Raw genomic sequence first — 72,089 nt, 5'->3', positions numbered from 1 at the left:
TTGTCCGGTGTGCAATGCTTCTCGATACAAGAAGGCCGGAAAGAAATGTCCCCAGAAAGTGGTATGGTACTTACCGATCACTCCCCGTCTCCAGAGGTATTTTGTAGATCCCAAGGAAGCAAAGCTAATGCGCTGGCACGCGGAGAGGAAGAAGCCCGACGATGGAGATGATCCGAAGCTGAGACACGTCAAGGATGGAAGCCAGTGGAGAGCGTTGAATAGCTTCTATCGGTATTTTGAATGTGATGCAAGGAACATCGTGCTCGGCGCGTGTACCGATGGCATGAATCCTTTTGGCAACCAGAACACCAACCATAGCACATGGCCCGTGTTTGTACGGATGTACAACCTCCCCCCTGGTTGTGCATGAAATCGAAGTACATTCACATGAGCATGCTTATTCAAGGGCCGAAACAACCAGGAAATAATATTAATTTGTATCTGGGGCTTCAGGAGGAGTTAGACACGTTATGGAAAACACCGGCCAAGATATGGGACGCCAGCAAAGGCGAGTATTTCAACATGAGAGCCGCGCTGATCACGACAGTTCACGACTATCTCGGTTACGGATATGTGGCAGGCCAGGTGTGCCATGGATATTGCGGATGCACGCGGTGCATGGATGATACGACGTCTCAGCAGCTAACGTCAAGGAAAGATGGCGGGTCTGGGAAAATCGTGTACATGGGGCATCGAAGATGGCTCGAACAGGACGACCCGTGGAGAAACCATGGAGATCTATTCAATGGTCACGCTGAGCATTGAGGACCTCCACATAAGCGGAGCGGTGCCGAAATCGATGAGCTATTGAAAAACTGGAAGGAGTGCCCCGCGCCGGGAAAGACGATGAGAAAGGCGTCGGAGCCGCTGCTGAAGGTATGGAAGATGAGTTCTGTGTTCTGGGACTTGGAGTACTAGCACAAACTCGATACACCTCATTGCCTTGATCAAATGCATATCTGTAAGAATGTCCTTGAGAGCTTGCTCGCAACACTGATGAACATGCCGGATAAGACCAAGGATGGGCCAAAGGCAGGAAAAGACTTGCAAGATTTGAAAATCAGGGAAGATCTGCACATGCCGCCCCGTAAAATGTCAGACGAGACAGAGACGGAGACAGAGGCACGGGAGAAGAACGGCAAGAAAATAAAGAATGAGGATTATTGCCCCCCTTCTTGCTTCACCTTAAGTCAGGCCGAGATCGATCAATTCTTTAAGTGCCTTACCGGAGTCAAAGTTAGTTCCGGTTACTGTGGCAAGATAAGTAGATATCTAGACACGGATAAGAAAAGGTTCAGCGGGATGAAGTCTCATGGCTGTCATGTGATGATGACGCAGATACTACCTGTTGCCCTTAGAGGGATAATGGACAAGCACGTCCGTGACATGCTTATTGGTCTCTGCAACTTTTTCGACGTCATCTCTCGAAAGTCGATCAGTGTGAAGCAGCTCCGAAGGCTACAGGAAGAGATTGTTGTGATACTGAATGAGCTTGAGATGTACTTCCCTCCCGCATTCTTTGACGTGATGGTGCATCCGCGTGTCCATATTGTGGATGACATAATAGACCTGGGGCCGTCATTCCTGCACAACATGATGCCGTTTGAGAGGATGAATGGGATCATCAAAGGATTCGTTCGTAACATGTCCCGTCCGGATGGAAGCATCGTCCAGGGCTATTTGACACAAGAGTGCATCTTTTCTGTGAGAATTTTCTATATGGCGCAGGCCAGCCGCCTGGTGTTAGTGTTGGTTTGCCCGTTAACAAGCACGATGGGAGGCTCGAAGGAGAAGGTCACTGCAACGGTCGTAGGGAACTGCACGTGGCATACTCAGATCAACGCAGCGACTTTGACAGAGCAAACTTGGTAGTGCTACAACACCTAGACGAGGTAGATCCTTTCGTGGCACCGCACAAAGAAATTATCGCAAATAAGTATCGTGACCGGGGGGTATGCAGGACGGACGCCGAAGTTACTAGAGAGCACAACTCCACTTTGCTGCATTGATTCAAAGAGCATGTTCGACGTGATTTTGTATCAAAGAAGAGAGGTTATTTAGTTTTGGTAGTATTAAAAAATCATGGATGGCGTGGTTAACTTTTTTTTATTGTAGAAGATTTTTCTTAAGTGCAGGATACAAAGAAGAATATATGTGCATACAAGGGACTGGAGCATGCATGCATGCATGCCTATCTTTATACGTGGTGCATGGCAAAAGCAAAAGGAGTGCCTACGTACGACAAGCATGCATTGAAGACCAGGTATAGCAGCAACGTGCACCTCTTTGCCTGTACGCGGCGGTCGCCACGACCGGCACATACAGCTACGTACAAATGCCCGTATGCTGGCCGGCAAGCGCGCGTACATACTTGAATAGTCGTATAATCAACAAAAAGAATGAAATGGGGAGCCTTCTAGACGGTCAGTGAGTCACACGCTTGGCAATCGAATCGGTCCACCTGCCGGCCACTTGGGTAGGAAATTTTGTACCTTGTTTTGCAGGAGTGGGCGTCAAGAAGATCAGCCGATGGATAAACATACGAAGCAAGATCAACACGTTGCCGTCTATATCCCTTCCAAGGAAATCGGCAACGGCCGAACGGCTGCTGCGCGTCACGCAGCGCCTACCCCCTCCTGCCTATAAACACACTCACGCTGGGCCAGAGATGAGGAGGCACACATCCATCCACCACGCAGCACTTCCTTCATCCATCACGCTGAAACGCAGAAGCACCCGGAGGCTAGCAAGAGAGACGATCTGAAGCCCGGCGAGACGCAAGAAGCTCCCTCACGCGGCGCCGGATTGCCGGCCGGACAAAGGACGCAGGCATCGACGCCGGCGTACACGGAGAGGAGGAAGCCGGCGTACGCCCATCTGCGAGCAAGGAACCTTGGCGGCAACAACATGAACGCTCGACTCACGTTCTGGGAAGGTAGTACTTTGATCTAACTTACCACTTCTTTTCTTGCTCTCCATATATAGAATGCATATACGGGGGAACTACACAAACGATGCTGAACTGCCGAAGAGGAGGTTGCCTTGATCGGATCGGGCCGCCGCCCGAGATAGAGCCACCGGCGCAGTGGAAAACGATGACATGGAGGTCGACAACACCGGGGTCTCCATCACCGCTCACTCCACTTCAACACGATGGTGCCGCGGGACACGATGACATGGAGCATGCCACGATGCCGCCCACTCTCGATGTCGTCAAGCCGGCCACATGGAGGTCGGCCGCGCGGAGATCGCCACCACCACTCGCGCCCACTTCATCACGATGGTGTCGTGAAAGATGACGACGGGGAGCACGCCACGACGTCGCCCACCAACGACGTTGTCGAGCTGGTGCCATGCACATTGATGGCATAGAGCTCGACGGAGGGATGCCTTTTGAGATGGAGATCGAGAGTTCGTCGGCACGCCCTTCGCCCACTTCATCACACACCGGTCATCAACCTTAGCATGGAGGACGACGCGTCGCCGGAGCTCATCTTCACCAAGCCCGCGTTATGGACGCTGACGCCACCAAGGTCGGTGTCACGGAGGTCGACGCCACGGTGGCCACCCCACTCATCACCGCTCGATGAGGACGACGCGTCGCCGGAGCTCATCTTCACCAAGCCCGCGCTATGGACGCTGACGCCACCGAGGTCGGTGTCACGGAGGTCGACGCCACGGTGGCCACCCCACTCATCACCGCTCGATGAGGATGACGCGTCGCCGGAGCTCATCTTCACCAAGCCCGCGCTATGGACGCTGACGCCACCGAGGTCGGTGTCACGGAGGTCGACGCCACGGTGGCCACCCCACTCATCACCGCTCGATGAGGACGACGCGTCGCCGGAGCTCATCTTCACCAAGCCCGCGCTATGGACGCTGACGCCATCGAGGTCGATGTCACGGAGGTCGACGCCACTGTGGTTGCCCCCACTCATCACCGCTCGATGAGGACGACGCGTCGCTAGAGCTCATCTTCACCAAGCCCGTGCTATGGGCGCTGACACCATCGAGGTTGGTGTCACGGAGGTCGACGCCACGGTGGTCACCCCCACTCATCACCGCTCGATGAGGACGACACGTTGCCAGAGTTCATCTTCACCATGCATGCCCGCGCCAAGGTGGCCGCCCCCACTCATCACTGCTCGACGAGGATGCCGGTTAGCCAGTCATGGTGCTCCCCACTGGATTCTTCACCAAGCCAGCTCTATGGAGGCCAACGGCACACAAGTCACCATCACCACTCACGTCCACCTTGTCTGGACGGTGTGGTCGACAGAGAGTTTGCCGAGACGCCGCCCACCGCTGACGCCGCCAAACCGGTGCCATGGAGGTGAACGCCATGGAGATCGCCATCATCACTCGCGACCGCTTCGTCGCGACGGTACCGTGGAGGACGATGACACGGAGCGTGCCGAGACGCCGCCACGTTCAATGTCGTCAAGCTTGCACTATGGAGGTCGATGGCACGGAGGTCACCATCACCGCTTGAGTCCACTTCACCGTGATGGTATCGTAGAAGACGACGGCACTATGCTCAATATTGCACGAGATGATGAATACTTCGTCGCGTCCGAGAGATGCCATTCGAGACCTCGACGCCGCGAAGATCACCGTCACACACACTTCGCCCACTTCATCGAGCCGGTGACATGGAGTACGAAGCCACAAAGCCGTCCGGGACGCCGCCTGCCAATGATTTCGTCAAGTCGGCGCCAATCACAAGGAGCTCCTTCACCACCCCGCTTCGGCACCGGCGTCGTGCCTCTCCTTCACCATGCCCGGACTCAATGGTGCCTTGGTGATGTTGTCACCAGAGCCTAACCGAACATCGCGGCGTGGTCTACACATGAAGAATAGCCTCTAGTATATACCCGTGTGCGTACAAGGCCATGTTCAAGACGGGAAGACAGGCGGCCGGATGGCTGATCACCGCGTGCAGTGACCGGCACGACATCCGAGCTATCACTACGCTAGCTCTCCTCTCTTTGTCGTTGAAGCCAATTACACGTGCTCCATAGTACAGAGTAATGAAGCAAGGAATACAGGCGCAATCAACAGACATAGCATGTGCCATGCATGAACCATGCACATATCTTCTAGCCGGCTGATGGCGAGAAGGTTGCCACCCGAAGACGACGCCGACGATGCTTGTCAGCATACCGATCTACTTCATCATGCTCGGTGTCGCCGAAGATGGAGACACGCAGCTCCCCACCTTCTGCTTGTTGTCCACTCCGCCTCACTGCACACTTTGAAGATGAAATGTAGAGCACGGCGCCCGGACGCGAAGCGAAGGCCGGGGTCCCACACCATGATGCCACGAGGAAGATGGCCTCCTACCCCCGTGTCGCTGCTACCCGCGCCACACTCATTCGGAGGTCGGAGCCGAGCAAGTTGGCGCCGCCCGAGGACAAGGCGCGGCTGCAGGGCGACGCGACTTCATCAACAATACCGCTCCTTTACGATCTCGTGAGACGATGCCTTGACTACGCCGACTGCCGTGGACTCGGCGTCTAGCCGGGACGAGGTGTCGACCACTCAGGTCATGCTGGCGCGAGCAACGCGACGGTCATACACCGACGCCGGTCTCCATCGACAATTACTCCCGCAGGGTGTAGACCCTTGTACACCCCGAGAAGCTACTGGTCATCGAGAAGTCCGAGCCGAGCGTGATCGATGCTACCCCAACAACAACTCCTCCAACACCGCCAAGACCAACGAGGCACAACGGCGAGGGCGAGCATGGCCATCGCAAAGGCTACGCTACACGCGACGCGTGTACCGACGAGGACACGGGCTCTGCCGCCGCCCACACACACACATCACCATCATCATGCATGGAGAACGCGAAGCGAAGACGACGAAGACGACCACACAACTCAATCGAAGGTATCTCACGGAGCAACCCGCGGGAGTAATTAACCGGGAGTCTTCCGAGGCCCCGGGAACCAGGAGATCACACAATCGCCACAGCCAGCTTGGCCGTGCTAGTAGGCCACGGAGCGCACCTTTTTTTATGGGATATTGTAATTTTATTTCTCCAATGAGATTAATGAAATACATGTTCCTGTATCTCTTTTTCTTTGTGTACTACGGTACACTGGCACGCCCGCATACGCAGTTTTCTTTCCCCGGCGTTTGAGAGAAACACACTCCCTTCTTCCCTTCTCCCCGGAGTTTTAGATGTTTTTCTCGTGTCAAACAGAGCATATTATTGCTAATCCCCCGGAGGAGGGCTCTAAGGACGGATTGGTCATATACGCCTTAGCACATGGCCCCTCGCCCAACCTCGTAACCTATTAGGCATATGATATCAACGGATACACGTTCTACACGGAGGCCAAAGATATGGACAGTGATGATCGGAACTCAGGGGTGACGATGGAATGCATGACCGGCAGCGACAACGACGCAATTGAACGATTTTATGGAAGGGTCGAGGAGATCTGGGAGCTTGACTACTCTGGACTGCACAATACGACGATGTTCCGTGTCAGATGGGCTTAGAATGTCGAAAGAGAAAGCCGGAGTTTCACTACCATGACTATACCCGGCGCCAAGAGCGCTACCGTGAACGCTATCGCAAAAAACGAGCCATGGGTACACGCTAAGCACGTGACACAATGCTTCTTCATAACCAACCCATGCAATCCCAGTCGTGTTGTCGTGAGGAAAGGCAAAAGAAACATCATTGGAATGGATGGAGTCGCCAACGAGGAAGACTATGATCAGTACGGCAACCCAATGAGGGAAGATGACGATGATGATGAAGTATACGTCAAAAGAAGAATCAATACTACATTACCAAAGAAAAATCGTACTCCATGGAAAAGGCAAAGTCACAATGAGGGGCTCAATTATTCTTCGACGAACAAGAAGGGAAAGAAGCTGACTCAAAAACGAAAACGTCAGCGCTGAGGAATCGGTCAAATGATGTAATATATATATGTTCCTATTTTGTATACAAACTTAGCCATTATTATGCATGGGTCCAATGATGTAATATATATATGTTCCTATTTTGTATACACACTTAGCCATTATTATGCAAGGGTCCAATGATGTAATATATATGTTCCTATTTTGCATACATATTTAATCGTCAAATGATGCAATATATATCGCCTTCCCTTCGTTCAGCGCCGAGGAAAAGAAAAAGGGAAACTGGTTATAGCAGTAGCGCTTTAGTGAAAAAGAGCTACAACTAGTCATGGTAGCAGTAGCGGTTTCTGTAGAAAACCGCTATAGCTGCCCGTAATAGTAGTAGCGCGCTTCGTGTAAACGCGCTACTGCTATGTCCACTTAACCCAAAATTCTCACTCTCCCTGCTTCATCCCGCCTCTTTTCCCCGGCCCTGTCGCATCGCCGCGCCCGACCCAGGCGCGCTCGCCCCCGACCCTGCCGCGCTCGCCCCTGACCCCGCCGCGCCCGACCCAGGCGCGCTCGCCCCCGGCGCCGGCACTCGGCCCCGACCCCGGTGCGCTCGCCCCCGACCCGCCGGCCCTTGCCTCCCTCCTCCGCTTCCTCCCCTCCCAACCTCGGCCGTCGTCGGGCCTGCCTCCTCACCCCTGCACCCTCTGTAAACCACCCCCTCCCTCTCTCTCTCTGCTAGCTACGGTTCTTCGGTTAATTTACTTAGGTTTTAGTTATGTTAATTAGGTTATCTATTTAGTTATGAATTTAGATAGGTTTCAAAATTAGCTGAATTTATATGCAAATTTGAACTGGACATGTGATATGTGGATATGTCATGTTTTGGACATGTCATGTTTTGGTAAATGATCCGAGTGGCCTATGTTACGCCGGAATGTTGATTCATTTCCGTTCCGGTGAATTTCAGGCGCTCGATATGTCCATTTTTTAGCAAAGGTCATGCCGAAATTTCCCGTGAATAAAGGCATGATTTGTGCTAAATAGTTGGCATATCGAGTGCTGGCACATAGATTTCTTTTTTATGTCATTTCTCATTTATTCATACTTTTAGAAATAAATGAGGACACTTAATCATAGGAAACATGTCGAAAAACGAAGAAACTGGGCCTTCTGACCAAGATGCATACGAGATGGATTATCAGGGTGAACAAGACTACCTCGACTTTTTGACTGCTAAGCAAGGTTTGCAGGTCCACCTCGATGATGGTACTGACGCCAACATCGACACCGATGGCGGCGCCGAGACCGGTGGGGAAGGTACCGGCGGGGAATATACCGGCGGGGAAGGTACCGGCGCCGATGCCGGTACCGAAAAGAGTAAGCATAAGAAGCAGAGGATACGAAAACCTAACAAACTAGGGATTGGACGACTTGTGATCACAAAGATGGCACCTGGCAAGTTTGAGCCGTTAGAGCCGGAAGAACCTCGCAAGTGCTATGGGAACCAAGTAGGATGCATCCTGCGGGAATGCGCGAGCATCAACGACGATGACTTAAGGAGTAAAGAACATTTGACGCAGTTGCTCCTAACGAAGTTGCACAAGAGATTCAAGTTCCCCGACCGGGATGATAACATAGAACAACCGTGGGATGATCCGAAGATGAAAAAGATTAACAATCATGCCATGGGCATGTTCAGCAATGATTTGGCCTCCTGGAAAGGGAGGGTGAAACGAGCTATTGAGGCTGAGGAACCCCTGTCCAAGATTCTGGAGGAAAATCCGACACTTACGGAAGTGGAGTTCGAAAAGTTCAAGGACACATGCGCTACCGAGGACGCCAAGGCTAAGGCTGCGAAATTCAAGAGCCTTCAGCAAAGGAACACGGGGAAGCATCGCCTCGGAAGCCGTGGCTACCTTGGTAAAAGGCCCATATGGGATAAGGAGGACGCGAAACGTGAAGCCGCGGGTCTCCCAGACCCCTTTGCGAAGTTCACCAACCCCTTGGAGCATGACTTCATCAGGGCCCGCTACAAGTGGGACAAGGAGAAAAAGGTTTTTTACACAGACCAGATCACGAGGAAATTGATTAGACTACTGGAGAAGCAACACCAGCTTGCAGCCGAAAGCCCTACTTCTCCGATGAGGCCCAAGTGGGACACCCCTCTCAACCGGGCCTTGAACGAACTTAAGGGACTCCCTTTGGGCCAGCGGCCGCAATATGGATGTGTGCACGGTGCTGGAGATGGCGCCACGTGGAAGGTGTTTTACAACGAGGGCCCGGAGGCCAAGAAGCAGAAAAAGAAGTTTAGCCAGGCGGACATCGACGCGAAGGTGAAGCTTGCGGTCGAGGAAAAAGCAGCTGAGGAAGCGAAAAAAGCAGCGGAGGACAAATATGAGTTGTTACAGCAGGCAGTCAATGCAGCTGTAACTGCCTGCAGAAATGATTTCGCTACTAACTTGGTTCGAGTTATCATCAACTGGACGAAGTAAAATCCATACAGGACGGTACATGATTTCCCGTTGCCCAGTTTCATCGGGAGCAACTCCATGAACAACAACATCATCGCACCATCACTTGCCCACGCAACCGGGCCTCCTCTCGCAGCCGCTCCCGCTCATAGCAGCCCGTCCTCAGTCTCTGGCGCGCTCGGTGGGCCTTCGTCTTTGGCTGAGCTCGACGCCATCACAGTAATTACATGTCGCACCACCATATATATATATATATAATATTCCATTTTTGTTGCCTTTCGGATGTTTTACGCCACAGACATATGTGTTTGCAGGTGAAAGAAACCCCGTGCACCATACTCTACTTGATCAAAGGCCAGAAGGTGGACGTGGGAAAGGGGATGATAATGGACCCCTTGCAACCCACGTTCCACAACCAGCCGATCCCTGTTGGGCACTTCAGGGTTAGCTTGTCCAGTGTGAAATCGGGGCACGAGGATTTGCCTCCTCCAGTACAGCATGTGGGAGCGGACAACGAGACCCCGCCGCGGATTGGAAGCTGCAAGGGTTGGGTGCTGCTATGGCCGAAGAATCTTATTCGTCTGGAGCCGGCCGAGAGCACACCAATAACCACACATCAACAAGCATGTGCGGAGACCACCACCCTGCCTACGCAATTACCACCTCATGTAGTGCCGGGTGAGAGCGGCGGACGACATGATGAAGGGGGTGCAATAGTGCCGGCTGATGTAATTTGTCCTATAGAACAGAGAATGGATGATGAGACGGAGGTCGACCCTATGGATTTCCTCAATACAGACACGTATGACTGTGACATAGAATTGATGAGTCAACCATATGACGAATCGGGCTATCAGCTTGCTAATGAGGATATGGATGATATGCCCGGGCAGGAAGGTCGTAGTAGGGATTGCAAAAAGTCTCTCTTCATGAAATCCTCACAGGACACGCCTGAAGATGCCGCCTCAACACAGGCTCAACTATCCCGGCGCGAGGGTCATACAGTACTTAGCCCGGGAAAATTGGGGCAGGGGTTAAGGAAGGGTCTAGAAGGTGTGCCCAAGAAAAAGGAGAGAAAGAGATCGGAGAAGATAGCTGCCTCCAAACAAGCCAGAGCACATAGCAGCCAGACGATGCATTCTGAAGAGCGTGTACCCGTGAAAGGTGCGGCCATGTTCCATCTCACGGGCGAGCCGATGCTACCGCCGAAACCGCTGGAGGCACTATCAAGGGATCTCAGGAGACTGCACGACCATGTGCTGTCGACTGAGAAAAGCCTACTGGCCTCAAAGGATCCAGGATATCCGACATACACGGCTCGTGTGCCTGAGGGGAAGTGTTACGTCGAGACACGGCCCGCCGAGGAGTTCTTCCTGCGGTTTGACCATATCTTTGAGATGTTTCTGACAAGGCGGCTCGATTTTACAATCGTCCGCCTTTTTGCGCTACATATGAGCTCCATCATGAACAGTGAAGAAGTCCCGCAAATCTGTGTGGCGGATCCGTACTACATACACGAGTCTTTCTTGAGTCTCGGTGACTTTAAGCGTGAAACTGCTAGGGACTACCTCCAAAACTTCATGGTACAGAATAAGGTCCGGGAAATTGTCCTCGTGTCTTATCATCCAAAGTAAGTCAGTTTCGAACAACCCTTTCATACATTTCAATCATTCCTTCTCTCTCTATGGGGAATAATTTGAGGTGTCTTTTCCCCGCAGCAATGGGCGCGTCGTCGTTATCGTTCTTTACCCGCAAGTCTCCCACGCCGTGTATTTTGACCCTTCCAGAGACTACGAGAAAAAAGACTACACCCACATAATGAATATTCTAGATGATGCTCTCCAAGGCTTCAGCTTTAGAGGTGGCCACATGCAGATCAGGAAACAAAGGAACAAGAAGATGGGTTTCGCGCATAAAACTAACTTCTCCTGCATCCATGTCCCAAAACCAAGCAAGAAGGATGGATTCTACATCCTCCATCTCATGATTCAGTTCAACACGGATCACCAAAAGCTTCACATGAGAAGCAGAAATGATGATCATATCCACAAGTGGCTAGAATCTCATGGAGAAGCGGATTATAAACTTAGAGATGACTTCTTTCGCATCCGAAGCGACATTGCGACGATCATCATGAAAGAAGTCGTCGATGAGAAGGGGATGTTCGACCACGGCCCTATATCGCGAGCTGACGTCCGAACTCGCATAGGCATGCAACGTCTAGACCTCACGCCGTTCAAGAAGCTAGGGTCCATCCTCGATGATATGGAAGGATGGAACTTCTAGTGATTTATGATGCCGATGATGATGATATGTGTCGGTTGAACTTGTATACTATTTGTAGCGATGAAACTTTGTGATGTCCATGATCCCTGCCGAACTTGCGTAACGCTACTTTGTTAGTTTGCGTACGATGACCTGCGTACCTCTAGTTAATTAATTTGCGTACTTTATGTTGCATCTAGTTGCTAACCCTTTCTTTTTCGGTGTTCTCTAGTATATTTTGTTGCATATATATGATTGTACATCCTCTTCATGAACATGCATCTCTAACAGGTACCTAGTTTCTTGATGGCGAGATGGAACTGCTATGTCGTGTACAAAGGGAAGGTTCCGGGGGTGTACAACGAGTGGCATGAGTGTCAGGCGCAAGTGAATGGGTTCTCGGACGCCAGCCATAAAGGCTTCAAAAGCAAACAAGAAGGAGAAGCTAGTTACTTGAGGTTCACGCTAGCGCGAGACTGGACTCGTAACTGCCATCTCATGTACTGCATAGTTCCGCTCTCACTCATAGTGATAGCTCTTCTCGCGTATACCTTTGTTTACATGGATGACGTTGTAGTTGCAAGTATTTGAGACTTGCATGTATCACTATTTTCGAGATGATGACAAGATACCACTTTGTGTTGGATGATGATTATGACGAGACTATTTGTATGTATATGCTATGATTACATTTGTGGTCTCGCAGGCATTTGTGTGTGTATCATGATGACATTTGTATGTGCTAAATATTCTTCTATAAAGCCTGTTCAAATACAAAACAAATATGCCGAAAAAAAACAAAAAACTACTAAAATTAGCAGTAGCGAGTGGAGAAAAGTTAGCAGCAGCGCAGTAGTAGCAGTAGTGCGCACAGGGGAAGCGCGCTATAGCTATTAGCAGTAGTGAGCTTCCTTTAAGCGCGCTGCTGCTACACTTGTGTAGCAGTAGCGCGGGTGAGCATGCGCTACTGCTACGTGTTAGCTGTAGCACCTTATTAGTGGCGCGAGTCCCCGCGCTACTGATACACCTAAAACCCGTGCTGCTGCTAGCCTTTTCCCTAGTAGTGTAAGCTAATACTTTTGGTATTTTTATGATAAAGAGAAATAAATATGCATATTAACATAAACGGAAATAGAAATAGCTAAATGTTGGAAGATTAATATGATGGAAGATAGACCCGGGGGCTACTGATGGCAAAGTCTTTGCCGTTCGCCGCAGACGGCAAAGAGAGCGCGGCAGACGGCAAAGAAGGCGGACGGCAATAATTGCGCTATTAGTCCGTTAAGTGGCTAACGGCAGGCCTTTGCCGTCTGCCGCTGACGGCAAACTTTCTAGTGTCTTTGCCATCCGCCGTATGATGTCATCTACACATCATTACATGGCAGGTTCTTTGCCGTCTGCCACTGATGGCAAAGTCTTTGTCGTCTGCCACTGTAGGCAAACTGACCAAACGGGTCAGCTCCCAGGAAGCACAGCTGGATGCCACGTGCCTTCTTTGCCGTCCGCGGCAAACGACAAAGAGCCCGTTGCCATCGGTGGCAGACGGCAAAGAGCCTGCATATTGGCTCTTTTATCTGTTTTTTATTAAATCCAACAATTTTCATCACAAATATAGATGACATATATAGATATATTTCAAAAGGCCATTACAGAGCAAACATATAAGATATCCAACACATAACTTCATCATCCAACCATATATATTACATGCATAGTTCCATCATACATAACAAGTTCAACATAGAGGCATCCAACCATATATATTACAATAGTTTCATCGAACGATACATGCATAGTTCAACGATACAAGAGAAACAGAGAAAGGGATAAGGAGCACTCCATCTATGCAAGCTTTCGTCAAGTGAATGAACTCTGCAAAATGAAAAATAAGAAAGTTGGAACAAGAAGAGTAGAACAAGAAGAAGAGTAGAACAAGAAGAAGACTAGAACAAGAAGAGTAGAACAAGAAGAAGACTAGAACAAGAAGAGTATGTCATTTATGAGCTAACTTACGTGAAATGGATCATATATGAGCTAACTAAGTTGAAATGGGTCGTTTATGAGCTAGCTAAGGTGAAATGGATCATTTATGAGGTAACTTAGTTGAAATGGGTCGTTTATGAGCTAACTAAGGTCAAATGGATCGTTTTTCAGGTAACTAAGGTGAAATGGATCTTTTTTAGCTAACTTAGATGAAATGGATCATTTATAAGCTAACTTAGTTGAAATGGATCGTTTTTTAGCTAACTTAGGTGAAATGGATCATTTATGACCTAATCTAGTTGAAATGGATCTTTTTGAGCTAACTTAGGTGAAATGGATCATTTATAAGCTAATTTAGGTGAAATGGATCGTTTTTAGGTAACCTAGGTGAAATGGATCGTTTATGAGCTAAATTAGTTGAAATGGATCGTTTATGAGATAACCTAGGTAAGATTGGTCATTTTGGAGTTAACCTAGGTGAAATGGGTCATTTTAAAGCTAACGTAGGTAAAATGGATCATTTAGGAGCTAATCTAGGTAAAATGGGTCATTTTTGAGCTAACTTGGATGAACTGGATCATTTATAAGCTAACCTAGGTAAAATGGGTCATTTTAGAGCTAACTTAAGTAAAATGGATCGTCTATAAGCTAACTAAGCTAATTATGCAATTTTCGACATAAGTAAGCTAAGTACAGATCGTTTTAGAGCTAACTTAGGTAAAATGGATGGTTTTGGAGGTCAGTAAGCTTATTAAGTCATTTTGGAGGTGAAGAAGCTAAGTCTAGGTCATTATGGTAAGCATTGGAGGAAATAAAGCTAAGTCTAGGTCTTTATGCATGTGTTAAGCAAAACACTAGATAAACTTACCAAGATGTAGGAGGTGTAGGAGCGGGGTGGCTCGTGTCGGTAGCTGGAGAAGGATCGTGCGATGCTTGTCTGGAGTTACGCTGCACCAAAGATCATTTCCAATGTCTTGTTAGCATGATGACACTCAAATGTTAAGACTAGCAAGTAATGTCCATTCAATAAAACTCACCGTGGTCCCAGGAGCAATCACTGGCATCGGCGGAGCGGTCTGACCTATCTTCTCGCACACAAACTGCACATTTGGTTTTGACGACTCAGTCATACTAGTTAGTAATGAGACAAACACTACATGAATGTTTTGGCTAATCTGCAGAAGAAACTTACCACAAGGAGCTCGTACATGGCCCTTGCCTGCATGTCATTCCGTGCCCTCTCCTCCTCCATCATCTTTGTCGTCCTCTCCTCCAACTCCCGCTGCCTCTCCGCCGCCTCCGCCAGAAGTTTCTCCGTTCTATCTCTCTCACTCTGTATAGCAGCCTGCAACACCACTCACATGACCATTTGTAATCATTGATGGAAGCACACACAATGTAATGGAGAAAGATAACTGAGTACGTATCACTAACCTTGATGGCGAGTTGCACTGGCCATTCACGAGGCCTTATCTCAGGAGCGGAGCTCGACTGGCGCGCCTTGATCTCCGGGAGAGTGCTAGGACAACGGATAAGTCCATCTCCAATGGCTATGGAGCCATGGGACCTCCCGCCACCAGATATCATCAACAGCTCTGGATCAATGGGACCCTGGCTCGGGTTAAAGTCCTCCCCTTTCCTCGCCTTCCCCTCATCTCTATATCTCACGAGCTTGTTGTGGGAGGAGATGTTGGTGAAGTTGTTTGCATCATCGAGGTCAGACTGAGAGAAAGCCTTGACTTTCTTGAAAGAGGCAGTGTGGGCCATGGCATACAGGTCGTACACCTCTGGCACCTTATCCGCCTTATTGTAGCATGCCTGAAAGAGAGAAACAATGAAAATTAGTAATTAAAGGGCTCAAGCTAGCATGATGAATGAATTGCATGAATCATGAAGCAAACCACATACCCAGTTGCGCCCAAACTGATATAAGTTGGAGCTGCCTTGATGGTGTGGCACACCTTCCATTTGGGCACGTTTGTCCTTGGCCTCATTGTGAAGGGCTAGCCATCGTTGTGAGCACCACTCATCGACCAACACCTCCCAACAATCCATCCGATCCGCACACCATCTCGGAGGCGCCTAAGTTAGCAAATAGAAACTTGAGCGCTACGGCTAAGAATTACTAAATGAAGGAACTTAAGTAGAGAAGGCCTTAAGAATTACCTTCATGTACTGCTCCTTACTCAGGAACTTATCGCAGCACGCCGGCTTGGTCTTCTTGATACCACGCAAGGCGTAGTAGTCTCGAACAGCCTGCACCCGAGCCTCGTGTCGTAAGTTCTGGAGTAGGCGCTTGCAGACGTTCTCGATAACATGTGCCGCGTCCTCCTCGTATCCCTCCTCACACCTGTAGAATGTCTGCAATCAAATGAGACAATATTGATTAGTACAATTAATAACTAGCTAGTTGAAGATTTTTAAATGTGTAAAGGAGAAATTACCCAGAAGTTTCTGATCACCATGTCTGCCCTCGTGTTGCACACGACACCGTCGATAATCTCATCCGGCGGGGCCGGGGCAGCCACGTAGTGCTCCCAGCTCAATCGAAGCTCTGGAAGCCGACCCTCACCAGGCAACGTGACAAACCCCGGGAAGTTTTGCCGGCAAAGAACTCCAAGGACGGAGTTGGGCCGGCGGACACTATGATGGTTGTCCCAACCCCTGCAGCATGACAAGGCCAACGCATTAGTTATTTGAAAAAACGTGAATGCACAAGGTACAAAAATATTAAATGCACTTACGTACCTATCCCCATCAGGGAAAATCAACCACCTCTGCTCGCGGGTCACCGGCACGGATGGGAGCCGTGTAGCACCACGCTGGTAGACGGTGCCCCCCTCCTCCTCAAGATCAGTCGGCTCCCCGCCATAATCAGCATGGCCACTCGGCTCCTCGGGCTGATCCGGCCAGGTACCCCATCCGGACGTGTGCTCCTCCGGGGTCACGTGGGCCGAACTCTCGTAGGCCGAAGGCCAGTCGACCCGAGGCTCATGGGCCCAAGACCCGTGGACCGGAGGCTCGTGGACCGGAGTCCGTGTAGCCTCCTCCTCGGACGAGTCCACCCTAGCAGTCACGTGCTCGGGTGAAACGGCTGGGGGTGGCGGCGAGGAAGGCGCCGTAGCAGTCACCCTACCTCCTCTCCCACGACCACGTGCCCCACCTCCTCTCTTCCTACCTCGTCCCCTGCTGGGCACCGCGGTCGACGAAGAAGGGCCCAGCGGTGTGGCCATACTGTCCAGCAACGCTCGGCGGAGAGGTGCGTCTGGAATGGAAGACCTCAGACCACGCTCCCGACCAGCGCCCACCATCTTTCAACACCTGCCATGACAAACAGTAAACGAAATTAGTACAACATAAAAAAAGACCGACATGAATAATAATATGTGTATCACTTAAGTGTATCATCATCAAGTACAACATAAAAAAATGTAATACCTGACACTACTAATAATCTTGATCAGTATCATCAATAAATGCATAATCATCATCATCACTATAATCAATGACGGGCTCATAGGGTTCATTGGCATCAACATGTGCAAGGCTACCTTGACGTAATCGGTCAAGCATTGACAGGTCATCCGCAGCAGTAACCTCTTTTTGTTCCGGCTCTTCTTGTTCCTCCTCTGGGGTGATGTCGGATTCATTGTCGCTGTCTACTTCAATGTTTTGGGGTGAAGTATAGCGGTTCTTGAAACGCTTTTTGGAAAGACGTGTCTCTTGGAAGAATTCTCCTTCATATGTGTCTGGGTTAATGTGAGGTTCATAATCCTCTTCCTTTGGGGGAGAAAGTCTAGCACGTGGCGGCACTTCATAAACGACATCCCAACCTTTCAGATTTGGATTAGTTTGGCAGGCCCACGGTAGATAGAATACTTGGGTCACCTGTTGAGCCATAATATAGACATCAGGAACATCTAAATGAGTGCTTTGGTTGATTTCAACTAGCCCTACATGTTCATGAGTCCTTCTAGTCTCCTTCGGCTGAAACCAATAACATTTGAAGACTACGACATTTGGTGGATTTTCACCATAGAACAGAAGTTCATAAATTGCTTCAACTCTCCCATAATACCCGGTACCTCCTTCGCCGATAGCAGATACACAACAATTTGTTGACTTTCGGTTGGCCATAGATAGCTCTTTGCCATAGGTACGAAAGCGATACCCGTTGATGTCGTACTTGTCAAATGAACGGACCTTATAGTCAAAACCATTAGCGACTTGTCTCAATTCGGCATCCACAGACTCTGAATTAGCCTACAAGTTTAATATGAAAGGATTGTTGCATTATGCACAAATTAGCGAATGATATGAAATTGTCTAATAGAAATTACCATTTGTTTGAACCAAGAGATGAAACCGGGATAGCCACCTCCTTGCTTTGCGAGAAGCTCATACTCTTCGAAGGAATCCTTTTGGATCTCCGCTCCATACGAGAATATGGTGACGTATCGACTGTATGACATATCCAGGAATAAGAGTAGTTCAAAGGAAATAGAAGTTGCGAAACAATGTACCAAGAACTTACTCGATGTACGGCCGCACTTCTATCAGGTTGTTGAAGATATACAACGAAATGGTCTGGCATTCTTCGTTATCCAAAGATACTGGATGTGAAACACTAGCTGGTGCGAGATTCCCTTTGAATAGGCTGAGGTTGGATCTACCCTTTTTAGGCTCGTCAGCATTGTACCGAGGCTTCGGATTATGCAAATGACGATTTTTGGCTTCGTAGTGCGCTGTTACGAAGTTTTCCGCCTCCTCTGTGATGAATGCCTCAGCCATCGATGCTTCAATTCTACGTTTATTTTTACATTTTTCTCGAAGCGTCTTCTGCATCCTCTCAGTTGGGTAGCACCAACGATTTTGCACGCCCCCCCCCCCAATCTTGCCTCGGTCGGGAGATGCAAAATCAAATGCTGCATTGGATTAAAGAAGCCCGGTGGAAAGATCTTCTCTAACTTGCAGATCAACTCCGGCGCCAACTCTTCCATTTCTTCTAGCACGCCAGGCGATAGTTCTTTCGCACAAAGAACACGGAAGAAATAGCTGAGTTCTGCCAGTACTAGCCATTCATCCTCAGGGATGAAGCCACGCAACATCACCGGCATTACCCGCTCAATCCATATGTGCCAATCATGACTCTTGAGACCAAATATCTTCAGTTTATCAAGGTTCGCTCCCCTCTTTAGATTCGCTGCATACCCATCGGGGAACATCAACTGCTGTTGCACCCACAAGAGAATTTCCCTCATAGCCGGCCTTCCAAGATTGAACCATGCCTTTGGCTTCGTCCAGTTCTGCTTTCCTTTCGGTTCTTTCATGTTTTGTAACAGCCTATCACATAGCGCCTCCAGATCGACTCTAGCCTTAGTATTATCCTTTGACTTCCCATCTATGCCGAACAATGTACCAAAAAGTGCCTCGGCGATATTCTTCTCAGTGTGCATCACGTCGATGTTGTGTGGGCAAAGGAGGTCTTTGAAGTAAGGCAGATCCCATAAGCATGTTTTGTGAGTCCACGCATGCTTAGTATTATACCCCTTGAAGTACCCTGGACGTTGCGGATCTGGCTCGAGAGCGTTTAACTGATCCAGGGTCTGTTGGCCTGTCAATGCAGGTGGTGCAGAGTTTTTGACAACTCTACCCCTGATGAAGTTCTTCTTGTCTTTCCTGAACTTATGGCGAGGATCTAGGAACTGTCTATGCATGTCGAAGCAAGAAAACTTGCGACCGGCCTGAAGCCAACGAAACTCAAGAGCTCCCTTGCATGTGGGGCACGGGAACCTTCCATGCACACACCAGCCAACGAATAGCGCATACGCCGGCAAGTCATGCGTCGAGTACATGTACCATACACGCATTATGAAGTTCCGTTTGCTAAAGGCGTCGTATGTCTTGAACCCATTATCCCAGGCTTCTTGCAATTCGTCCTTAAGCGGCTGCATGTACACATTCATATTTTTGCCCGGATAGTTGGGTCCTGGAATTATCAACGTCAGGAAAATGTTCTTTCTTTGCATAATCTGTCCGGGGGGGAGATTGAGTGGAAAGACAAATACGGGCCAACAACTGTATTGGGTTGCCGTCATACCAAACATACTGAACCCATCCGTGCTGATGCCGACTCGAGGATGCCTCGGATCTGCCGCTTTGTCAGCATGTAATTCATCAAACTTTTTCCACGCAACACCATCCGATGTGTGTACCATCATCAGATTCCCATCTGCATCTAGTTCGGTTCTTTTGCCTGTTTTGTGCCATGTCATCTGTCTGGCCGTCTCTTCGACCATGAAAAGACGTTGAAGTCTTGGTACGATTGGCATATACCGAAGAACACTAACGGGGATTTTGGTCTGTGTCTTCTCACCCATACCGTTGTCTACCACAATATACCTGGAAGACTTGCAAATGGGACAATAGTTCAAGTCCGCATAGTCAAGCCTAAATAAGGCACATCCTTTCTCACAGGCATGTATCTTCTCATAGGGCATCTTCAGTGCATGGAGGATTTTGTCCGACTGGTACAGGTTTGCAGGCATTACATGACCTTTGGGTAGAACGCGTCCAAATACTGTCATAATTGCGTCATAGCATTCTCTGCCCAAGTTGAACTGAGCCTTCAGAGCCATTACTTGTGAGATGGCATCCAACTGACAAAGCTCAGTGTGCTCGTGGAGCGGACGTTTCGAAGACTCCAACATTTCATTGAAGGCCTTTGCAGATTCCTCCATATCCTCGTCCGAATCCTGAGCATCATCATAGCCTTGCACCATGTTTTTCCATCCCGGTACCATGCTCGTCGGTGCAACGACGATCCACCTCAGCTCGGTCACGTTGGGCAGACTCACCATGAAATGTCCACACCGTATAATCGGGCGTAAAACCACTCTTCTGCAGGTGTTTGCCCATTTCAGCCTCTGTCTTCTTTTCCCAATTGCCGCACCGGAAACAGGGGCACCAGGTTTTCTTTTGGCCATTTGCAAATGCGGCTTGCACAAACCCCTTAGTTTTTGTGAACCATTCAGCGCTCCATTTGTTCTGACCAGTGTGACCGGTATACATCCAAGCACGGTCACTCATCTTGACTTTCAGAGCTACTGGACACACAACAATTATATATGTACTTCACCATGTATATATTCATCAGTTGATCTACTTTGTCAATTTTATTACGTCCATGCAACCTACACTCTAATAGGTAATGATAGGTACTAATCCCACCCGTGTATGTGTAGATTGGGTTTATTTTCCCATGCTATGCTCCGGATCCGACGCAAAATTTCGGCAGCACCTCCCCGCTGTTCTCCTGATACACGTCTCTGCAATAAACAGAGAGGATGTGTACCCGGAGAACAACAGGGGAGGCACTGACGAAATATATGCGTCGGATCCGGAGCAAAGCATATGGAAAAACGAACCCAATCTACACATACTCGAGCTGTCCATGGATAGCGTTGGACAATTCGAAAGAATCAAGGTTATAAATATGCAAATGCATGCATATTTATAACTATGACGCTTTCGAACGGGAGATACATATTGGTTACGCATACTGATGATTCAAGACACATATATAGCTAGCTATCAAGTTTCATCGGAATAGATCAAATAATTAATGGGGGAGGAGGACTTGTCATTTGTGCTCACCCACGAACGAAGGGGCAGAGCTCGTCAAATGCACGGCGAGGTCGTCGAACACCAAACCTCGCAGTGATGAAACAACTGCACATTTAAAACTACACGATCAACACAATTATATATGATGTTTTTCATAACAAAATCGAAAGATATATGGCCTAACTAATAATTCACAAATATATGACCCTGTCGGCCTCTGGAAGGCCAAAGAACACCTTTTCGGGAGGTGTCGGTGGTCGGGGTGTCCTGTCGGTGTCGGGGTGCCGTGTCGGGGTCTCAGGGTCGGGGTGTCGGGTCGGGGTGCCGGGTCGGGGTCGGGGTGCCATGTCGGTGTCGGGGTCGGGGTGTCGGGTCCGGCTCGGGGTCGGGGTGTCGGGGTCGGGGTCGGGGTCGAGGTCTCGGGGTCGGGGTGCCGTGTCAGTGTCGGGGTCGGGGTGTCGGGTCAGGCCCGGGGTCGGGGTCTCGGGGTCGGGGTGTCGGGTTGGGTGCCGGGTCGGGGTTGGGGTCTCGGGGTCGGGGTGTCGGGTCAGGCTCGGGGTCGGGGTCTCAGGGTCGGGGTGTCTGGTCGGGGTGCCGGGTCGGGGTCGGGGTGCCGTGTCGGTGTCGGGGTAAGGGTGGGTGTGGTGTCAGGGTGTCGGTGTCGGGGTGTCGTGTCGGTGTCGGGGTCGGGGTCTCGGGGTCGGGGTGTCAGGTCGGGGTGCCGGGTCGGGGTCGGGGTGCCGTGTCGGTGTCGGGGTCGGGGTGTCGGGTCAGGCTCGGGGTCGGGGTGTCGGGGTCGGGGTCGGGGTCGGGTGTCGGGGTCGGGGTCTAGGGGTCGGGGTGTCGTGTCGGGGTGCCGGGTCGGGGTCGGGGTGCCGTGTCGGGTCGGGGTTTTTTCCTCTTTTTTCCTTTTCTTCTTCTTCCTATTCTTCCTTTTCTTCCTTCTTCTTCTTCTTCTTCTTCTTCTTTCCTTTTTCCTCTTCTTCTTCTCCTCCTCTCCTCTTTTTTCTTCTTCTTCTTCCTCTTCTTCTTTTTTCTTCTCCTCCTCCTCTTCTTCTTCTTCCTTTCCTTTTTCCTCTTCTTCTTCTCCTCCTCTCCTCTTTTTCTCTTCTTCTTCTTCTTTCCTCAAACTAAACTAAACCTAAAACTAAAACTAAAACTAAATCTAAACTAAACATAAACCTAAAACTAATAAAACAGAAAAAAGGAAAAAACTAAATCTAAACCTAAAACTAAACTAAAACTAAACCTAAAACTAAAACTAAAACTAAAACTAAATCTAAACTAAAACTAAAACTAAAAAAGAAAAAGAAAAAACAGAAAAAAAAACAGAAAAAAGGAGGGGGGCTCACCTGGGGCAGGGCCGGTGGAGGAGGGGGGCGGGGCGGTGGAGGAGCTGGCCGGGGCGCCGGGGCGGCCTGGGGCGGCGGGGGGCCGAGCCCGGGGCGGTGGGGCGCGGGGCGGCGGGGCGCCGGGGCGGCGGGGGCCCGGGGCGGCGTGGGGCCGGGGCGGGGGGGGCGACGGGGCGGCGGGGGGCCGGGGCGGCGGGGGCGACGGGGCGGCGGCGGCGGGGGCGAGAGGCGGCGGCGCGCGGCGGGCGGCGGCGGCGGCGGTGGGGTGGGAAGTGGTGGCGGGGCGAGGAGAGAACAGAGATGGGCGGGGGGTACGGGCCGTTAGATACTGCCCTCTTTGCCGTCCGCCCCTCTTTGCCGTCCGCCCTTTTGCCTCTTTGTCGTATGCTGGCAGACGGCAAAGAGGTGGGCCGTTAAGTTTTTCCCAAACGGGCGGGGGGTGGGGGCCACCTCTCTCTTTGCCGTCTGCCAGCTGACAGCAAAGATTCTTTCCCGTCTGCTGGCGGACGGCAAAGATCTGGCGGACGGCAAAGAGCTTCTTTGCCGTCAGCCTGATCTTTGCCGTCTGCTTTTTGGTAGCTGATGGCAAAGAGCTTCTTTGCCGTCAGCTAGCAGACGGCAAAGAGCTGGCAGATGGCAAATTAGCTGATCCAGTAGTGATGTATATAGGCATCACGTCCGCGACAAGTAGACCAAAACGATTCTGCATCTACTACTATTACTCCACACATCGACCGCAATCCAGCATGCATCTAGAGTATTAATTCATAAGAATATAGTAATGCTTTAAATAAGATGACATTATGTAGAGGGATAAACTCATGCAATATGATATAAATCCCATCTTTTATCCTCGATGGCAACAATAGAATACGTGCCTTGCTGTCCCTGCTGTCACTGGGAAAGGATACCGCAAGATTGAATCCAAAGCTAAGCACTTCTCCCGTTGCAAGAAAGATCAATCTAGTAGGCCAAACCAAACTGATAATTTGAAGAGACTTGCAAAGATAAACCAATCATACATAAAAGAATTCAGTGGAGATTCAAATATTGTTCATAGATAAACTTGATCATAAACCCACAATTCATCGGATCTCGACAAACACACCACAAAAGAAGATTACATCGAATAGATCTCCAAGAATATCAAGGAGAACTTTGTATTGAGATCCAAAGAGAGAGAAGAAGCCATCTAGCTAATAACTATGGACCCAAAGGTCTGAAGTAAACTACTCAGACATCACCGAAGAGGCCCTCCGTGATCAATGCCCCCTCCGGCGGAGCTCCGGAAAAGGCCCCAAGATGGGATCTCTTGGGTATAGAAGGTTTCAGCGGTGGAATTAGGTTTTCGTGGTGCTCTTGGATGTTTGGGGGGTATGTGGATATATGTAGGAGGAAGAAGTACGTCGGTGGAGCAACGAGGGGCCCACGAGGGTGGAGGGCGCGCCCAGGGGGGTAGGCACGCCCCCTGCCTCGTGGCCTCCTCGATTGTTTCTTGACGCCAACTCCAAGTCTCGTGGATCACGTTCGTTGAGAAAATCACGTTCCCGAAGGTTTCATTCCGTTTGGACTCCATTTGATATTCCTTTTCGGCGAAACTCTTAAATAGGCAAAATAAACAGCAATTTGGGCTGGGCCTCTGGTTAATAGGTTAGTCCCAAAAATGATATAAAAGTGTAAAATAAAGCCCATTAACATCCAAAATAGATAATATAATAGCATGGAGCAATGAAAAATTATAGATACGTTGGAGACGTATCAAGCATCCCCAAGCTTAATTCCTGCTCATCCTCAAGCTGGTAAATGATAAAAGAAGAATTTTTGATGTGGAATGCTTTCTAACATATTTCTCAATGTAATTTTTCGTTATTGTGGCATGAATGTTCAGATACGAAAGATTCAAGATAAAAGTTTAATATTGACATAAAAATAGTAACACTTCAAGCATACTAACTAAGCAATTATGTCTTCTCAAAATAACATGGCCAAAGAAAGTTATCCCTACAAAATCATATAGTCTGGCTATGCTCTATCTTCACCACACAAAATATTTAAATCATGCACAACCCCGATGACAAGCCATGCAATTGTTTCATACTTTTGATGTTCTCAAACTTTTTCAATCTTCACGCAATATATGAGCGTGAGCCATGGATATAGCACTATATGTGGAATAGAATGGTGGTTGTGGAGAAGATAAAAAGGGGAAGATAGTCTCACATCAACTAGGCGTATCAATAGGCTATGGAGATGCCTATCAATAGATATCGATGTGAGTGAGTAGGGATTGCCATGCAACAGATGCACTAGAGCTATAAGTATATGAAAGCTCAACAAAAGAAACTAAGTGGGTGTGCATCCAAATCGCTTGCTCATGAAGACCTAGGGCATTTTGAGGAAGCCCATCATTGGAATATACAAGCCAAGTTCTATAATGAAAAATTCCCACTAATATATGAAAGTGATATCATAGGAGACTTTCTATCATGAAGATCATGGTGCTACTTTGAAGCACAAGTGTGGAAAAGGGATAGTAGCATTGTCCCTTCTCTCTTTTTCTCTCATTCATTTTTTTATTTGGGCCTTTTCTCTTTTTTTTGCCTCTTTTTTTTCTTTTTTTTATCTGGAGTCTCATCCCGACTTGTGGGGGAATCATAGTCTCCATCATCCTTTCCTCACTTGGGACAATGCTCTAATAATGATGATCATCACACTTTAATTTACTAACAACTCAATACTTAGAACAAAATATGACTCTATGTGAATGCCTCCGGCGGTGTACCGGGATGTGCAATGATGCATGAGTGACATGTATGAAGAATTATGAACGGTGGCTTTGCCACAGATACGATGTCAACTACATGATCATGCAAGCAATATGACAATGATGAAGCGTGTCATAATAACGGAACGGTGGAAAGTTGCATGGCAATATATCTCGGAATGGCTATGGAAATGCCATAATAGGTAGGTATGGTGGCTGTTTTCAGGAAGTTATATGGTGGGTTCATGGTACCGGCGAAAGTTGTGCGATACTAGAGAGGCTAGCAATGGTGGAAGGGTGAGAGTGCGTATAATCCATGGACTCAACATTAGTCATAAAGAACTCACATACTTATTGCAAAAATCTATTAGTTATCGAAACAAAGTATTATGCGCATGCTCCTAGGGGGATAGATTGGTAGGAAAAGACCATCGCTCATCCCTGACCGCTACTCATAAGGAAGACAATCAATAAATAAATCATGCTCTGACTTCATCACATAACGGTTCACCATACGTGCATGCTACAGGAATCACCATCTCCATGACTTCAACACAATTATTTCTCAAATTCACAACTACTCAACTAGCATGACTCTAATATCACCATCTCCATATCTCAAAACAATTATCAAGTATCAAACTTCTCATAGTATTCAATGCACTTTCTATGAAAGTTTTTATATTATTCTTAAAAGAAAATTTCCATGTTGTTCTAAAGGACTCTCAAAATAATATAAGTGAAGCATGAGAGAACAATAGTTTCTGTAAAATAAATCCACCACCGTGCTCTAAAAGATATAAGTGAAGCACTAGAGCAAAAACTATATAGCTCAAAAGATATAAGTGAAGCACATAGAGTATTCTAATAAATTTCAAATCATGTGAGTCTCTCTCAAAAGTTGTGTACAGCAAGGACAATTGTGATAAACTAAAGATCAAAGACTCAAATCATACAAGACACTCCAAGCAAAGCACATATCATGTGGTGAATAAAAATATAGCTCCAAGTAAAGTTACCGATGGACGAAGACGAAAGAGGGGATGCCTTCCGGGGCATCCCCAAGCTTTGGCTTTTTGGTGTCCTTGAATTTTACCTTGGGGTGCCATGTGCATCCCCAAGCTTAGGCTCTTTCAACTCCTTGTTCCATAATCCAACAAATCTTTACCCAAAACTTGAAAACTTCACAACACAAAACTCAAAATAGAAAATCTCGTGAGCTCCGTTAGCGAAAGAAATCAAAACACCACTTCATGGTACTGTAATTAACTCATTATTGATTTATATTGGTGTTAAACCTACTTTATTCCAACTTCTCTATGGTTTATAAACTCTTTTAGTAGCCATAGATTCATCAAAATAAGCAAACAACACACGAAAAACAGAATCTGTGAAAAACAGAACAGTCTGTAGTAATCTGTAGCTAACACACACTTCTGGAACCCCAAAAATTCTAAAATAAATTGCTGGACGTGATGACTTTATCTATTATCATCTGCAAAAAGAATTAACTAAATATCACTTTCCAAATAAAAATGGCAGCAATTCTCATGATCGCTAAAGTTTCTGTTTTTTTACAGCAAGATCAAAAAGACTTTCCCAAGTCTTCCCAACGGTTCTACTTGGCACAAACACTAATTAAACACAAAAAACACAACAAAAACAGAGGCTAGATAAATTATTTATTACTAAACAGGTAAAAAAGCAACAAATAAAAATAAAATTGGGTTGCCTCCCAACAAGCGCTATCGTTTAACGCCCCTAGCTAGGCATAAAAGCAAGGATAGATCTAGGTATTGCCATATTTGGTAGGCAATCCATAAGTGGCTCTCATAATAGATTCATATGGTAATTTAACTTTTTTATAGGGAAGTGTTCCATGGCTTTCCTTAATGGAAATTGGAATCTAATATTCCCTTCCTTCATATCAATAATTGCACCAATCGTTCTAAGGAAAGGTCTACCAAGAATATTAGGACATGAAGGATTGCAATCTATATCAAGAACAATGAAATCTACGGGCACATAGTTTCTATTTGCAACAATAAGAACATCATTAATTCTTCCCATAGGTTTCTTAATAGTGGAATCCGCAAGGTGCAAGTTTAAAGAACAATCATCAAAATCACGGAAACCTAGCAAATCACACAAAGTTTTTGTAATCGTGGAAACACTAGCACCCAAATCACACAAAGCATAGCACTCATGATCTTTAATTTTAATTTTTATTGTAGGTTCCCACTCATCATAAATTTTTCTAGGGATATAAACTTCCAACTCAAGTTTTTCTTCATAAGATTGCATCAAAGCATCAACGATATGTTTAGTAAAAAGCTTTATTTTGACTATAAATTTAGCACGGATTGCAACAAGGAAATACAATCTATCAAAGAGCGATTATCATAATTAAATTCCTTGAAATCCAAGATAGTGGGTTCATTGCGATTTAAAGTTTTAACCTCTTCAATCCCACTTTTAACAATTTTTGCATCAAGATCTAAAAACTCCGAATTTTTGGAACGCCTTCCAGGTAAAGGTGGCTCATCTTCAGTCCCATCATTATCAAGATTCATATTGCAAAACAAAGATTTAATAGGAGACACATCAATAACTTTTAGATCTTCATCTTTTTTTTCATAGAAACTAGAAGAACACGCTTTCACAAAGCAATCTTTCTTAGCACGCATCCTAGCTGTTCTTTCTTTGCACTCATCAACGGAAATTCTCATGGCTTTGAGAGACTCATTGATACCATGCTTAGGTGTAATATATCTAAGTTTCAAAGAATCAACATCAAGAGAAATTCTATCCACGTTCCTAGCCAACTCATCACTCTTAAGCAATTTTTCTTCAATCAAAGCATTGAAACTCTTTTGTGAAGTAATAAATTCTTTAATACTATATTCAAATTCAGAGGGCATATTATTAAAATTTCCATAATTTTTGTAGGAATTACCATAATTATTAGAGGAATTACAAGGAAACGGCCTAGAATTAAAATTACCTCGATATGCGTTATTACCAAAATTGTTCCTACCAAAAAAATTCACATCCATAGATTCATTATTATTCTCAATCAAGGTAGACAAAGGCACATCATTAGGATCAGAGGAAACACTCTTATTAGCAAACAATTTCATAAGTTCATCCATCTTTCCACTCAAAACATTAATCTCTTCAATTGCATGCACTTTTTTACTAGTAGATCTTTTCGTGTGCCAATGAGAATAATTAACCATAATATTATCTAGGATTTTGGTAGCTTCTCCTAAAGTGATTTCCATAAAAGTGCCTCCCGTGGCCGAATCTAAAAGATTTCTAGAAGCAAAATTCAAGCCGGCATAAAAATTCTGTATAATCATCCATAAATTCAAACCATGTGTAGGGAAATTATGTATCATCAATTTCATCCTGTCCCAAGATTGTGCAACATGTTCATGATCAATTTTCTTAAAATTCATAATATCATTTTTAAGAGAGGAAAACATTTAGAGATAAAAGCATCTTTGCACTTATTCCATGAATCAATACTATTTTTAGGGAAAGACGATAACCAAGCTTTAGCACGATCTCTAAGCGAAAACGGAAATAGCTTAAGTTTAACAATATCATTATTCACATATTTATTCTTATGCATATCACACAAATCAACAAAGTTGTTTAGATGGGTAGCGACATCTTCACTAGGAAGGCGGTGAATTGATCTTTCATGACAAGATTCAGCAAAGCAGCATTATTTTCACAAGATTCAGCATCGGTAAGAGGAGCAATCGGAGTGCTAATAAAATCATTATTGTTGGTATTGGCAAAGTCACACAATTTAGTATTATCTTGAGCCATCGTGACAAGCAAGCAATCCAACACACAAGCAAACAGGAAACGGGCGAAAGAGGCAAACTGGGAAAGAGAAGGAGAACGGAGAGAGAGGGCGAATAAAACGGCAAGGGTGAAGTGGGGGAGAGGAAAACGAGAGGCAAATGGCAAATAATGTAATGCGAGGGATAAGAGTTTGTGATGGGTACTTCGTATGTCTTGACTTGTGCGTAGACTCCCCGGCAACGGTGCCAAAAATGGCTCGTTTTCGGGAGTCAAATCTTGACTTGACTTGGCGCGAATCTCCCCGGAAACGGCGCCGGAAATCCTTCTTGCTACCTCTTGAGCACTGCATTGGTTTTCCCTTGAAGAGGAAAGGGTGATGCAGTAAGGTAGCGTAAGTATTTACCTCAGTTTTTGAGAACCAAGGTATCAATCCAGTAGGAGATCATGCTCGAGTCCCACGCACCTACACAAACAAATAAGAACCTCGCAACCAACGCGATAAAGGGGTTGTCAATCCCTTCACGGTCACTTACGAGAGTGAGATCTGATAGATATGATAAGATAATATTTTTGGTATTTTTATGATAAAGAGAAATAAAGATGCAAAGTAACATAAACGACAATAGAAATAGCTAAGTGTTGGAAGATTAATATGATGGAAGATAGACCCCGGGGCCATAGGTTTCACTAGTTGCTTCTCTCAAGAGCATAAGTATTACGGTGGGTAAACGAATTACTGTCGAGCAATTGATAGAATTGAGCATAGTTATGAGAATATCTAGGTATGATCATGTATATAGGCATCACGTCCGCGACAAGTAGACCGAAACGATTTTGAATCTACTACTATTACTCCACACATCGACCGCTATCCAGCATGCATGTAGAGTATTAAGTTCATAAGAACAGAGTAATGCTTTAAGTAAGATGACATGATCTAGAGGGATAAACTCATGCAATATGATATAAACCCCATCTTTTTGTCCTCGATGGCAACAATACAATACCTGCCTTGCTACCCCTGCTGTCACTGGGAAAGGACACCGCATGATTGAACCCAAAGCTAAGCACTTCTCCCATTGCAAGAAAGATAAATCTAGTAGGACAAACCAAACTGATAATATGAAGAGACTTGCAAAGATAAACCAATCATACATAAAAGAATTCAGAGGAGATTCAAATATTGTTCATAGATAAACTTGATCATAAACCCACAATTCATCGGATCTCGACAAACACACCGCAAAAGAAGATTACATCGAATAGATCTCTAAGAAAATCGAGGAGAACTTTGTATTGAGATCCAAAGAGAGAGAAGAAGCCATCTAGCTAATAACTATGGACCCGAAGGTCTGAAGTAAACTACTCACACATCACCGGAGAGGCTATGGAGTTGATGTATAGGCCCTCCGTGATCAATGCCCCCTCCGGCGGAGCTCCGGAAAAGGCCCCAAAATGGGATCTCTCGGGTACAGAAGGTTGCGGCGGTGGAATTAGGTTTTCGTGGTGCTCCTGGATGTTTGGGGGGTACATGGATATATATATATATAGGAGGAAGAAGTACGTCGGTGGAGCAACGAGGGGCCCACGAGGGTGGAGGGCGCGCCCAGGGGGGTAAGCTATCAATTCTCATGCAACCTTTAGTCTCGATCCAATGAGGCACAACATTCATCGGGAGTCCTTGTTGAAGAAGATCGTATAGTAACAAACTTAGCAATGAAGTTTCGCTTAAAAAAATAATGTATGCAAAAGATGTACTAAGGACAAGTAGTAAAAATCTTACCATCTTTCCTAAATAGATGTGACCGTAGTTCAGTACGAACACTATTGGTCGCATGTTTTGAGTACTAAGATTTTTAAGTCCAGAAAAATATTTTGTCTTGATAGTATGAAGATCCTCAAGCCATGAAACATAATGACTTATCTCCTCGCAGTTTAGTTCAGCCCCGGGACAGTAGTAGGTCCTGTCTACCAAGCAGTGGACATGTTTGCTTGAACAGAAATAAGCTGTCAATAGAAATTAGTTGTCAACTATTTTTTAATAAACAATATCGAATACATAAATATGGTTGAGAAACTCACATAATGGTATAACTGGAGGCGTCTGCACATCGACCCGGATGTCGATATTACCTTCAATATCATCTCCCGGACGAATGTCAAAGGTGATAACTATATCAGGCTCAAATGCATAAGTCTTGCATAGTGCTTGCCAAGTTTTGCATTCAAAATAGGTGTAGGTATCTGTGTTGTATAATTTTGCATGGAAAGTATAACCATGCTCGGTCTTCAAGTAAACTATCTTTACCTCCATAGTAGTTTTCATAGGACTGAAACCTATCTTATCCAAGATAAAAACTCTTGCATGGCAGGGGATACGGTAGTACAATAGTAAAAACATTAAATTATAAGTTGAAGCAAGTGAAGCAGATGTCATGCTTAATTACGAAAAAGACTTGTCGTTGTGACTTACTGTATCCACTTCAAAGTTCTCGTCCAATTTGATGCTGAAGCGCCTATCATCATCTAGGAAGATTCCGTCGCACAGGCCGCACTCGTTTTTGCAGTATTCGCAAATACCGAAATCTTTTTCATCCTCAGACATTTCCTATGTTCATAGTTCAAACATTAATTGAAAATCGATCGAAGGCAACTACCAGGATATTCAACACACAAATCCGGGGCACTTGATATTTCCTACATATTTTGGCACAAGTCATGCCAAAATTCACGGAAAAATCCGGCATGACCTTTGCAAAAATAGGACATATCGAGCGCCTGAAATTTGCCGAAACGGAAATGAATCAACACTCCGGCAAAACATAGGCCACTCAGAGGTGTAACCTGCAAACATGACCGGCCACTTGAGCAAGCACATGTCCTATTTGAGCAACACAAGATATACATTTCAAAATATCATATAGGACTCATATTGACATGAGCATTCAATAAGCAAAACCAAATCGTAAAATAAAGAAGTATTCAAATTAGCATGCATTCAATAAGTAAAAGTAAATCATCTCATGCATCCGTACATCGTCGAATATTATCACTAATACATCCCGAGTAGTATCATACATATAACATCACTAATACAACTAAAACCCTAGCGCACGACGGGTATCGGCGCGGGCGGTGGACACCCAAAGAGAAGGAACCATCACAAGATCGTAGCTCCAGTGAGATCCCTGGAGAACCTGCCAGGTATTGGAGAACCTGTGCTCCAACGCAAATAAGTAGTGACGGACGTGCGCGTCCTCCTCCCTGACACGGTGACATACCACCTCCGCGGGGTCCTCAAGCCTCTGCACCATCACTGGCCCACGCGACCGCCACCAAAGAAGGTTCTGGACAACGACGGGTTGCCTCCTCACCAAGCTGCGCCCCCCAGTAGGTAGCGCCTCCCAGTACTAGCCCGACAGAGTCCAATCCCGGACATGGCCCATCTGGTCAAGCAGGTGTCCTCCGTCGAGTCGACGACGAGGATGCCGGATAGGCATCATCGACATCGATGCGGGAATAATTGCTTTAACTAAAAAAATAACAACAATGTGACATGTTCAACTAGTTCTATTAATTCAACTAGTTCTTACTAAAAATAAACTTTCTATAAATAAAATTAAACTAGTACCTAATTAGTACCTAGTTCTTACTAACTAATTAGTAGCTACGAACTACTGCCCTAATTATCATGTAATTTGATGAACCTAGGGGTGGAAAGTGGTAGCGGATAATCCGAAATATCCGATATTCGTATTCGATCGGATATTCCAATTATCCAACTTAAAAGTCAAATAAATTGTCAAAGTTTACTCCTTTTATGATTAATCTTAGAAATTATTATGCATTACAGTAGTGTTTATTCATAAACCTATTTATCAAGAAAACAACCAATTCGTTTCCACCTCTAGATGAACCCTAACTAATTGATGCAATTACAATTTGAAGAACCCTAGGGAGAGGTAGGGGAGGGGGAGGAGCAGGCGTGCTCACCTCGTGTGCCTGCGGCGAGGGAGGGGCTAGTGGGGTCGAGGTCGGGGGCGGGGGCGGCGTCGAGGTTGGGGGCGGCATCGAGGTTGGGGTCGGGGGCGGCGTCGAGGGTGTGCGGCGTCGAGGGTGTGCGGCGCGCGGCGGCCGACGGGCGACGGCGGCGGCGACAGCGCGGAGGAGTTTGGATTTGGGAGAAGTGGCCTTGGGGAGGAACGAACCGCGCGGTTAAGTCAAAAGTAGCAGTGGCGTGTTATGGCAAGTGCACTACTGCTAAGTTAGCTATAGCGCGTTTCTGGATATGCGCTGCTGCTATTCCTTTCTCTTTTTTCTCTTTTTCAATTATTTTTATTTACATTTTATTTTTTTTCTTTCTCCTTTTTATATTTCTTTCATTTTCATTTACTTTTCTATTTGATTTTAATTTAATTTTATCTCCTTTAGCAGTAGCGCCTTTGTGCGTAAACGCGCTGCTACAAACCAACTAGCAGTAGCGTTGTTCGCAGTAGATCGCTACTATTATGTGTAGCCTGTCGGCTTGGCAATGGGAATTTTAGTAGTAGCGCTTTTATCTTCAGGCGCGCTACTGCTAAAATTGTATCTGTAGCGCGGTTTGCGCCAACGCGCTACTGCTACATAGCACTAGCGTGCTTTTTTAACACGCGCTACTGCTAAAGTTCTGTGTATAAAGTTTTCCCTAGTAGTGGGGAAACGACACATGAATGCCGTCATCATCCGATCAACTCATTTAGGGTTTCCCCCGAAGGTATTGGGTGGGTTTGAGATTTGTACCTCGATGATGCCTTCATGAAGAAAACGATGATAAGGGCATCGTCATCACCGGCTCCGGCCAACGACCGAAGATCAAGTTTTCACTCGGATCCGTCCCAAGAAATCCACCCGACAACCTGTGCACTGTCTCGACCGCCTTCAAAGCCCCAGATCTAGCCGCCTAGATCCGGCGACCAACCGCAGCAGCAGTTCCACCGTAGGAGCCCTGGCAGACCGGCCACTGCCTGAATGCGCCACCACTGGAGCCTGGGAGGAGGACTCCCACCCCACCTCGCCAAACCGCAAGAGCCGCCGAGATGGATCCCACATGCTCATCACCGTCTCTGATCGGAACCAATCCGTGGCAAAACCACGAGATCGCCGACACAGATTCGCCTTGGATATGGACTGCACCACGCCATGCCGCCACGGAAAGCCCTAGCTTCACCCGCCGCCACCGTCTAGGGCCGCCGCCCCAGGGTCCTGATCTGGCCAGCCCGGACCTCCACGGCGCCCTCTTCACGCCGTCGCCGCCGGCTCGCCACCAGGCAACCGTGCCGCCGCCCAAGGCCTCCGCCCAAAGCACGCCGTCGTGCCACCATGGATCAGATCGTCGCCGCGCCATCATGCGCATGGAGGTCCTGCCCCACCCCCTCCGACTTGATCCAGGGAGGAGAGCATCCGCCACCACCGTCGGCCTCCGGGCTTAGCCCGGCGGCGTCCTCCAGCAGCGGCAAAGGGAAGGGAGGGATGTGGTGGTGACCCTGGCGGCTAGGGTTTCGGGAGCCGCCCGAGTTGCCCGAGACGGGGCGACGCGGCCAGTTTAGAATATTATTGATGCCTTCCAGCGTTCAATGAATCAGTGATGTACCATGTCTTGTTGAAGATTTACATTTATGCGAGGCTGTGAGCGCTGTGGCGGTGGATGTGTACCTCAAGCCTCAAGAGCGTTCAGGGAAATTCCCAGCTGAAGCTGATTGTTGTGTTGTTTTCCATTCACCGCTCATGAGGGCAATTTGTCTTCTTTGTTCATCTCCCAACTATGCTTTGGTACAAGAAGTATCGTTTCTGGGGAGTCCAAGAGTGCAGTGGTTTCCTTGGGAACAGCCGGGTTTTGGCTCCCTCAATGATTTGTCATGTATGAAACGAGTAATTTACGCACTCATATTGTTATATTTTGAAATTATTCATTTTCTTAAAATTGTTTGTTTTGTAGTTCAGTGCTGAGGTGGTTAAATCATTATAATTTTTGGCGTCGATAAATCATTATTTATTTATTTGGCATCAGCAAATCATTATATTAGTACTGCCAAGCATTTGTGGACTATTTGCAATGCCTATATTTTCCTACCACAGTCATTCAAATAATAATGCACCTCCAATTCATATTGAAAAATTATATGTATTGTCAAGATTTTATCAAATAAATATCTTTTATTATTTTCTCAAGCTGTACGAGCATGGTAACGCGCGCCTTAATTATCTACTATAATATTATGATAAAGCCCAGTAATTGCTATCTGAGCCCGGGCTCATTTACTCCCTCTGAACAATAAAATTTAAAATAATAGCAAAAAGTTCCACGAAAATCTGATTTTTTTTATGCAAGATGCTTGAGTGCATGATGCCCGTGCCAAATTTGGTGGAGCTCATGAAAAAACAATGCCAAGCAACGCCTAGCATCATTGCCGACCCATATTTTGGTTGATGAACATCTCTTGAGAAGATGCAGCATCGTGTAATGAATCCATCATTCTTGATCAGTGACGATCTACCTAATGATTTCATGACTGGGTGCGAGAGGCGGCGTACATATATACATGTTGGGATGACAAGGCAAACCTAGATCCCATCGCAAGCAAGCTGCAGGCCGAAGGCTTTTCTTATTTTCTATAATGTATCTACGGGTTGATGCTTGTTGGGGGTCCTTGTTAATTCCTGCATCCATCTCTTTATTGTTTGCATCATTATATTCTACGAGTTGATGGACGGCGATGATGACACGCTCAACGAAGTGGAAGATGAGATACACGCCCGACGACCTGCTCTTCACAACCTCCCAAGGTATAGCAAGTCGAACATGCCCATCAGTGCCGGCCGGCCGGCCATTAACTTTATTTTTCTTTATCCCAGGCTGCAACGGTGCCCATCAGCATCAGGCATTCCTAGGACCCAATGTAAACTATAACCCATCATAGGTTGGAAGGTTACACTGACTGACTTATGATGATACCAACCTTTTTGAAGCGATCAAGTCTTGCAACAACCACATGACAAACTAAGCCAAGCTAGTATATATATAGAACATGCAAAGGGTACATGGCAACCAAACCGAGAGTGCATACAAAGAGAGGTAAAACAATAGGGGTCATCGCATCGCCATGATCTTACTACGGTCACTTGTCGCCGTCCTGTTGATCTTTACTGTGAGTGCGGGCGATGAGGCCGCGCTCCTTGCTTTCAAAGCAAAGCTCAGCCATGGCGACTTGCTGGCCTCGTGGAACAGAAGCACCAGCTTCTGCAGCTGGGAGGGCGTGACGTGCCACCGCAGGCCGGCGCGGGTGGTGGAGCTGAGATTGAATGGCACTGGTCTCGTCGGAACGCTCTCACCGGTCATCGGGAACCTCACGTTCCTGCAGATGCTCGATCTGGACTCCAACTCGCTCCACGGGAACATTCCGGCGAGCCTTGGCCATCTTCGTCGCCTGCATGGGCTATACTTGAGCAACAACTTCTTCTCCGGCACATTGCCAGCAAACCTGAGCTCATGCATCAGCATGACTGAAATGTGTGTGGACAACAACAAGCTTGGCGGGGGCATCTCGGCTAAACTTGGAGAGAAGCTCACATATCTAACATTTATGTCGCTCAGAAACAACATATTCACAGGGACAATCCCGATGTCGCTGGCCAATCTATCCAACCTACAGCACCTCGACCTCTCCGACAACCAGCTCATGGGATCGATCCCACCAGGGCTCAGTAGCATCCAAAGCATGCGGTATTTCAATCTCGGCAGTAACCTTCTCACTGGTATGCTCCCACCTTCTCTCTACAACTGGTCATCATCGATCCAAGTATTTGCTGTAGGGTTAAATATGTTGTATGGAAGTATTCTAGATGATATCGGAAGCAAGTTCCCCAATTTGAAATATCTTCTCTTGGGTGCCAATAACTTCACAGGAACCATCCCTTCCTCAATATCCAACATATCTTCCCTCATATCACTTGACCTCGCTCATAACAAATTTAGTGGGTATGTGCCTCCCACATTTGGGAGGCTCATAGATCTCCAGCAACTGAGTTTAAGTTACAATAAGCTTAAAGCGAATGATAATAAGGGGTGGGAATTCATAACATCTTTGGCAAACTGCAGCCAACTGCAGCTATTGGAACTCAGCTCCAATTATTTTGAAGGACAACTACCAGGTTCAATTGTGAACCTGTCAATAAGTCTCCAGAAGTTATACATAGTGGACAATAGGATCTCTGGGAGAATCCCAGCCGACATCGGCAATTTGGTTGGTCTCAACAAGCTTGTGATAGAAAATACTTCCATTTCTGGAGTAATTCCAGAGAGCATTGGTAGGCTACAGAATTTGATCGAGCTATTCTTGTCCAATAATTGCTTGTCTGGTCTCATACCATCATCGCTAGGGAACCTTTCACGGTTAAGTGTCCTTTCTGCATACAATGGCAAATTGGAGGGGCCAATTCCGGCAAGCCTTGGGGAATTGAATAAACTTTTTATACTCGATTTGTCAATGAACTACCATCTTAACGGTTCAATACCCAGAGAGATTTTCAAATTACCCAGCCATTCTTGGTATTTGGACTTGTCATACAATTCCCTTTCTGGCCCCCTTCCTAATGAGGTTGGTAGTTTGGTAAATCTTAATCGACTAACTCTATCAGGAAACCGGTTGTCTGGTAAGATACCCGACAATATACAGAATTGCTTAGTGCTGGAATGGCTATCACTAGACAATAATTTGTTCGAGGGAAGCATACCTCAGTCACTAAAGAATATAAAGGGGCTCGGTATATTGAACCTGGCCATGAATAAGTTCTCTGGTAATATTCCTGAGGCCCTTGGAAGCATTGGATACATGGAGGAACTGTACCTATCACACAACAACTTGTCAGGGTTTATCCCGTTAGTTCTACAAAATTTGACATCATTGACCATATTGGATATATCTTTCAACAATTTGCAAGGTGAGGTTCCAAATGAAGGTGTTTTCAGAAACATCACTTACTTAGCGGTTGCAGGGAATATCAATCTGTGTGGTGGAACTCCTCAACTTCATTTGGCTCCATGCTCCATAAGCAAGAACACAGAAAAGATTCCAAAGTCTCTTGTAATTTCTCTAGTGACAGCTGGAGCATTCCTGTTCTCACTTTCAGTTATTCTTCTTATTTGGACACTTAGCAAGAAGCTCAGACCTAGCAAGAATATATTAGCACAAAATTCAATCGTTGATGACCATTACAAGCGAATCCCCTATAATGCATTATTGAGAGGAACAAATGAATTTTCAGAAGTCAACTTGCTTGGGAGAGGAGGTTATGGTGCGGTTTATAAGTGCGTTTTGGATACTGAAGAAAGAACATTGGCTGTCAAGGTGTTTAATCTTGGTCAATCTAGGTATTCCAAAAGTTTTGAAGCTGAATGTCAGTCCATGAGAAGGATACGACACCGTTCTCTCATTAAGATCATCACTTCTTGTTCAACCGTCAACCACCAAGGTCAAGAGTTCAAGGCATTGGTTTTTGAGTTCATGCCCAATGGTAACCTGGATGGTTGGCTTCATCCCAAATCTCAAGAGGCCACTACAAACAACACGCTCAGCCTTGCCCAGAGGCTTGCTATCGTTGTTGATATTGTAGACGCTGTAGAATATCTGCACAACTATTGCCAGCCATTGGTTATCCATTGTGATATTAAGCCAAGCAACATTCTTCTTGCCGAAGACATGAGTGCCCGAGTTGGAGACTTTGGCATATCAAGGATCCTTCAAGAAAATACAAGTGAAGGGATGCAAACTTCATATAGCTCAACTGGAATTAGAGGTTCCATAGGCTATGTTGCTCCAGGTGACTAAATCTCTTCTAATTTTACATTTTACTTTTCACTCGAATATGACGTGCTAACCACAAAACATTGCATGTTGCAGAGTATGGAGAAGGTTCTGCAGCCTCAACAGCTGGTGATATTTATAGTCTTGGCATATTACTGCTTGAGTTGTTTACTGGAAGGAGCCCAACCGATGGCAGGTTCAGAGATTCATTGGATTTGCATAAGTTTGTTGAGGACGCTCTTCCAGATACAATCTTAGAGATAGCTGACACAACAATGTGGTTGCATGGAGGACAACATGATAGCACTGGAAGTATTAGAATCCAAGAGTGCTTGGTCTCGGTCTTCAGGCTTGGCATATCCTGCTCAAAGCAACAGCCTCGAGACCGACCACTGACAAGAGATGTAGCGGCAGAGATGCATGCAATCAAAGATGAGCACCTCAAGTTTATAGTGGAGCATGGAGTCCAAGGAGAAGCCTTTACTAGATAAATTCAAAGCACTGTCGAATAAAAAAGCTAGTACAAGACACGAGCCTGCATAATAAAGATTTATGAATCTTTCCGGTTAGTAATTATTCTTAGAGCTATGTTGCTTTACAACTGTACCAAATAAATGCAGAACTATAGTTGTGTTCTGCCATAATAGCAATATAGCAAGTCGCCTTTCAGTAACCAATCGGGATCCCAGTGTAATTGCTTTTCCATTCTCAAAAACTTTATAGATGCAGGCAACATTACTCCGTTATTAAGGTAAACTAGAAGATCTGAAGTTCTATAGAGTTTCAGAAGTTCTTATTTTTATTTGTTTATATTACTAGAACAAAGTGCATCAGGTCAGATCAAGAACAATAAAATAAACGCTGAAACATCTTGTTTTTGGTGAACAAGCTTACTTCCTTCATTAATTAGTAGTAATCATTAACAAGAAGTCTAAGAGTCATGCTAATCCAAGAACACGCCTTGGCCTATCAGTAACAAGAAAGTGAAGTTTGAAAACATAGATACGATTTGGTACGACTTGATTAAATATGGCTACCTACCTTGTTCAAACCAGCACAAACCTCGCACAAGTCAACAAAACAGAGATTGTGGCACTTACAAGGAGGTGCCTGAAGTGTAATCTTGTCCAGTTCCTTCTTTAAACCACAAACCCCACAGTCTTGAGTTGTAACCCAAGAAAATCCCAAGGTTTGCTGCATCTTTGAATACACCGGCGGCAAGGATTGTGATTTCATCGGGCACATCATCCATGTCATTCAGAACCTCCAAGCATTTCGTAACTGAGAGTAGCCTTCCTTGCTGTTACACTTGCTCCATCTTGCTTGACGTGAGGATTTCGAAGAAAACACTGTAAGCAAGCAGTTCTGGACATGTAACAGTACAGATAGTTTCAGATACCGATCGAACATACAGAAATAAAAAGTGTATTTTTAAACTGGATCGAATGCAATGAAGCATATTTGATTATTATCAGTGTGGTTGTAGTAAAGAAAATCTACCGAATTGTTAAAGATTATTGGTGTGGTTCTGCTGCATCAGAGACATTAGAGATTAGATACATTACTTGTCGTGAGGATAATGTGTAAGAAACATTACACACAAGACCGTTCTTGTACCTAATGCAGTTTCATAATTCAGATACCAGTTGTTTGATGAGATTTTGTACTATAAATAGTATGAAGATAAAAAGAATAGATAAACATTGCCTTGTTAAGAAAGAGTTGGTTGATGACAATTTGCACAAATAACACGTATATTTGTATGCATGGAGCAAGGAGTGCCCGTGCATGTGCACATGTTTATGTTGAAGAAGCCATTGATGTGCACATATACTTTCTGAAGCGCCCATGATTGAAAGTGAAGGTTAATGAGATATTAACCGGTTAATGAGGTAGCTCAATCATTTATACATGGTAGCTAAAGAACCAACGTATGTAACTAGCGACTAAGTTATTTTACCGGAGGCGGGATGTACCGGAGCTGCATCCGCCGTTGGTCGTTTTTGTCAAGATTCGTGCAGCTTTTATATTCTATTTCCGGATATAGAATACACATAGTAATACATGTACTAGTGTCAGATGAAGTCAGCTTTTTACCGAAGAAAGAGAGTTGGGTAGAGAGAACTGTGCATGCATGCCTTCATTCTCTCAGGGCATACATATGACATGCATTTTATTTTCATCCTCATATTTTTAATGATTCATATCTTTTGAACCAAATGTTCAATATTGAAACTTTTTGTATATTTGAATTCATGGTGACAAGATCTTGAAAACAAGATCAATTTTGCATATACTTCCAATATATTTTGTTTTATATATTTCAATTATCTTTGAAATTATTTTCATAAAACATTAGATTTTAAAGCTATATTTCGCTCGTTTCAAGAAACTTATTTCAGAAACAATACTCAATTGAAAAACTAGATTTCACTTGTTTCAACGATAAACTTTACATGTTTTAAAAAAATATTTCCAAATTTTTTCACTCATTTCAAAGAATATAATTTCACTAGTTCCAAAATAAGTATTTAACAAATTTGAAAAATCATGTTTCACTGATTTGGAAAACTGATTTCACTCGTTACAAAATTTATCTTAAAAACTAATTTCACTTTGTTTACCAAAGAAGTATTGAAATGCATTTCACTCAGCAGAGATATCAGTTTCAAACATTAAAAAAGTCGTTAGATTTCACTTGTTTCAACAATAAACTTTACTTGTTTAAAAAAACTAATATTTCCAAATTGTTTCACTCATTTCAAAGAATATATTTTCACTAGTTCCAAAATAAGTATTACAAAATTGATTTGGAAAACTGATTTCACTCATTACAAAATATATCTCAAAAACTAATTTCACTTCATATTTACCAAAAAAGTATTGAAATGCATTTCACTCGGCAGAGATATCTGCTTCAAACTTTGAAATAGTCGTTTGACACCAAAAAGATATATTTCACTTTTTTCAAATAACTTATTTCAATCATTTTAGAAAATAGATTACAGTCGCTCAATTGAAATACAATATTTCACCTGTTTCAAAAGACTGATTACACTCATTACAAAAGATAGATTTCACTAGTTTCAATAGTCACCCCATTGAAGACACAATTTCAGAAGCTGAAATATGAAACTCACAAAGAAAACTATATTCTGAAAAGTGGTTTCAATCATTTCAATAACTGATTTCATTTTTTCAAAAATTGTAATTTGAAATGAGTGAAATTAGTATTTTGATATGATTGAAATAGTAAAAATTAAACTAGTTTAAATATATTCAAGATTGGTCTTATTCTAAAGATCTTATGTTCAGGAATTTGAATATATGAAATTTTTGTATAATAGAACATTATTATAAAAAATATTGGCCATCTAAAAATGTAAACAAAAATAAAATGCGAGAGAGAGGAGGGATGCCGCATGCATGCGTAGAGCCCACTGCAAATAGTACTGCCTTTTCTGCCATGGGGCCTATTGATGTGATATTGATTTGACCGTATACAAATGATTACCTGCCACAATACATGAGTATACATATGAATGGATCCCACTTAGACTCAGATCACAAAGCAGCTGAACAGTGGATGCTATGCTGGTACATCCCCGCTCCGATAAAAAGGAGTTTGCGATGTAACTAGCACATGGGCTGATGGATGCAAAGTAATGCATGGCCATGCACGTAGCAGGTGCATGCATGCAAACTGGGTGCAGATATGTGTGTGCGCACGTCTCAGCCATCGTACGCGATTCAAGTATGTATGAATACATACCGGAATACTTGCGTCTCGGCCGGGAGAGATGCGTACATACTTAAATGGACTTTGCTAACTTCCACCTAGTCGGACGTTAAGTAATAGGTCTGTACGCTGGATCCGAACGATCGATCGGGTAGAGGCAGCGGTCCTGGTTTCTTTACGGGAGTTATCGAACGAGCATCTAGCAAAGCCAACTATTCATTTCCTTAATTTTGCATGCATGCATATAAGACAAAAGTGCTGATGTCAGCAAAGATTCTAAAGAAATTCAAAATTTAAAATATTTTGTAGCCCAAACCATCGGTCTGATCAAAAAATTATTTTCATATAAAAGATTCGTCGCGACGAGACCTTCGAAACAAGATCCCATATTAATATGTTCCGATGACTGTTTTTTCGAGTAAAAAGTTACCACACCTGAAGTATGCAAGTTATCACGTCTGTTGTACATAGGTTACCATGATGTTCACATAAGCAAATTCCGGGCATAAAAATGATTTCTTACAACTTTCTCCCCACATGCAAATACATTAAAGGACTTTACTAACTTCCACCCAGTCAGACGTTAAGTAGTAGATCCGTACGATGGATCCGAACGATCGATCGGGTAGAGGCAGCGGTCCTGATTTCTTTACGGGAGTTATCGAATGAGCATCCAGCAAAGCCAACTATTCATTCCCTTAATTTTTGCATGCATGCATATAAGACAAAAGTGCTGATGTCAGCAAAGATTCTAAAGAAATTCAAAATTCAAAATGTTTTGTAGCCCAAACCGTCGGTCCGATCGAAAAGTTATTTCCACATAAAAGATTCGTCGCGACGAGACCTTCGAAACAAGATCCCATATTAATATGTTCTGACGACTGTTTTTTCGAGTAAAAACTTACCACACCTGAAGTATGCAAGTTATCACGTCTGATGTACATAAGTTACCACGATGTTCACATAGGCAAATTCCGGGCATAAAAATGATTTCTTACAACTTTCTCCCCACATGCAAATACATTAAAGGACTTTGCTAACTTCCACCCAGTCGGACATTAAGTAATAGATCCGTACGATGGATCCGAACGATCGATCGGGTAGAGGCAGCTGTCCTGGTTTCTTTATGGGAGTTATCGAACGAGCATCCAGCAAAGCCAACTATTCATTCCCTTAATTTTTGCATGCATGCATATAAGACAAAAGTGCTTATGTCAGCAAAGATTCTAAAGAAATTCAAAATTCAAAATGTTTTGTAGCCCAAACCGTCGGTCCGATCGAAAAATTATTTTCACATAAAAGATTCTTCACGACGAGACCTTCGAAACAAGATCCCATATTAATATGTTTCGACGACTGTTTTTTCGAGTAAAAAGTTACCGCACCTGAAGTATGCAAGTTATCACGGCTGTTGTACATAAGATACCACGATGTTCACATAGGCAAATTCCGGGAATAAAAATGATTTCTTACAACTTTCTCCCCACATGCAAATACATTAAAGGACTTTGCTAACTTCCACCCAGTCGGACGTTAAGTAATAGATCCGTACGATGGATCCGAACGATCGATCGTGTAGAGGTAGCGGTCCTGATTTCTTTACGGGAGTTATCGAACGAGCATCCAGCAAAGCCAACTATTCATTCCCTTAATTTTTGCATGCATGCATATAAGACAAAAGTGCTGATGTCAGCAAAGATTCTAAAGAAATTCAAAATTCAAAATGTTTTGTAGCCCAAACCGTCGGTCTGATCGAAAAATTATTTTCACATAAAAGATTCGTCGCGACGAGACCTTCGAAACAAGATCCCATATTAATATGTTCTGACGACTGTTTTTTCGAGTAAAAACTTACCACACCTGAAGTATGCAAGTTATCACGTCTGTTGTAGATAACTTACCACGATGTTCACATAGGCAAATTCCGGGCATAAAAATGATTTCTTACAACTTTCTCCCCACATGCAAATATATTAAAGGACTTTGCTAACTTCCACCCAGTCGGACGTTAAGTAATAGATCCGTACGATGGATCCGAACGATCGATCGGGTAGAGGCAGCAACATCTAAGATGGATAATATAATAGTATGGAACAATAAAAAATTATAGATACATTGGAGACGTATCACTTTCTCACTCCAAGGTGCTGGTGTTGGCGTGCTACTCGTCGCACCCACCGGAGAGCAACTCAAGTACGTAATCTGATGCACTTCCCTTGGGAAAAATCAACGAACAATACGGCGGAGTACGAGGGGTTGCTTGCCGGTCTCAGGATCGCGGCGGACCTCGGAATCAAGAAGCTCATCATCAGAGGTGATTCGCAGCTCATCGTCAAGTAAGTCAACAAGGATTATCAGAGCCCGTTGATGGAGGCCTACATGAATGAAGTGAGGAAGTTGGAAAAACGTTTCGACGGCCTACATGCAGAGCATGTTCCCCGAGTGGAGAACAACATTGTCGACGACCTGTCGAAACGCACTGCCCTCAAGTTGCCTGTAGAACCAGGTACGTTTGTACTTTGGTTAATACAACCATCCATAGAGCCATGAACAGGGCAGAACAAGCGAAGGAAGACAAGTCCCGGCAAGTACTTTCCCGCTGAGCTCCCAGGAGCCGCCGGCAAGGAGTCTGCCGGGTACCCCAAGCCTGCCGAGGGGCAACTACCTCCGATGGGGCCCCAGGCCCTGGCCGTAGAGGCAGCTGCCCCTGCGGCCGAAGATATGCCTTTGGTCCTTGCCGTCGAGCCCCAGGCTCCGGCATGGGCGCAGCCCACCATCTATTTCCTCCAAACAGGAGAGCTCCCCGAGGAGCAGGAAGAAGCAGAGAAAATAGCCCGTCGGTCCAACATATACCAGCTTGTGGATAATACCCTGTACCGAAGGAGGCCGAACGGAGTTAGGCTGAAGTGCATTCCTCGGGAGAACAGACTAGAGCTATTGGCGGAGATACATGGAGGTATGTGTGGCTCACACATAGGGTCAAGGGCCCTTGCTGGCAAGGCATTACGACAAGGTTTCTTCTGGCCACAACCATCCAGGATGCAGCTGCGCTAGTAACTAAGTGTGAAGCGTGTCAGTTCCATTCGAAGAAGCTTCATCAACCAGCTCAAGCCCTTCAAACAATCCCTCTCTCTTGGCCATTTTCGGTCTGGGGGCTCGACATACTGGGCCCCTTCCCCCGTGCTATCGGGGGCTTTGAGTACTTGTATGTCACAATCGACAAGTTCACAAAGTGGCCCGAAGTGGAAGCAGTAAGGAAGATGACAGCACACTCAGCCGTCAAGTTCTTCAAGGGGCTAGTTTGCCGCTTTGGTGTGCCGAACAGAGTCATCATCGAGAACAGCACGCAGTTCACAAGCCGCGCCTTCATGCAATACATTCAGGACCTCGATAGCAAGGTCTGTTTCGCTTAAGTGGCACACCCACGGAGCAACGGACAGACAGAGAGGGCAAATGCTGAAGTACTGCGAGGCGTGAGGACAATGATTTTTGACAAGCTACACAAGTGCGGAAGGTGCTGGATAGATGAGTTGCCGATGGTTTTTTGGTCGATCAGAATGACGCCAAATCGATCCACCAGCCAGAAACCCTTTGCCCTGGTATACGGGGCAGAAGTAGTTCTCCCCACGGAACTCACATACGGGTCACCTTGAGTGCTCTCTTATGACGAGCTTGAGCAAGAGCAGTTGCGCCAAGATGACGCGACACTCCTTGAGGAAGATCGTCTTCGGGCGGCTGTGCGAGCTGCATGCTACCGGCAGACCTTGCGCCGCTACCATAGCCGCAAGGTTCATGCCCGAAGTCTTGAGGAAGGCGAACTTGTTCTTCGGCGCGTTCAGTCGGCCAAGAATTCCAACAAGTTGATGCCGAAGTGGGAAGGCACTTATCGGGTAATACGAGTCATCAGACCCAGCACAGTCTGCCTGGAGACCGAAGATGCAATCCCAGTGAGCAACTCCTGGAACATCGAACATCTTTATAAGTTTTACCCATGAGGCACGGTTGCCGGGCCTCCAGGGAAGCCACCTTTTGTACGAGCCTTGCCAACAAGGCATGTAACCCATTGTACAAAGCCAGGCGCAGTTCCTGAGCATAAATAAATGAAGCGATGGCGCCCTAAGTTTTAGCATGCATGCTAGGTTAAGTCTCTCTCTGGTAGGGCTGATAGTTCCCAGCGGCAACTAACCCCTAGCATAGAGGTCGTGTGTGTGTCTTTCCATCCTTTCCAGTCTTTTCTTTGGATCGCAGGCTGCCCAGGCGCTTCTGCCAAGCCATTTGAGGGCAGGAAGGCACATCGACATCCCCGACCCCGTCAAGCCATTGTCGGGGGGGGGGGGGCTGCTGATGGAAGCACCCGACCACGGCAAGCCAGGATTGCCGGGGGCTCCAGATCCAGATAAGTCCTTTATCCCCTGTTATGTATTTTCGTATGGAATTGGGACGTATGAAGCCTCGTCCATTCCTGGGCCACCGTGCTCCCCCTTTTCTGTGCATAAGAACTATTCCTTGGGCTGGAACTTGGTTGTAGTTGCGGTGACAAGAAAGCAAACGAAGGGCCTAACCCTACTTCGCCCCTGCCTCCGCCGAGGGCGTGAGTATGGTCGTGAATGAAGTAAGGGGACGGCAAGGCCTGTTGCCGGGCGACAAAGTTGATCTTAAAAATAACAAGGATTCGTTCCTTGGCATGGGCCTCGCTCACGCACAAAGAACTCGGCAAGCACCCTTTTTCATTAATACGTTCCAAACAGGTACAGTTCATATGGAATGCAGACATGAGCAAGGGGATTACAAGGTTTAAATCTAACAGGAGCCCGCAGGCTTAAAAACTAAAAAAGTAAGTGCCCCGTGATCCCCATTCTTGCCCTTTTCCTCCCAGGTGCGGCAGGTGAAGGCAAAAAGGAGGCGACGAGGAACGCGCCGATGGAGAGCTTGACGAGGAAGGCCCTCGGCAGGGCACCTGGCCGAGGGGGGGCGACGCGGTCAGTCGGAGTCAGAGTCGGCGTCCTCCCGCTTGACACCCTCGTCGTCGCTGTCGCTGTCCTCCCCGTCACTCCCGCTTGAGGAGGAGTCTTCGTCATCGGAAGAGCTCTCCACGCAACACTTTAGGCGAGTTCCAAAGTCCCCAAAGACCTTGAAGGAGAGCAGGCCGTTCTCCATTAATTTGAAGTAGATGACGAGCCCCTCCGATAGGCTGTGGGCATGAGTGAAGGTCTTCCATCCGCGACGAAGATAAATGACGTGAGGGGCAGGGAAGTCGACATCGACCCGCATGCTACCATTCCCGCAACCCCTCATATGCAACCTCAGAGCCTATGGCGGGTCGAGCTCCATCTCCTGAGCGAACGGAGTAGGGAGACGAAGACGACGGCGCACTGGGCGGTGCTGCCTGATGATGAACTCACAGGGCTGGTCTCCGACGTGACCCTCCTTTGGGGGAGGGGCCGCTGGCGGAGGAGAGGCCGGTGCACCTCCCAGTCCTCCTCTTCCCCGAGCGCCGCGGCGGCCTCGCCCCCTCCCCCTTCCTCTCACGGCCGGCTCCGCCGCCACGAGCTTTTGGGAAGGAGGGGCGTGCTGTCGAGTAGAGACCCTCGTTGCCGCGTCATTTAAAGCTCGTGCCCCCCCCCCCCCCGCGCGTCCATCGCCCACCATCTTCGAGGCATGGGGGAAACGTGGCGAGCAAGCCGGAATCAAGGAGACGAGTGAGCCCCCGTTTTCTACCCCGTGATCATGGGGCACGGGTGCGTTGAAGGTCGCGACTCGAGTCCACTTAGTAAATGAGCCGCGCCCCTGCACTTTCCTCCTTTATGGGGAAGGCGCGATCCGCCTCTTTACTACGATGTGACGCATGAGGGCAGCAACCGTCCCGCGCATGACCCCCACGTCACGCACGACCCCGATGTTGGGCATTCAACGCGGGTCGTGGGGAAGCGCAACGAGCGAGGGAGTTACTGCGGTAAAAACTCCGCCGAACGCGCGCCCGCGCATTGTTCTGGGCCTTGCCCAATAACGCCCCGTGCTTACATGTGGCCCAGGCCCAGGGGCTCCTGTCGGTGTACAAAATTAGGGGTCCCTTTTTGCACCCCTTTACTTGTGCACGGGCAGTCGCAGCCCCACGCCCCTGGCTATGCTTGGCGGGACAGAGGAAGCAAAGGCACAAGCCAACCAAAGCAACGCCAAGACAGAAACACAAAGAGCAAAGGGGCGAGGAGAACTCCCCCAGCAAGGCCCTTGCCGAGGCAGCCTCCACAGCCCCGTCAAGAGCTTTTCCGGGGCGGCCTCCACAGCCTCGGCAAGAGCTTTGCCGGGGCAACTTGCCTGACACCAGCAGAGCCGTCACCCTTGATCCCAAGAGTTCCAGCACCATCAACCACATTGGAACCAAGGCTCGGGAGCCGCCTCCGTGGTGGCATGCAAATCTTTGTGAAGACCAGAAGCACACAAGGCTAGATGAAGAACCAAAAGACGACGATTCTCGACAAGATCCTTGCCGAGGAAACCCACAAGACCCCCGACAAGATCCTTGCCTGGGACGACCGCGATGCCACGGCAAGACCCTTGCCGGGGCCCCGGCAAGACCCTTACCGAAGACATCCGCGGGGCCGCCGCCAGGCCCGCATCTGCCAAGACTCCACCGCCGTTCCCATGCATCTGCCAGCCCACCAACCAGGCGAACACCTGCGTGGCGAATCGTGCGGCCTCTAGGCCAACTCAGCAAGCACCTGCTTGGTGGCATGCAGATCTTCGTGAAGACTCTGCCACCGCACCAACTCAGCAGCCAGCCAGCCAGCGTGGCACTACACGCCTCGTCAGTTCGCACGCGCGTCGAAGCCAGGCGATGCGGCGATAGCTGGGACGAGCTTTCTTGCCGTCCCTGATAAAGCAAGAAGGGCACGCCAGCAGCGCATTAAATGCGTATGGTGCCAGAGGATAATCTCGACTACTGTATAGCCTTCCACCTCTTGTGCGCCACTGTGGCAGCCCCTTCGTCTATAAAGGGAGGCCCGGGGCGTACTGAGAGAGGATCGGATCTTTTGTACCCTGCACGCCTTGTAGTTAGTCCAAGAGCACCAAATAAACAGAAAACCAGCAGGAGTAGGGTATTACGCATCACTTGCGGCCCGAACCTGGATAATCCCCCCACTCTTTCCACAGCCCCGCGCCCACCAACCGTAGCAAAAGGAATTCCTCATGATCCTGTAGGTGTCGTTTCCCCCGACAATGTCTTTGAAAGATGATAGCAAAAAAAATTGTATCTTTGATCACTAACACTATTCAAAAATTTACCGCGTACTTATTAGTATATCACTTTTTGAATTTGTACCTTTAAATGGATTTATGCTACAAATTTTACATAATTAGATAGCTATATAAACCTCACTGCCCGCAAAAGGAAAAAAAATCTATATAAACTTAGTGGCCAAATAGTCTCATCAGGCACTATACATGCAAAGTTGAAACTGACTATTCAAATATGAATGCTCTTATGTCCCATTGATGACAAGCATTGTTTCCATCTCACACTTGACAGCACAGAAGAAGAAGCTCCTTTGGAAATTGCCACCGCGAGTTCTCTCCATCTCACCCCGAGAAGAACAGAGCAAGAAGCGCCATGGAAATTTCCTTCCATTGATCGATCGGTCTCTTGGTACATGCACAAGCGCCTCTTGTGCAGTACCACTCATGCAGCCGCTGCACATTCAGTACAGCCACATGCATTGCCTGGACGTTCACTCAGTGGACTCCATGCCACTTCCAGGCTATTGCGTTCCTAAGCCAAAGCTGCATTCATCCGTGGCCTTGTATTTCTAAGCCAGATGCATGCATCTACTAATTTTTCCATCTCTATATCATTATTATAGTATTAAATTGCTATGAAACAAACGTTGAAAAGTCATCTACATAGTACATTATTTTCATGGTGGAAATCTGTCGATCAAATTTTGTTTGTCTTACCACGTATTACAACTGAAAACGCAGATGTAATTTCCAACCTGTGATTTCAAAGATTATCCAAAAGAACGTTCAGACTAGTAGCTAGTGTATGCAGATGTATCCTCGAACCAAATCGAATGGCTCAAGAGATGACGGCGACGTCTGAGAATTCAAGGCTCGTTTACTTGGGTGAATATGTCCGGTTGTAACTGGTTTCCACATGTATGCATGCACATCTCTTATTGGCCACAAGCATACTTCCACAAAGTCACTCTTTTTTTTCATTGTAATACGTGTCTTGTTCATACGATAAAGGTCAAGGTATAAGTCACGTCGACACATCTCTTTTTTTTCATTGTAATACGTGTCTTGTTCATACGATAAAGGTCAAGGTATAAGTCACGTCGACACATACTTGATAAAACTGCAAACAAAGAAGAACGCTGGCCTTTGCAGAATGGACCATCAGCCAAGAATTAAAATTACAACCAAGATTGACCAATCCCTTGAGCATGACTCCAAAGCCCATCACCTGGCGTGGGCATCACCGCAATAGACATAGAAGGAAAATGAGATGAACCGCCTCTTCGTCCGAGCTCGATGCGGCTCCATTGCTGATATGCAACTTTGCATACCTCGAAATTACCTTCCAAAAGGCGACAGATGGACTAGATTCTGTCAACGGCAATGGCCAAGTCACACATTTGCCGTCACAATTTCGGTCATCACAATCAAGAATGGCAATAGGCCAGATATACAATCGGGATAATAATCTTATATTCTTATACCCACACTCAACGTGCTCATTAGTGCCCCTGTTTGGCCATACCTACACCTATACCCCTACATATCGATCAACCAAAAATAACGTTCGGAATTAGTTACAACAGGGAGTTAAAAGTTCCCCTCACCTTGTAATCTTTTACGGTAACTAGCTATTTGCACAGGTAAAAAAAAATTCCCTCCAATCTGAATTAAGTGTCGTGGTTTTAGTTCAAACCGATCCAAAATAAGTGCCGTGGTTTTACATCAAATTTGAAGTAAAATTGTGACTTAAATGATTGTTGATAACATTCTCTTAGCTATGCAAGGTCCTCTGGCCCTACTGCTAATGCCCAGTGTCTCCTATGTTTTTCCTTCCCTGCAATAGATAAAATATACTCTGTTAACAAATATCCAAACTGAATGATGATAATATATACCCTGATAAAACATATTCATTCATGTTGCTAGCATACTTTTTTTTGGTTTGCTAGCATACTATGGATTGAGGATGAATTTCTAGAACCTTGTGATTTTTTAAGAAGTCAGTTTAATATGGTGACACTTGCAATTGCCATAGTGCTATTGCACAAGGCCATGACATTTATTCAATATATGGTGCAAAGAAAATGGATCCAGTAATAAACAAATGCTTTGAGAGTTGCTCTCTAGACATCCATAACGCTGGTACGCTGGCCAGCTGGCACCAAGTTCGCGTACTCCTCCTAGGTATCTACTACATGAAAAATTTAGTGGCCATTGTTAAGTACCTGGCCTCTAGTTATAAGGACTACCTGCTGCTGCTTTTTGGAAGCGAGCTGTTGTATTCTCTGAATGAATGGCCTTGATTTGTGGACAGATTGCTTGTGCAGTCAAACGTACGTGTTAGTTTGCTACTGCCTACTGCCCTCATGTGGATATTATATTCGCCCTGTTAACAAGCAGTCTGACTGTATATATAAACACAAGATATTTCAAGCCTGAAGACAGAAACCAAGCATATTTGCATCCATCAGGTCCTATTGGAGCCTCTACCAAGTAATGCCAACCGCAATGGAAGGTACTACGAAATTTGTTGGCAACAGTACACATATGTTTTTTCTCCCCCAGTGTAACTTAAATACAATGATGTATCTTCAGTTATTTCTTACAAGCATATTTGCCGCAAATAATTCTGTAGATACACAGGAGGCAAAACTACATGGCATGCTCTCCTCTAAAATTAACTATGAAACATAATACGCGTCCATAGAAAATGAATGGTAATTCAAATGAATACTACGGAGGACGCGATTGTAATATCGCACATATGTACTTAGCGTGGCCAAGTGACCGACGATGAAAGTTCTTGCTCGAGACTGTAGCAACTAGAGGTGCCTTTTGATATTGAATTACCAGCATTGACAGCATTCATTGGTGCATCGGAATTACCAACCTTTTGGCATAAAAAAGGCTCATTCTCTTCATCACTAGCAGGGAGAACTTTGCATTTTCTTAGCCTCTTAGTTCTCAGGAATTGCAACCTCATATCTACTTCTTTCATAGTAGGTCTGTCTCTTCCTTTGAGTCTCAAGCATGCTTCCGCAAGTGAGCAAATATCATTAATCTCTTCCGGGTTTGCCTCTTTGACAACCTGAGGATCAATTATTTCCATGATAGCTCCCTCTTGCAGTCCTTCCACGAAATAATGGGACAGGTTTTGTTTTGCACCTAGATCATTTATAAAAATTGGCCTTTTTCTTGTCAAAAGTTCCACAAGTATTACTCCAAAACTATACACATCACTCTTTTCAGTTAGCTGCCCCGTATGGTAATATTCTGGATCTAGGTAACCAAATGTTCCTTGGACAATAGTCACCACATGAGTCTCATTGAGGGACAGAGACCTTGAAGCACCAAAGTCAGAAACCTTTGTAGAGAAGCTGCTATCCAATAGTATGTTAGAAGATTTCACATCTCGATGGAAAATTGGTATTGCAGCAGCTGAGTGCAGATAAGCAAGTGCTCCTGCTGCTTCTACCGCAATCCTTATGTGATCATCCCATGACAGCAAGCATTTGGCACTAATGTCAATGTGAAGGAGGTCATGCAATGTACCATTAGATATGAACTCGTACACCAACAAAGGCACCTCAGATTCAAGGCAACAACCAAATAGCTTTACCACATTGCGATGAATGATTTGAGATAAGATAGCAACCTCATTGATAAACTGGTCTATCTCAGTTTGCTCCACAATTTTGGATTTTTTAATAGCCACCACCCGTTGGTCAGATAGAATCCCTTTATAAACTGTACCGTGTCCTCCACGACCAAGAACACGAGCGGCGTCGAAGTTGTTGGTTGCCTTCTCTAGCTCCTCCAAGGAGAATATCTTTGTTGTGTTTGTGGCGCTTTCATCTGAGATCAGCTGCTCCAAGAGTAGACCTTGATTTTTCTTGAAGTGTGCTCGTCGGATTCTCTTCTTGATACCTTTCTTCCACTTGTTGGTAAATACAATTACACAGACTGCAATAATTATGGAGCCAAGGCCACATCCCGTTCCAATTGCGATACCTACATGTAATCATCGTTCTCTGAGTCACACTGCATTTGGTTAATTATAAGCGCAATAAGGATATTTGCTAGCTACAACTTACCCAGAAGAAGACTGTGTTGCTTGGCTGATGTAACGCACTGCATTTTTATTTGATCAAACTCTTCTTTATGAGTGCAACTCGTGCATGTGTAGCCTCCAAGAAAATTTTGACATGTCCCATTGCAGTAGTTTGATTGTGCACATTCATCGATATCTGTATAAAACTCTCATTGGTTATATATGGGTGGCGAATATATTACTACATGCTAAAAGAATGATCTCCATGTTTCAGTTGAAACTCTTTAGGTTTGTGTGATGCTTTTACAAACTAGCAAGGTGGCCAATTATTTATTTTATCTCATGTAGTTTTTTACTTATATTTACCCCCTAACTGCATAATACATTACATTTTAGACGTTGCTACAATTCTAAGGGTCTATATTTGAACTTTATATTGTCTAGAGATATATTTTTATTTGAACAAAGGGTGGATTTATTGACTCAAAATAAAGCATCTAGTGGATACAAACACACCCGGCCACTGCATAACTAGGATGCACAACGCCAAAACCAACGCAAACGCACAAAAACACACTGGAGAATAGCAAAGTCGTATAATACCAAAGCTATAACTAAAAGAGAAAAAAACATCAAATCGAACAAATATGTGATCGACAAAACACAACAACAAGCTTATCCGTACCAACCATCTCATGACACCATAAAGACAATGAGGTTCTTCAACAGCAACTCATTTAGGAAGAGAGCATCGCTCTACACCGAAGTCACCGAATTCAACCATCAAAGGTCAGATTCTAGGTTTCTACCCTGAAGAACCAATATGAGCTTATCCGAGTAATGCCTTCAACAAGGTAACAACACAAAGCATCGCCATTGGCATGTATGACCAACTCGTGTCAGACCTAAGTTTTCATCCTGTAGTTCAAGCCTAGGTACTTGTGAAGCACCACTATAGGCCGCCACAACATATCCGTGATCCAAGCAGCTACATGTGATGGGCTATAGAACCGATCCCTGCCACTGCACAACCTTAACCTATGCGTCAAGTCGTCATTCATAGATTTCATCTCACTGCAAAGGCAGCCATTGAATCTGAAGAAAGGAATCTTCGTGAATATCTTTTGGTGGCCATCGCAATCCACAGAGAGGCTGCTGCACCAAACCATAGTGGTCAGTATACACACATAGAGCGCAACACATCACCATCAATTGCCACCTCGCCCAAGAGAATTATGTCAAGGCCCATCTACCTAGGTGCCGACATGGCCGGATCTGAAGCATGAAAAGCAGAATTTTCTTGTAGCCAAGAACCATGGCGTCGCATCACACATGGTCGCAACACCCATGGTCCTTGGCCTAACTCCACCGACACGCCCTATGGCCAGTGCCCAATTCCTACCAGCAGCCGAGCCGCCGCGGAAGCAGACGGATCTGGTCATCACTTCGCACATGCCTCACACCCCTGTCACAGTCTCATTGCCATGCAGTCGGAGACTGCTGCTGCGCTCCACGCCATGACACAAAGAATAGACGCAGGTCCCCAGGACCCTACCCGAGTGCCGACGTATGCCGACGCACCGCCCGGAGCTGCTGCCCTACAGACTGGAGGCTGCCGCCGGAAGGTGACCTGCCGCCACCGTCGGTTGCGCAGGCTTCGCCTGACAGCGTTATCCGGCGGCGGCGCGGTGAGGGGAGGAGCAAGTAGTGGTGGTGCGATGAGAGGAGGACAAAAACTCTGTCTCGATATATGGTCATGTTTTCATAAATACTATTATATAGTGTTGTCACCACCACTTAAAAAAATGGATATTATCTGTTCAAGTACAGTTATGTTGATGTAATGGTTGTGATCTACTAATAAAGGGATGGTCCACCGGATCAAAGAGCGGATATTTTTCTTTCTTTTTTGGAGAATTTCTACTTTTCTAGTGATCTTGTAATTATTCTTTTGTATTATGCTTTTAATATATATAATTGATAGATAAATAGATTTTCTAAATATTTGTATGTGCGAGAGCAACATTAGCGCACAATTAAGGGTTATGAGGAGGATCAGACCTTTGCAGCCATCTTTGATGTACGGATTTCCTTTTTTTTTGCGGGTGATGTACGGATTTCCTTGAAAGCCTAAAGAACACTTGCAACGGTATCCCATAAATATTTCCCCATGGGTGACGTTTAGGCAATAGCTGTGGGAACTGCGGCATGCATACATAGTAGTATCTTTTTGCAGAGCTGTTTGACAAGTTAAATTGGCAGCCGCCCACTTCATAACAATGTTGTAGTCCATAGAGAAATCAAACTGATCTTCCATAGGGGGGCCCGAGGCCCATGAATGTCCAGTATCGTCAGTCTGGATAATTACTACCTCTTCAGCATTACTTCCGTTCACCATGTTGCTAACAATCAGAGTTCCATCATCCACGGATATATCAGTCACATGATATTATTTAGTTATTTTTGATGATTTTACACATTATGTGTGGACTTTTTCCGTTCGTCCGTCGCAAGTCCGAAGTGCGTCATCTCCTCGTTCTCTTCTATGCCTACGTCCAAACACAATTCTCTCGCCCTATTCTCGCCTTTCAAACCGACAATGGCCGCGAGTTTGACAACCACGCAAACCGCACCCTCCTAGCTTCCCACGGCACCCTCCTACGCCTCACATGCCCATACACCTCCCAAAAAAAACGGCAAGGCCGAGCGAATTCTTCGCACTCTCAACGACGGCGTTCGTACCCTTCTTCTTCATGCCTCCATGCCGCCACGTTGGTGGGCCGAAGCACTAGCTACCTCTTCGTATCTCCTTAACAGGCGTCCGTGCAAACCTCATCTGATCACCACGCCGTTCGAGTTGCTGTTTGGCCATACGCCCGAGTTTCGCCACTTACGTGTGTTTGGATGCCTTTGCTACCCCAATCTCCTCGCTACAACCCCGCACAAACTTTCCCCACGTTCTGTAGCCTGTGTTTTTATGCAGGTAAGATGGCATGTAATCTTAATGTTTGAATCTCGGACTGTTGATTCTAGGAAGGGATCCGGGGATGCAAAACGATATGCACATTATGTACTGATTGGATAGTGCAGGGTAGCTGATACTGATGCAGTTTTAGAAGTACCAAGGTTTTGTAGTTAGCCTTTTTTGTTAGATGGGATGCGCCAAGGTGTTTGTTGGGTAACAGCCGTAGTAAAGAAATCAACGTTTTTGTTTATCCGTATGCAAGAGTTCTACATTTGACCAATGCTCTGAATCTGCAGAACTACAGCAAGCTCAACAGGCTGCCCACGATAGTCGAAGAGGATGAATCAGACAAGGGAGACGGGTATAACGGTCCTACTTTCAGGTGTTCAGTTCAGAAGGATTACTCTGTTATATCGCAGTTTGACCAGCAGAAACGAGACATCGTTACCTCTATGGGTTGGGGTGGCACTTTATCCATGCCATTGATAAGCCAGTTAAGCCTTAGGCATATGATCTGGCTTTTAGGGGTGGTGGATGAGGTCAGGCAGTGCGCTGTATGGGGGAGAGAAATCAGCCGTGCTCACGGGCCGCGTCGGTATGCAAGGGGGCGGGTAGAGACAAAAAAATACAGAGGATCACTATCCAATCAACTATATCTCCGATACCCTCCTCTGTCCGGGCTGCTCTCCAGGACCCAAACTGGCGTGCGGCCATGCAGGCAGAATATGATGCGCTCCTGGCTAACTCCACCTGGACACTTGTTCCTCGGCTGCCTCACACCAACAGTGTCCCGCAAGTCGGTTTTCCGCATCAAAATCAAAGCCGACGGCTCTCTTGATCGCTATAAAGCCTGTTGGGTTGTCCGTGGCTTCACTCAACGTCCGGGCATCGATTTTGGCGAGACCTTCTCTCCGGTGGTCAAACCGGCGACGATCCGCACCGTGCTCACCTTAGCATGCTCACGTGGCTGGCCTGTTCACCAACTAGACGTGAAAAACGCTTTCCTCCACGGGGTTCTTGATGAGCAGGTCTACTGCTATCAGCCGGCCGGCTCCGTCGACGCCGTTCGCCGTGATCATGTATGTCGGCTCTCCAAGTCGCTTTACGGCCTTAAGCAGGCACCGCGAGCTTGGTTCCATCGTTTCGCCACCTTCGCCGCCACCATTGGGTTCACCGCGTCCCGCTCCGACGCCTCGCTGTTCATACTACGGCGAGGCAGTGACGCCGCCTATCTTCTATTGTACGTTGATGACATCGTTCTCGCTGCTTCCTCGACGACTCTTCTCCGCCGCATCGTCGACCAGCTCCAGCACGAGTTCACTATGACGGACATGGGTGATCTTCACTACTTCCTCGGCATCCGAGTTCATCGTACGGCGCATCGGTTTTTTCTCAACCAAACCCAGTACGCCGACGAGCTCCTCCAACGGGCCGACATGTCTCAGTGCCATCCTGCATCCAGTCCTGTTGACACGTCACCCAAGGTTGCTGCTGATGCCGGCTCTTCAGTGGTCGATCCATCTGAGTATCGCAGCCTTGCTGGTGGGCTTCAATATATTACCATGACGCGCCCCGACTTGGCATACGCAGTCCAGCAAGCATGTCTTCACATGCATGATCCTCGTGACTGCTATCTCGCCATCATCAAGCGCATCCTACGGCATGTTCGCGGCACCTCCACATACGGCCTCTTTCTGTCCTCCTCTGCGTCCACGGAGATCGTGGCTTACTCCGATGCGGATTGGGCCGGCTGCCCGGACACTCGACGCTCCACCTCCGGCTACTGCGTCTACCTCGGCGACACCCTCGTGAGTTGGTCCTCCGAGAGACAAACCACCGTCTCTCGCTTCAGCGCGGAAGCTGAGTACCGTGCCGTCGCCAACGCTGTTGCTGACTGTGTTTGGCTACGGCAACTACTTGATGAGCTGGGTTGTTCTCTCCCACAGGCCACGGTTGTCGTTTGTGACAATATCTCGGCCGTGTACATGTCTACTAATCCAGTGCATCACCGGAGGACAAAACACATCGAGCTGGATATTCACTTCGTCAGGAAGAATGTGGCTCTCGGCGATTTCCGTATTGTACATGTTCCTACTACTCAACAACTAGCAGATATCATGACTAAGGGTCTTCCAGCGGCAGCTTTTCAAGCATTCCGATCCAGTCTATGCGTCTTACCAGGCACCGACGACTCGACAGCGGCGGGGTGTTAGAGAACGTGTGTGTGCACGTCGTGCATGTGTGCACGTCCGTGCATTAGGGCCGAGTCTTCAGGCTGGGTTTGTGTGAGTATAGTTAGCACATGTATCTGTACAGTTATATAACCCGTGTAAACTCCAGATGGATGAATATAGAGCGAGTGTTGCACGAGTCTCTTCTTCCTCTCGTCATTCCAATTCCTTCACCACCACCACGTTTCACCGGCGCCAGGACAATTGCCGACCGCTCTCCACGCCTCGTGTCGCCACGCCCGTCACCCAGCGCAACGCCCGTCCCGTCAGATCTGGCCTGTGTGAGGGGATAAAGAAGACCCCGCCACCGCCTGTGAAGACTGGGCTTCTCCAGTCCGCACTCTCAGCCGCTAGCGAGGGTGTGGGGAGAGGGAGGAGGGTTCCCTGGCAGTGGCGGTAGGTTTCTCCTCCCGGTCGCCTGTAGGAACGACCAGGGAGGGAGGCTCACATGACCCACTATATCTCACATGTGGATCTAACTGTTGTGATCAGCATATTAATGTTCTACTTTTTGTGGGAATTTTTAACAGTCTCGCTAATTTTCTTCCATATTGTGCTTTTAGTACATAATTTTTAGATATATCGATAGATTTTTTGAACATTTGTAGGTAGTATGAGAAGAACACTAGTGCCCCCGAAAAAAGAACATTAGTGCACAATGATGGGTGATGAGGAGGGTCAGACCTTTGCAGCCGTCCTTGACGTACGGATTTCCTTGAAAGCCTGACGAACACTTGCAACGATATCCCATGAATATTTCCCCGTCAGTGACGTTTAGGCAATAGCTGTTGGAACTGCGGCATGCATACCTATTATCCTGTTGCACAGCTGTTTGACAAGTTAAATTGGCAACCACCCACTTTATAACAATGTCGTATTTCATAGAGAAATCTAATTCATTTTCCATAGGGGCCTCCAATATATATCCATTATTGTCATTACTTCCGTTCACCATGTTGCTAACAGTCAGAGTCCCATCTTCCAACGATATATCAGTCACATGATATTGTGTATCTTCTGAGACAAAATCTGTGAGATTAGCAGATGTACAATTAAGATGAAATCCTTCTTTTCCAAAACAGCCTTCTTCCAGCCCAAATGGGAAGGGAACAGTAATGCGTCCACATGATGTGGGGCAGTGTTCTTTGGGCTTGGAGTTATAATCTGCTACACAGTAGATAGACACAAATAGTAAGACCAAGAGGATGATGGCTAAATATAAGGGAATTTTGACTTATTTTGGAGAAAAAGTAGGGATGGAAGCACCTTCCATGCATCCATCTAAAATGTAAGGGTTGCCTTCTTCATAAGAAGAGCAGTAACACCAGTAACCACCAGATGAGGAATTCTGGCAACTGCTACCGTTGCTACAGGCATAGCTTGCGTTGTTCATTTGTGCACTTTGACAGCTTGGTTGGTCCATGATGTTAATACTAAGAGCTGCGCCATAAATATTGCTTGCATTTGTCCAACTTGAGAATAGAGTGGTTGTATTAGTGTTGTCGCCATCATCATCTCTGTAATGATGTTGAGGTGACACGAAAGCCATGATGCCAGGGTGCAACCAATCTGATTGTGTTGCAGTAGTATTAGTGCTGACAAGTTTTGCCCGAAAACCGGGCAGGTCCCTTGTTAACGGGATGAGGCAGCAGCCTCTTCCATTACAAGGCCCTCCAGTCGGTACCTTTTCGCCGGCGCATCTACTCATACAAGAACCAACCATGTCTCCCGTACCATACTCGAACAAGGTGACATCGAAATCACAACCAACTACGAACAGAGTATTATAACTACTGATAGTAATACCTTTAGCGGGGGCCTCCCATGACATGTCGTAGGTATTTGTACCTGGACTCGTCGTAAGGTTGAAGAATATAGGGGTGACAACTATGCCGTAGCTGGAGTACATGCGAGTGATCTGGACAGTGCTGCTGCCTAAGAAGAGCTTGGGATGCTTGGTGGAGTGGTTGCAGGTGAGATCAAAGCCTTGACGGAAGCAGCCGGGCCCTATACCAAAGGGATAGGAGAAGTCGATGTCCCCGCACCCCGTGATGCAGTGAGCCAAGGAGTCATTAGAAGGGATCTTCAGGATCCCTCCGGCGACTCCATGGACCGCAGCCGATGCTTGCGGCGGAGCTGCCGAGAACATCAGCACAAAAGACATGGCGATGAGTACCTTGCTCATCGATGTGGTGCGCCAGTACGCTGGTCTGTCTGGTGTTTGGTGTTGGTGTTGGGGTTCGGTGGTTGGCTAGGCGCAATTTGTAGACAGTATAAAGGCGACCCCGGGTACGAGTCGTCTGTAGTGTCAATCAAAACAGTAAATGTAGCTATGAATTCCAGGGCCATTATTCAAATCAGATGTGATGGTCGTTGCTAACGCCAACATGACTCGCCTATGGCCACTGCTTGCTGCTTGCTGATAGCCACATGAAAACGCAGAGTCGATGTCAAGTGAAAAATCTGCAAGACTACCAACTTGTGAATTGCCATATGTACTCGATAGTAAACGTTTCTCTACCTGGCCAGTGGTTGTCTAATCCAGGAAACGTACTGTACGAGTAGCTTCCTATCCTAAATGATAATGATTTAATTAAAATTGTCATATCAATTGCTACAATTTTTATTTTTATTTTTTTGTAAAAAAAACAGCTGCTACAACTGCCTTAGTTCTAGTGTTTTTTCTTTTCTTTTCTTGCTATGAGTCCTAGTTCTAGTTTGAAACGGCCAGAGTACAAGTTTAAGTGGGATGATAACGTATACGGTCGGTCGTGCATGCTTGCTTGCCGTGTGCGTGCTGCAACTGCAGTACTAATAGTCCAGTAATGTCTCCATCTCAATTTTTTCATTTCCCAAAAATCATGTGGTCTTTTCCATATGCGTCACCATTAATTCAACCAGCAGCAACACGGCATGCAAATTGGCAATGACCATCGAAATCATGAAGAGTTTCCATGGGAGAATGTCGACCATACTTGGTCAGCAAAGTCTATTACCATCGTGGACTGAATTTCCATGGCTCGACCATATTGCTTTGTTATTCCTTACGAGGGACTAAAATCATTCACCTCGCTCAGGAAAGGAAAAAAACAGAGAAATATTTATCTTTATCTTTAGAAGAAAAGTTAATAATAGAGGAGTATTGCATAGGTGGGACCTTATAATAGATCTTATAAGAGAAAATTATGTTTTTAGTCTCTCAAGTTCCCAAAATTATAACTTGGTCCCTCAAGATTTTTTTGGTAGACATTTGTCCAAAAATTCCAGATTCTTTTGAATTTGTTTTCTAATTTTTGGATTTACTGTTCATTGGTCACACCTGTTCAACACTAGTCAAAATCTGGTTTTGGTCTACCAAAACAACTTTAGAGACCAATTCTATACTTTTGGGAAACTTGAGGGACCAAAACATACTTTTCTCTTTTCATAATTAAGCGAGCTGCTTCGACCTTCTACTAGTATTTGTATTTGTTTTAAGCTTGCACTACAGGTTATATATTTTTTGATGATGCTTCGCTACTTGTATTATGTCACAACGTGCAGCCGAACATCTTACAAAATGCAGTTGTGAGTCGGTCAAACATTTGCTACACTGAATTATTTGGGGGTGGACTGAGTTGTTGCTGTAATATATGTGGAAGGGTTGAGAGACGCTATATCTGTGGTTCTCTGCTGGACTTGTATTGAGGGGGAATGGGCCTCAAATGTCGTTGTCAGTCATTGTTTCAATCAGTCTCTTCATTGATGTCTATCTATCTTCCTATCTATACCTATAGTAATATACGACTCCATACAAATTACTACGTTAATTACAAATTGACCCTTAATCTAATGGGACCGAGTTATTACGGCGTAAATTAACCTACATAATTGTAGGCTGAAATAATGATCAAGCAAGGAAAAAATAATTGATGGGAAGGCCCACAAACCTTTAGAGAAGGAAAAATAAGCTGAAGTAGAAAGCCCATAATGTTTCCATGGTTGTAGAAATAGAAGCCGAAGGAGTTGAGATCAACCTAATATTAAGGAGCGCTCCTTTGATCAGCACAAGAGCCCGCAAGATCTGCACAAGCTATTGCAACTCTAACCAAAAAAATTGCACGAGCAAAGAAGATGGGTACATGCCGGATCAGAATACATGGATGGAAGAGACCGCTGAGCAGTTTTGAGGAAATCTCTCGAACATCTCTCGAACTCCAGATCCATACGTGCCCCGATCTCCTTTTTTTTTGAGGAAATCCCTTTTTTGGGATAACGTGCCCCGATCTCTTTGTTCAATGCGGATGTGGGGCCTTTTTATCGGCGCTGTCTTCAACGGCCCAGCTTGGCCTGCTATGCTTGGACGAATTTATAAACAGGAGGTCTCAGTTCTCAAAAAAAAAAGTTGAAGGCAGACAATATGAGGAGTGCCCGACCGTGTCTGATAAGTTGTCCTGCGTCCGTCACATAGGATTTGGCCACACCGAGGACCATCATTTTTTTTGTTCTCTCTCTCTTCATTCCAACTAATCACATGCATGTGACCAGCGTATAGAAAAAAAGGGACATGGCTAGATGCACGATAAATAGACTTAAAAACAAACACACCCAGACACTACCCGGGTGCGTCCATGGACGTTTGTCCAGTCCGAAGTAAATTTATGCATTTTGGTCGCGAATCGATCAATTGATCGCAGGACGTAAGCTTCGTGTGGCCATCGTAACTGATTCGGGTCTCGTATGTTGTTTGGTTCAGCATGGAGAAAATTGGCATCAAATTTCGGGCCATTTGTCATCCCTGGAAGATGCAGGATGCCCTAAATGTTCGAAACAAGGTCGATGGGCCCTAAAAGGTGAGGACCTCACATGTGCCTTGGATTGGCCTCTGGAGCGCAGAAAAAGTTTTGAGCCCGACGAAGAAACGAGCCCACACTCGCTTCACAAACCACACGCTATACCTCACGAGGACCAGGTTCAGACCCTCATGGTGAGGTAATACCGTATGTCATGCTTTATGTTTTCTATTGATAGTGGAGTACCTCGCGCGAGGGGATTACAAAGATGATGATTTAGATTACCAAGAGTCTAATATATGAGAGAATGGATGGGAATGGCTTACCCCTAGACCCGCCTTATATAGGTGACCGGGGTTAGGTTTTACATGGGGCCTATCCGATCTCACCGTGCCGCCAAAGATGTGAGGATCATCCACCGTCCTGGTAACCTACTCTGCACACGGCAATACTATTACCTTCATGTGTAATGGTGGCGAGGATGCTGGGTCTTGGGAGAAGATGATTTTCTTGATGTTGTGTGGGCCTTTCACCGTGGGTATAGAAGCGATCGTCTTCTGGTTGGCGGTGAGCGCCACCTTGGGCCGGTGAAGAGATTCATTATCATGAGCTCGTGCTCGTTCGTGGCGGCCGGGCGATCGAGCTGCCACGGTGCGAGCCGAAGAACCGCTTCTTGACTGCCTTGCCTAGGACGCATAGGATCCAATTGCCGCAGGGGACGCACATGTGCTTCTTGCTCTGTCCAAACGACAAGAGTATGAGAGCTCGGACAGCGGCGAGGCGCACGTGGTCGCATGGGGAGGAGATCCTGCTGCGAACCATGCCGAGGAGGTCGTCGGGAAGGTTGTGCCATCCATGCCGAGGAGATCCTTATATTCAATTCAGTTTTCTCTTGTTTCGTTTTTGTCTTATTTGTTTTTCCTTTTTCTCTTTTTTTTAAAAAACTTCCAAAAACATTAAGAATTTTAAAAATTGTTCATGTTTTCAAAATTTGTTCGTTCTCTTTAAAAAAAATTGCAGTTTCAAAATTAGTTACAAATTCAGAAAATGTTCAGGCTTTCAAAAACAACTACTATTTTTCAGAAAAATAAAATAAAAATGTATTTACAAACTTTGCTAACAATTAAACAAATGCTTGTGTTTTCCAAAAAAATGTTTGGAATTTCAAAAATATATACGATTTCTCAAAAAGTTCAGATTTTCAAAATTGCTCACAGTTTCAAATAATGTTCACAAATTTAAAAATTATTTTCATTCCAACAAAATTTTTGGATTTTGAAATTTGTTCATAATTTCAAAAAATCATTGAGTTTTCCTGAAAAACTTTCATGTATGGTCAATCAAACACAACTTTTGTTATGACCAGACAAAAAGAAAATCTAGTAGCATCACTCAAAGCTCAGATGGCAAAAGGTTACAGGATTCCTCAAGCCAAGTAAATTTGGGACGCCATGTCATCATAAAAGGATGGATAAATTGCAGTATAACACATTTTGCAAGCTTAGAAACTCTAAGAATTGTCCTGTACTTAATATCCATGTAGAGTATAGATTGACCCATCTGCAAAAGCACACATTCAGCATTTTTCCCCACTTGGTTTATAAGGACATCCTCGGTATGTCCGTCCTAAAACGTCTGATATGAGATCGCAAATTATCAAGTATCTCGCGCAAAGAAATGGTATCCACAAACAACCATTTTCCTTCTTGTGGAGCCAAGTATCTAGTTGAATCTTTTTGACATGGATAAGATATACACGGGAATCATCATGAGCCTGTGGCATTTCTTACGCAAAACTTCACCACCCCTTGCCGGAGCTGAACTATGGACAGAGTTGATGGCAGCAAATCCAATACAAAAATGTTGTTCCTGGAGGCCATATAAAGTTTACTAGCAGCGAAGATGTGTGGCCGGACAATACGTGGGAAGCCTTGTTTATATTTTGAATAAATATTTAAATTTCTATTTTTATTGCATGCAGGTATTTTTTTCATATGTTTAGCTGGTTGGATTTGTTTTGTTTTGTTTTGTTTGGGTTTTATAGGAAGGAAAGGAGGTTTAGGTTCGTTTTGGCAAGGTTCATTGGTGCAATAAAGTCATTTATAACAGGTTACAACCGTTGTAGCCACTCTTTTTTTTCACTGCGTGTAGAGATGCTTGACTTGTTTTTCATATAGAGCAGCAAAGACCGTTGCCGGTGGCGTCCATTTCATGTTTTTATAGAACATATGTGTTTTAAGGATCATGCGATTGATGTTTTGAAAGAATTATGATTTATTTATGGCAGAGAGTTAAATAGTTCGTAAGTCAACAGTAGGTAATACAGGACTTCTTATGTTAGCGACGATTACAATGGTTGTAGAGGTTTTATAGATCGTAAGTCAACAGTAGGTAATACAAAAAAAATATCATTAATCAACAGTAGGTAATGCATCAGTATTTTATGCAACTTGATAAACGGCCATGACAATGAAGGAGAAGACGAGATGCGCGGCCGGCAACTTGCTCTTCGCAGCCTCCGTACTTACATCAGTGTTGGCCCGCATGCCATATCTTTATTTTTAATTTTAATCCCAGACTACCCATCAGCATCAACTCGTGTAAACTATTTTTTTTCGATAAAGGACTTTTCATTGAATAGATATATCGAGGTGATACAATCGCATCGAAAGAAAGCCCGGCCTCTGCATAGCTAGATGCACACAGCCAAAAAGTCAAGAGTGCCCTAAGAATAATAAAAATAATTCGGTACAAAGCGTAGCAAATAAATCATGTCGAGGCTAAGGTGCGGTAGATCCTATCCGTAGATCACACCGCCATCCATGGGGGTAGAAAACCTCCCTGGCCGAACGCTCCAGCCGTGTAGACGCCATCATAAAAAGGTCCCTGTCCTCCGGTCTCTGCAGGATAGACCAAGTACGGAGCCATCGTGTACAAACATGAATAACCTGCATAGGAGATGAGACACATTTGTTATTGAAGATCACATCATTCCTGGTAAGCCACAGTGCCCAGCATAAGGCCGCCGCTCCCACGAGAATATGTGCAGAAAATTGTTTATCAATACCCCGCAACCAGTTGCCGAACATATTCTGTGCACTACGTGGTGTATAAATTAGAAGCTACCTGAACTATGGCCCAAACTGCCCGAGAGAATTTGCACTCGAATAATAAGTGTCTAATAGTCTCGTCATGTTGGCAAAAGACACATGTCTTAGAACCATGCCAGTTTCATCGTGCCAGATTATCTCTAGTTAGAATGACTCCTCTATGTAAAAACCAGAGGAAAATCTTCACTCTTAGAGGAATTTTGAGCTTCCACAATTTCCTGTTATCAACTAGAACATCACAATGAACCATTGCATCATACATGGATTTGACAGAAAATTTGCCATTCTGATGCAAGTTCCATCGAAAGACGTCCGGCTCACCTGACAGTTGAATGTCTTCCAGACGAGCGAGTAATTCATTCCATACTGCCAGGCGAGGGCCAAGAAGGTCCCTACGGAAAGAAATATCAGGGTTTTGTTGTCCTAAAACTTGTTTGATCGTGACAAATTTATGTCTGACAATCCTGTACAAGCTCGGATATTGCACCATTAGTGGGTTGTTCCCTAGCCAGGTGTCTTCCTAGAATCGAACCTGAGAACCATCCCTAACCGAGAAGGTCCCGAATTGGAAAAAGAATTCCTTGGCCTGCATCACGCCACTCCAAAAATGCGAATCCCCGGGTTTCCAATGAACTTGAGAAATGGCATTGGATCCCACATACTTGTTGCGAATGATTTCCTGCCACACCCCATTCTCAGAGAGTAATTTGTAAAACCCACTTGCTGAGAAGAACAATATTTTTTATCTCAAGGTCTTGAATTCCCAGCCCCCCTTGACTCTTAGGTCTGCATAATACGCTCCACCTAGCCAGTCGATATTTCTTGGATTCATTATCGCACTGCCAAAAAAATCTGGATCTAAAGTAGTCTAGTCGCTGGAGAACCCCTTTCGGTAGGTGGAAGAATGACAACATATATAGAACCATGTTGCTTAGGACAGAATTGATCAAGATCAAACGTCCCCCGTAAGACAAGAGTTTGGCCTTCCAGCTGGCTAGACGTTTCTCAAGTCTCTCTTCCACATACTTTCACTCAGCGATAGTTAAACGCTGATAGTGTATAGGAATACCCAGATATCGCATCGGAAACTGCCCGAGCTGACATCCAAAAATCTCAGCATACTCAGGTGCTGATTCTGCAGCATCACCAAAGTAAAAGAGTTCGCTCTTATGAAAATTGATTTTGAGACCAAAAAGTTCCTCAAAAGCACATAAGAGCAACTTGAGATTTCTTGCCTTGTCTAGATCGTGATCCAAGAAAAGGATAGTGTCATCCGCATATTGTAGAATAGATAGTCCATCTTCTACCAAGTGTGGAATGACACCACTGATTTGACCGTCCAGCTTAGCCTGCTCAACAAGGGTAGCTAGCATGTCGGCCACAATATTAAACAAAATAGGAGAGGCGGGGTCCCCTTGGTGAAGCCCCTTCCTTTTCTGAAAATAGTTGCCAACGTCATCATTAACTTTTATGGCCACACTGCCTCCAGAAAGTCTTGCGCATAAACTATTAGCAATGTGAGACTGGAAGACAACACTTCTGATGATACCAACCATTTTGAAACAATCAAGTCTTGCGCATATGTTATATCCCGGCATGCATGGTACGTAACAGCCTTTGCTTTGCTGGCAGATGGTAAACTCTGCATAAAGGTCGAGACTTTGAGCGGCGCTGTGCTGACGACGGACGCAAAAAATACAAGTGCATATATATGGAACACATCCAACGCCCACATGACCAACTAAGCTAAGTCACTATTAATATGGAACACACACGCCAGTGCTACATGCAAACCCAACCAAGAGCACAAGAGGGACAGAACAATACGGACCATTGCAATGAGATTGCTATGGTCTATTCTTGTCCTCCTGCTGATCGTCCTTGTGAGCGCCGGCGATGAGGCCGCTTTGCTTACTTCCAAAGCGTGGCTCAGCAATGGCCGCTCGCTGGCCTCCTGGAACAGCAGCTCCGGCTTCTGCAGCTAGGAAAGGGTGACGTGCGGCCACTGCACACCGGCGCGGGTGGTGGCATTGAGATTGAGGGGCGCTGGGCTCGTCGGAGCACTCTCCCCGGCCATCGGTAACTTCACGTTCCTCCGGACGCTCGACCTGGGCATCAACTCGCTCCAAGGGGACGTCCCAGCGAGCCTCGGCCGCCTTCGTCGCCTGCAGAGGCTCTACTTGGACGACAACTCCTTCTCCGGCACATTGCCAGTGAATCTGAGCTCGTGTGTCAGCATGACCATAATGAGACTCGACAACAACACACTTGGCGGGCGCATCCCGGCTGATCATGAAGATCACTAACCTGGCACTGGTCATGCTCAGAAACAACAGCTTCACAGGGAGCATCCCGGCATCATTGGCCAATCTGTCTCATCTGCGCTTCCTGGACTTCACCGATAACCAGCTTACTGGCTCAATCCCATCGGAGCTCAATAGCATACAAGGCATGAGATATTTCTCTCTCTCTCTCTGCAAATCTCCTTAGTGGTATGCTCCCACCCTCTCTCTACAACTGGTCATCGCTGGAAGTATTTGCTGTAGGGTCCAATATGCTATACGGAAGAATTTCATAAGACATCGGTAACAATTTCCCCAAGATGAAAGTTTTAAGCTTGCCTATCAATCACTTCACTGGAGTGTGGAGTCCTCCCTTCATCAATATCCAATATGTCTGATCTCACAAAAATTAATCTCTTCGAAAATAGATTTAGTGGCTATGTGCCCCCTACATTGGGGAAGTTGGGAGCAATCCAAAACCTGGACTTAGCTCAAAATACACTTATTGCAGATGACAACAAGGGGTGGGAATTCATCACTTTTTTAGCAAACTGCACCAGACTACAACGATTGTCACTCGGCACCAAATCTTTTGGAGGACAATTACCAGGTTCAATTGTGAACCTCTCAACGACTCTCTCTGAATTTCACATAGCAAACAATATGGTTTATGGGCTTATCCCAACAGATATAGGAAATTTGGTTGGTCTTGAAAGGCTTGCGATAGTACATACTTCAGTGCACGGCGTGATTCCAGAGAGTATTGGTAAGCTGAAGAATTTGAATGTCCTTGGTTTGTACAACAACAACTTGTCTGGTCTCATACCTCCATCGCTAGGGAAACTTTCACGGTTGACTCTGCTTGTTGCACGTAATAACAAGTTGGAGGGACCGATTCCGGCAAGCCTGGGAGAGTTGAAAAAACTTTTTGCACTCGATTTGTCAGGGAACTACCATCTTAACGGTTCAATACCCAGAGAGGTTTTAAAATTACCTGGCCTTTCTTGGTATTTGGACTTGTCATACAATTCCCTTTCTGGACCGATTCTTAATGAAGTTGGTAGCTTGACAAACATTAATCGCCTTACTTTATCAGGAAACCGGTTATCCGGCAAGATACCTGACGATATTCAGAATTGTATAGTTCTGGAACGCCTATCATTAGACAACAATGCATTTGAGGGAAGCATACCTCTGTCACTGACAAATATAAAGGGGCTCAGTAGACTGAACCTGACCATGAATAAGTTCTCTGGTAATATCCCCGATGCCATCAGAAATATTGGAAACTTGCAGGAATTGTACCTAGCACACAACAACTTGTCAGGGTAAATCCCATTAGTTCTACAAAATTTAACATCATTGGCCAAATTGGATGTATCCTTCAACAATTTGCAAGGTGCGGTGCCAAATGAAGGTGTTTTCAGGAACATCACTTACTTAGCGGTTGTTGGGATTGGGAACATCAATTTGTGTGGTGGTACACCTCAACTTCACTTGTCTCCATGCTCTAAAAGCCCCTTAAGCAAGAACAAAAGAAAGATGCCAGAGTCTCTTGTAATTTTTCTAGCGGCAGTTGGAGCAATCTTGTTCTCACTTTTAGTTATGCTTCTTCTTTGGATTCTTTGCAAGAAGCTCAAAAAAAGCCAGAAGATATTATCAGAAAAATCAATTGATGATGACCATTACAAGAGAATTCCCTATAATGCATTACTGAGAGGAACTAACGAGTTTTCAGAAGCCAACTTGCTTGGGAGAGGAAGTTATGGTTTGGTTTATAAGTGTTTTTTGGACACTTAAGAAAGAATATTGGCTGTCAAGGTGTTTAATCTTGATCAATCCAGGTATTCCAAGAGTTTTGAGGCCGAATGTGATGCCATGAGAAGCATACGGCACCGATGTCTTATTAAGGTCATTACTTCTTGTTCGAGCGTCAACCACTATGATCAAGAGTTCAAGGCATTGGTTTTTGAGTTCATGCCCAATGGTAATTTGGATGGTTGGCTTCATCCAAAATGTCAAGATCCCACTACAACAAACACGCTCAGCCTTGCCCAAAGGCTTGACATTGCTGTCTCTACAGCTGGCGATATTTATAGCCTTGGCATATTGCTACTTGAGATATTTACTGGAAGGAGCCCAACAGAAGGCACTATCAGAGATTCATTGGATCTGCATAAGTTTGCTGAGGATGCTCTTGTGAAAACTTGGGTTTAACGTCGTGTCTTCGTCTGACCGATGGCTGCGTGTTAATATACTGGGGCGCAACTCCCAGATCGCGTACATCGTTGAGATTACAGCTTGGGGTACAAGGGATAAGAGGATAGAGAGATAGAGTTGTTACAAAGATAAACATGCTAACAACCTGGACTATCCTAGCCGGACTCCCCTTGGAACGTACGCTGCCAACCTGACACGACTGGGCACATAATGCATTGCTTAACAGCTCTTCCAGATAGAACCTTGGAGATAGCTGACCCAACAATGTGGCTACACAGTGCACAACATGATAACACTACAAATATTAGAATTCAAGAGTTATTGGTGTTCCATTCTTGAGGCTTGGCATATCCTGCTCAAACCGACATCCTCAGGACTGAGCACTAACGAGAGATGTAGCAGCAGAGATGCACACAATTAGAGATGCGTACCACATGTTCATTCGGCAGCACGGGGCAGAACTAGAAGCCTCGAATCGAGAAGTC

At 45.8% G+C, this 72,089-nt stretch overlaps 2 protein-coding genes and 2 pseudogenes across 11 annotated transcripts; 3 read left to right on the top strand and 1 right to left on the bottom strand.

Moving 5' to 3' along the window:
* Positions 1–36,213: 36,213 nt before the first annotated feature.
* LOC125512295 (uncharacterized) lies at positions 36,214–39,507 on the top strand (annotated as a pseudogene).
* Positions 39,508–45,113: 5,606 nt separating this feature from the next.
* LOC147962993 (uncharacterized) lies at positions 45,114–45,788 on the top strand. The gene is made up of 2 exons (XM_087529433.1): positions 45,114–45,240; positions 45,289–45,788. The coding sequence occupies exons 1-2, from the start codon at positions 45,114–45,116 to the stop codon at positions 45,786–45,788; spliced, it is 627 nt and encodes a 208-aa protein (XP_087385559.1).
* Positions 45,789–52,499: 6,711 nt separating this feature from the next.
* Positions 52,500–61,522, bottom strand: LOC125515200 (putative wall-associated receptor kinase-like 16). Of its 10 annotated transcripts, XM_087531265.1 has the most exons (6): positions 60,487–61,522; positions 60,176–60,387; positions 56,128–56,422; positions 56,086–56,097; positions 54,068–54,220; positions 52,500–53,984 (listed from the first exon to the last, which is right to left on the bottom strand). In XM_087531265.1, the coding sequence occupies exons 1-6, from the start codon at positions 61,403–61,405 to the stop codon at positions 52,744–52,746; spliced, it is 2,832 nt and encodes a 943-aa protein (XP_087387391.1). In that variant the 5' UTR covers positions 61,406–61,522; the 3' UTR covers positions 52,500–52,743. The 10 variants fall into 10 exon arrangements, with proteins under 10 accessions (XP_087387391.1, XP_087387393.1, XP_087387392.1 ...); XM_087531267.1 differs by having other exon boundaries at positions 56,086–56,422; positions 60,176–60,384; positions 60,487–61,521; XM_087531266.1 differs by lacking the exon at positions 56,086–56,097 and having other exon boundaries at positions 54,068–54,232; positions 60,176–60,384; positions 60,487–61,521.
* Positions 61,523–68,702: 7,180 nt separating this feature from the next.
* LOC147962992 (receptor kinase-like protein Xa21) lies at positions 68,703–71,601 on the top strand (annotated as a pseudogene).
* Positions 71,602–72,089: the final 488 nt, after the last annotated feature.

The sequence above is a fragment of the Triticum urartu genome, chromosome 6A (assembly GCF_056163025.1).
Source record: "Triticum urartu cultivar PI428250 chromosome 6A, HENAU_Tu73, whole genome shotgun sequence".
In the NCBI taxonomy this organism is placed as follows: domain Eukaryota; kingdom Viridiplantae; phylum Streptophyta; class Magnoliopsida; order Poales; family Poaceae; genus Triticum; species Triticum urartu.
This window is presented reverse-complemented; position numbering and strand designations above follow the sequence as displayed.

Coding starts and splice junctions, on each gene's coding strand:
- LOC147962993 (XM_087529433.1), top strand. CDS start 45,114: ATGAATGAAGTGAGGAAGTTGGAAAAACGTTTCGACGGCCTACATGCA. Junction 45,241..45,288: donor CAAGTTGCCTGTAGAACCAG/GTACGTTTGTAC, acceptor AGCCATGAACAG/GGCAGAACAAGCGAAGGAAG.
- LOC125515200 (XM_087531267.1), bottom strand. CDS start 61,405: ATGAGCAAGGTACTCATCGCCATGTCTTTTGTGCTGATGTTCTCGGCA. Junction 60,385..60,486: donor TTTAGATGGATGCATGGAAG/GTGCTTCCATCC, acceptor ACTGTGTAGCAG/ATTATAACTCCAAGCCCAAA. Junction 56,423..60,175: donor GGACTCTGACTGTTAGCAAC/ATGGTGAACGGA, acceptor ATTGTTAGCAAC/ATGGTGAACGGAAGTAATGC.